This window comes from Myotis lucifugus, unplaced genomic scaffold, assembly GCF_000147115.1.
Source record: "Myotis lucifugus unplaced genomic scaffold, Myoluc2.0 scaffold_61, whole genome shotgun sequence".
Classification (NCBI taxonomy): Eukaryota; Metazoa; Chordata; class Mammalia; order Chiroptera; family Vespertilionidae; genus Myotis; species Myotis lucifugus.
In genome coordinates, this window is record NW_005871109.1 from 5,198,401 (window position 1) to 5,265,520 (window position 67,120).

General features: G+C 40.2%; 1 protein-coding gene across 1 annotated transcript; it reads left to right on the forward strand.

The window, feature by feature from the left end:
• The first annotated feature begins 4,729 nt into the window (after window positions 1-4,729).
• STK33 (serine/threonine kinase 33) lies at window positions 4,730-57,766 on the forward strand. Its single transcript, XM_023754595.1, has 12 exons — window positions 4,730-4,957; window positions 6,068-6,181; window positions 9,789-9,902; window positions 13,384-13,488; window positions 16,222-16,360; window positions 17,501-17,589; window positions 19,635-19,719; window positions 25,015-25,090; window positions 30,141-30,253; window positions 30,699-30,784; window positions 42,765-42,971; window positions 57,337-57,766. Exons 1-12 carry the CDS (start codon window positions 4,730-4,732, stop codon window positions 57,547-57,549), a joined length of 1,569 nt encoding a protein of 522 aa, XP_023610363.1. The 3' UTR covers window positions 57,550-57,766.
• The last annotated feature ends 9,354 nt before the right edge of the window (window positions 57,767-67,120 follow it).

The following is a 67,120-nucleotide window of genomic DNA, read 5'->3' on the forward strand; positions in this document are numbered from 1 at the left end:
GAAAAAGAAATAAAGACATTAAAGTTGGAAAGGAAGAAATCAAACTGTCATTATTTACAGATGACATGATATTGTATATAGAGAACACTAAAGATTCCCCACAAAAAATGATTAGAACTAATAAATGAATACAGTAAAGTAGCAGGATACAAAATTAATATTCAGAAATCATTTCCATTTTCAGGAATCATTTTCCATTATATGCCAACTAGAGGCCCAGTGCACAAATTCGTGCACCAGTGGGGTCCCTCAGCCTGGCCTGCGGGATCGGGCCAAAACCGGCTCTCTGACATCCCCTGAGGAGTCCCAGATTGCGAGAGGACACAGGCCAGGCCGAGGGACCCCACCGGTGCACAATAGGGACCGGGGAGGGATGCAGGAGTTTGGCCAGCCAGGGTGGGACCACAGGAAGGCTCCAGGGCATGTCTGGCCCATCTCGCTCAGTCCTGATCAGCTGGACCCCAGAAGCAAGCTAACCTACTGGTTGGAGTGTCTGCCCCTTGGTGGTTAGTGAACGTCATAGCAAATGGTTGAGCGTCCTTAGCATATCATTAGCATATTACTCTTTGATTGGTTGAACAGATGACTGGACAACCAGACACTTAGCATATTAGGCTTTTATTATCTATATATACTAAAACCCTAATATGCAAATAGACCAAATGGTGGAACAATCAACCGATCACTATGACATGCGCTGACTACCAGGGGGCACGCACAGAACATGGCAGGCATCAGCAGCAGGCAGCAGAGCGTGGAACATGGAGGGCATTAGCTGTGGCAGGATGGTGGAGCAGGTGAGTGAGGGTGCCAGACCAAGGCGGGGCGCAGATCGCTGTCATTGGGGTAAGCCTCTGGTGGTTACTGAAAATTCTTTGCTCTCGCATGCCACGGTCCTGCCCAGCACTCGCACCTGCTGCTGGTGCTGGCCCTGCTTGCAACCACTGTTGGCACCGGAGCCACCACTCACACCCGCTGCTGGCACCCAGCACCGGCCCTGATCGATTGCTCAGCACCATCAGTGGGTGCGAGCAGCAGTTGCCGGTCCCAGTCGCCCCTTAGGGCTTCTCCACTTCCCCCTGATCCTGAGGGGCAATTGGGGCAGCAGCCGCCACTCGCACCCACTGCTGACACTGGCCCCAATTGCTCTGTGCCATCAGCGAATGTGAACAGGGCCAGCACCATCAGCAAGTGGGAACAGTGGCATTGGGAGTGGGGCTTCCAGCAGACAGGGGACTGGGGGCCGTGGTGGGAGGAGCTGGGTGGGGGTGTGGAGGATGGGCCAAGACCTGCCCCTGTGCCCACTGAAGCCTCGCGGCCCACAGTTCCTTTCAAGGTGCATGAATTCGTGCACTGGGCCCCTAGTATAGGATAATGAGCTATCAGAAACAGAAATTTAAGAAAATGATCCCATTTACAATTGCATCAAAAAAAAATACCTAGGAATAAATTTAAGCAAGAAGGTAAAAGGCCTGTATTCAGAAAACTGTAAGACCTTGAGGAAAGAAACTGAAGAAGATAGCAAGTAAAAAGGGTCTTATAACATGCTGATGGATGGGAAGAATAAACATTGTTAAAATGCCCATAAGCAGTCTACATTTTCAGTGCAACCCTATCAAAATACCAATGATATTTCTCACAGAACTAGAAAAAGTAATCCAAAAGCATATATGGAAACACAAAAAAACCCCTAGGTAGCCCAAACAATCTTCAGAAAGAACAGAGTTGGAGATATCACACTACCTTATACTAAACTATACTACAAGTAACTCTGGTAATCAAAACAGCATGGTACTGGCATAAGAATAGACATATGGATCAATGGAACAGAATAGAGAGTCCATAAATAAACCCATGGCTATCTGGTCGATCTATGACAAAAGAGGCAAGAATATACCATGAGGTAAAGATAGTTCCTTCCATGTGGTACATATGTACAATGCAGTATTACTCAGCCATAGAAAGAAGGAAATCTTGCCATTTGCAACAACATGGATGAACCTAGAGAGTATTATTCTAAATGAAAGAGACAAGAAAACAGATACCATATGACTTCATTTATATGTGGAATCTAAAACAAACCACCAAAATAAACAAAAAACTCATAGATACAGAGAACATTTTGATGGTTGTCAGATGGGAGAAGGATTGGGAGATGGGTGAAAAAGGTTAAAGGGATTTAAGGAGTATAGATTGCCAGTAATAAAAATAGTCACAGAGATGTAAAAAGTACAGCATAGGGAATCTATATACTAGTACAGTGGTCGGCAAACTCATTAGTCAACAGAGCCAAATATCAACAGTACAACAATTAAAATTTCTTTTGAGAGCCAAATTTTTTAAACTTAAAATATATAGGTAGGAACATTGTTATTAACTTAATTAGGGTACTCCTAAGGCTTAGGAAGAGCCACACTCAAGGGGCCAAAGAGCCGCATGTGGCTCACGAGCCGCAGTTTGCCAACCACGGTACTAGTATATTCTATATATATAAAAGCCAAGCAAATGGAATGACCAGTCACTATGACACACACTGTGGCAGCCATTCGGCCTGATTGGGGCCCCATCCCCCCCTGCCCCAACTTCCCGCGGCTCCTCCCCCTGGCCAGTCCTGCCATAATTGGCCCTGGCCCCAATTGACCCCACCCATGCATGAATTCATATGCCGGGCCTCTAGTATAGTCAATAATATTGTAATAACTATGTATGTCATATGGGTACTAGACTTATTGGGATGAGCGCTCCATAAGGTATATAAATGTCTAATCATAATGTACACCTGACACCAAAATAATATTGTATGTCAAGTGTAATTGAAAAAATAAGTAAATAAATAAAAAGCTTTGTTATATGCAATGTGCTTGTGAATTATAATTTTGATTTCATGCTCTTTGGAGTAAATTTCAACTTTAAATAACAAGCAATTATTGTGAAGTCCCAATAGCTTTGATAAATACTGAGCTTTACAGTTTTCAATGAGTTTTCCAAAGGTGGCATAATAATGTGGGGTTCGTTTTGCCCGTGAGCGCAATTTCATTTTCTTCATGTTGATATTACTTTACTGAGAAAATATAAAGATTCTAATCCTGGTTGACAAAAAAGAAGAAAAGAAAGAAAAGGTGTATAAAAAGTACCCTTTAGACAGGTAGAGGGGGAAAAGAATGCAAATGATGCCAGTAAACAGACATACACATGCTCCTCTTACAAATGGTTGGCCTTGTTTTTCAATAGAAACCTGTGACTACAAAGTACAGAGTGGGGCACAAGTAGGTTTCCAGTTGTGAGTACGCAAAACACACTTTATTCTTGTATTATTATTTATTAATTATTGTATTATTTTTTATACTAACAACTGTAGACCTACTTTTGCCCAACCCTGTAAACTTTTAAATAATATCTGAAATAGTATGGCACAAGACTATAATAATGTATTCCCAGTTACTTCTGGAAATTTCTCTTACATGTACCACAGAACACATTCCTCCCTCCTTCCTTAGCTTAGATCTTTTCAACTTGGCACCGTATTACTGCCAATAGCCTTAGTTAGGTTGATTTCTGGGCATACATATTACGCACTCAGGGAAAACAGCACCCATTATTTCCTATTTTTGCTATTTAAATATAAAAATGAGGATACTTCTAATATTGCCTTTGAACTTTTAGAATTAGATTGTTTTATAAAATCAAATTGTCTACTTCTTTGTGATGTGTATAATATGTATTTTCTCTAATAATTATTAGACCAAGGTTTAAATTTTGAAATCATGGTAATGTATGTTTTATACCTGTATTTTAAGCCTTTTTTTAAAACCAAAGTTATATTAAGAAATACATTCTATAATGTGACCAGGTATACACATACACACACAAACATCATATATATATATATATATATATATATATATATATATATATATATATAATAAAGTTTTTTACAAAACTTACCAAGAATCTATGTAAAATACTCTGATGTTATCTATTTTATTTCATTTAAAAACTTTATATCAACTCACCCAATTGACTTCCTTAGACTATGCTTTTCAGCAGTTTCATGGTTCTTTTGATGGTAAAACAAGTAAAATTTCTAAAGTTCAAGAATTCAATTTTGAAAGATGAGAATCCATTGCTTTTTAGAAATATGTCCTAATTTTGTTGTAAATATTAACTTTTCATTTATAGACAGTATGTTTGTTTTTAGAAAAAAAAATTTTGGTTAATCCTCACCAGAAGATATTTTTCCATTGATCTTTTAGAATGGAAGAGAGAGGGAAAGACAGAGAGAAACATCTATGTGAGAGAAACACATCAATTGGTTGCCTCCTGCACGAGCCCCGGTCAGGGCAGGGAGGAGGCTAGAACCAAGGTACATGGTGCCCTTGACCACAATCAAATCTGGGACCCTTTGGTCCATAGGCCGACGCTCTGTCCACTGAGCCAAACCGGCGAGGACTAGGCAAGATGCTTTTGGTGCTAGTTGCTAGTTTTTCCTCTCACTTCTAGGAGGGTGATAGGATAAGAAAGAATTTTTCTAAATGGTGATTTCTTTTCTTTCTGCAGCTCTCATGTGTGAATATAAGTTTAGTGCATCATTAACATAAGGACCTCACCAATTGGAACTTACAAACTTTGCCATCAGCTTACCTATTTTTTTTTTTTTTTGGTCTGGTTCTTTCCCTCAAAGAGTGGAAGCATCTTTCTTTCAAGTTGCTTTTGTTGCAGAGTTCAGAAAATGGCTGATAGTGGCTTTGGGAAAAAAACCGCCAAGCGTCCCAACTGTTCATCTACTTCTCAGAAAGATGCACCTTGTGTCAGTTCCAGTAAAACAAGGCTTATTCCAGTGTTAGTGGCGTCGGAAACGTCAGGTACATCAAGCCTTGGTGAAGCAGACTCTTCAATTCCACTGGAGAGAAAAAAAGAACAACGAATTATTAAATATAAGGCCTTTGCAAAAGATGTGGTAAATATCAAAGATTCTGTTTCTGAACACAAGTCGAAATCTCATTCTCTAATCCCATCCCTGGCTTCATTCATGGGCCCTTGTCAGCTAATTCACTGCCTTCTGAACTATTAGAGACATTACTTTTTTACATAAGGGGTGAGCAAAGTTGGTTAGTACTTTCTTTTATGATATTTCCAACACTGCCCATATTAATTATTTCCCAGGATTATGAATAATTCAGAATGTTGTTCCAGTTTCTCTTTAAAAGTGGCTTATATAGAAATAAATTGGTTTTCAAGTTGAATTAAATCTGAATTTGGGGATTTTTTAAATGCAGAATTACATTTATAGTTGTAGTTAGATATAGGGTAGTTATTATTTAAGACAATTTCTGGTTATTTAGATGGAATCTCAAATATACTCCCCCAAATCAATTTGCATTGTTTACAACAGTGTGTGCCTGCCCAGTGGGACTGGTTTGGGTGTACTCACCTTTCCAGAGAAGAGGCAGTGTGCAAGGCTTCACTTGATGTAGCACAGCTTTGGAGACAGAAAGCAGTGCATTTAAGAAAAGTTAGGTTCTCAGCCCTCAAAGTTGTACCTTTTTCAAATTCTCCCCTTAGACTGTTCTTTCCTGATTTGTATTACAGTATAATTATTGCCATATAGGTGTCTCTGAGTTAGTTGTTACTGAGTGAGTTGTTACTGTGTTATTTTTATTCAAAGCATATTTTGTGAATGTCTGGCCAATAATTTTTTTATGTATAACCTATTTGAGATGATATGTTTTGAAACAAGAATGATTGAGAAAGCTGTGAAGTTGCCTTCTCATGATTTCAAAGAATCATCGAGTAAGTTATGATTTATCTGCTATGCAGGTTATAATGTACACTAGCTTGGATTTAGGAGATTAGATTGAGTGACTTCTTAAGATCTCTTTTAGCCCAATGAGCCAAAACATTGTATAGGGCTTTGAATTTGAAAAAGACAGTGAATTAATTATATTGTATGCAATAAATATCATAGCACACATTGAAGATTTGTCATATAATCTAAATTAGGGTTCTTACTTTTCTCCACAAGTGTGTTATATCTTAATTACTTTTTTTAATTCCTTTTTGGGCTAAGCCCTCAAAATCCTCAAATATAGAGAAAAAGCCATCTCAACAACAGTGGGGTCGGGGCAACGTTTCCGAAGTAAAAGTTCCTCACATCAGGGTGGACGACGGAGCTGCTATTCAGGTATTTAGAAATATAATGAAGTGACCAGGGAATTTCAGGTTTCTTCCGTCAATGGTTAATGGCAAAGAATGATTTAAAAATAAGTCTCCAGGGAAGGAAAGGAAAGGGGAAATTTACCATTTTCAAGGTTGTCCAAGTCGTTACTTCAGAAAATGCAGACGATTCCATTCATAGAGGACCAAATGGAGGTATTTTATTAGATAAAATGCGAACATTTTGGCCTTCAGGTCTTGCCTGTTGCTGAGGGCAATTGTGGAGACTTGGTGTAGATCTCTTTAAAATGCAGAGAGAGCCCAGATGACTTGAGGTGGTTTGGCTGTTCACTTCCTTGGGGCCATTTTCTGTGGCCTCAGGTTGGATGAATACCAATATTGTCTTCCTAGGATTCTAATTATAACATACAAATATGAATTAAATATTAGTACCATTTTAGAAATTAAATGTTATTTTAACATCAGTTTAAAGGAACTTCAGCAAGAACAACTACAAGAAGAATTTTGCAATAATGTTAACTTTAAAAAATATTTTAAGAGATATTTGGCAATATACTCAAAGTGATCAGAAAAACTTCCTGAGAAATTCTGATTTGAAAAGTTTAAATCTCCCCTTTTAAAGAATTTTAAAAACCTATAAATTTACTGAGTTTTAAATTTAGTCATAAGAGCTTTCATAAAATCAAAATGTGTTTGTTGTGAAAAATTAGGAAACCATAGATAGAAAAATGAAAAAAAAAAAAATCATGAGCCAGAGATAATCAGTTTTAACATTTACTACCTCTACTTTATTTTTTATGCATGTATAAGTCATCCTATTTTTTTCTTTTCAGTTTTGTTTTAAATTATGAAATATTCCAAGTATGTACATATTTTTGACAAATAACCTTAACTGGTACAGTTGAAGTTTCTCTTCCTCTATTTAATGGATAGGCTCACTTTGAAGATTCTAAATATTTTGGTAGAGTATAAAAAAGGAAGTTACAATAATCCAAAATTCTACTTCCTAGTGTTAAGTGCTCGATATTTAAATGAACATCTTCCCAGACATTAATGTGAGACACCCCCCCATACACCCATTCTCTCAACATTTTCAGAATGTGATAGCAGCATCATGTTTTCACATTCCACACTATATCATGGACTTGCTCTATGTCAATAAAAATCTATCTATATTACTATTTTAGTAGCATCCTCTTAAAATTAGTACAAATGAAGTCATCTTCTTATTTTTATCACTATGTAATGATATCAAAATAGGTAGTTGGAGAAAAAGATTAATGTATATAAAAAAAAACCACAGTTGGGCATTTGGGCTATTTCTCTATCCAGTCCTCATTTTAAAAAGTCTTACTTAAACAACATTAATATTCTGCGTCTAAGTTGTGGTTCTATATATTTAGAAAGAAAATGAGAGTTTAGTTTTTAAAGGTTAAGAAAAATTAGGGAAATAGTTATAGAGTTGCGATTATTTTGTTCTGTGGAGAAAAAAGTATAAATGACCATTTAAATTTAGATTTAACTAATTTTACATAACATGTAGTTGGGAGTGGCACATAAATATAGTAAAAGTAAAATATTTTATTTTAATCATCTTAGTTTTCCGACTTTAATTCTCACTATAGTGAGGGAGGGAGGAGAGCCAAAGTAATTATAAGTCCTCAGAAAGCAGTGTCTTGGGGACAGGATGTGCCCGAGTCTAGGAGTCTCTGTGTATAATATGCATGACCATAAATCTGGAGCTCCTCCCAGGGTTCAACTTCGAATACCCAGTCTATCGTTTCTCTCAAACATGTACATGTAGGAGGATTCTGACTGGCTGGCTTGCTGACTGGATTTGCTGATTCATTCACTTATCAATTCACTAATTCATTCCATGTTTGCTATCCCTTTGTAATGCCTTCCTTGCCTTGCTTGGATTATTGGGGGGGAAAAAAAAGTCTTTTTTTGCCTTTGTTCCCTCACATGCCAATCTCAGAAGCCACCTCTTTGATAATGTTTATTTTATTCTCCCAGTGTTTTAGCTCTAGTCTTTGGCCCCAACATCATTTTATATTTTTATTTTAACTTAAGACTTTCTGACTTAAGAATAATCTTGTCTCTTGAGGAGATTACAAATTCTGAGAAAAGAGGAATTATGTTTTATTCAACTTTGTAGCCCCCAAAGTGTATATCACAAGGAAATACCTAGGGAAAGTCTAACATGTTGAAACTGAATATTTCCTTCTTTCTTCCCTTTTCTTCCCTTCCCTCCTCTCTCTTCTTTTCTCTCCCTCCCCATCTTTCTCTCTTTCCCTTTCCTTCTCTCTCTCTCTTTTCTTCCTCCCTTCCCCTTCCCTTCCTTCGTCTCCCCTTCCCTCCCTCCCTCCCTCCCTCCCTCCCTCCCTCTCTCCTTCCCTTCTTCCCTCCTTTCCTTCCTTCCCTCTGCCACCCCCCCCCCATGCACTAAAATGAATATATTACCTACAAGGTTTCAGGATAGACTTTTTAAAAGATACAAAAGGAACAACTTCTTAAATAGCTTCTAGACCATCTTGGAGAAAATTGAGTGAAAATGTAAGCAAGAGAGTAATAACAGTGTTTAAGGGCCGATGTGTACAAGCACCACAGTGCAGTTAGGGAAGCCCTTCAAGAAAGATAAATAATTAGTTGGGCATTGAATCTTCTTTTACTAAAGAAAGGAAAGTAAGCAGTAGGAAATATGAAGCCTAGCAACTAATTGACCTGTGATGGTGAAGGTGAAAGTGATCACACAGAGAGAGTAGCAGTTCTAGGGCAGACTTCGGCTGGCTGACCCAGCAGAGGTGTCGCCCAGTGGCATTACCTCAGCTGTTCAGAAACTTGCAAGGTCCAGAAATTCTTGTTGGTTTGGATGCGGGAGACTGACTCCTCCAACCAAATTCACAAGAAATGAAAGCGTAAACAAGTGGCCTGGTGTCAGCAAGACCAGTACATCCTGTGTGTGTAGCGGAAGTTGAATGATAAGCGGAAGGATTCTTGGCCTGGATAGTGTAACTACAGATGGCTTTTACTTTCTCCTCAGTGCTGATTTATATCAAGATTTCTGTCACATATTGCTTGTTCTAAAACAAAAGGAATAAAACAACAAAAGAGATTCTTAATAGACATAATGAAGATAAAGAAAAAGTGTTACTTGATAAACAAGAAAGCAATTGTTCAATGGTTAATATGTGTTAATTTTATGGTATAGCTCTCAGAGTTTTGGGATAATTTTGGGGATGAATGTATTTTATATACACATATATATGTGTGTATGTCTGTATTAATATTTCATTCCTTTTTCTTACAAATTTATTTTATTATCATAGTTTGTAAGAGATTAATTTTTATGCTTTTGAGGTTTTGCACCTTTCTCCATTAGGATTTTTATGGTTTTCCTCCAAAGGACATTTAATGAAATCCATCAAAGCTTATTTTTGTTTAATTAAGATGTGTCTATTAATATTGAAGCAAATATATGATGTCTTCAATTTGATTTCACCCTAGAGCAGAATCTCTCTTCCCTTGGGTAGATATCTGTCAGTATTAGTGTTTATTTTTTAATACCCAATGAATGGCAGGGAGAGACAAAAGAACTCTTATTTTTTATCCAGGAAATATACACATTTGGAAGAATATTGGGAAAAGGGAGCTTTGGAGTGGTCATTGAAGCTATAAACAAGGAAACAGGAACTAAGTGGGCAATTAAAAAAGTGAACAAAGAAAAGGTAAGGCTTATTATCAGCATCATACTGAGGGCAGTGCCGGGTGGGGTGGATGGGCAGTATCGTTTTTACACTCACACACCTGCCTCTGACCTTGTGGGCCGGGGTCAGGCTGGTCCCTGGGGTCTGTGGGCATTTCTCTAGCCTTCTGGGAAAGGACCAGTTCTTAAACTCAGGTAGACAAGTGTATCTGGAAAAAACAAATGAAAGGCTAACTACCATAACCAATATAACCAAATAGAGCTAAAGGTTACCAGAGTGATTGGAGGTAAGGTCTGATGGTCAGTATGTATTAACGTAGGGCTGCTGCCTGGAGATGCCTTAGCCAGACCTGAGTCCTGGGACTCTCTCCTGATGTGGTTCTGCACTACTTTTCTCCTGTTCTCCCCTTTCCTTTGATTTCCCATTTCCTCATTGTTAGTTTACTCATCATCCTACCTGCTCTTTTCATTTGAATCGCTTTCCCCCCACCTATCTACTATACTATTTACTTACATCCACTGTATTCCTCACTGGATTTCTCCTGTGCTGGAGAATGACTAGGCTTCTCTTTAAGGGAGAATCTAAGTCCTCAGGTTTTATACCTGTTCATTTTATCAACTTCTAAAAAATTTCTATGCTTGGGGAAAAATTATATATATTTTTCCTTAGATTTCTTTTTTTCTTTAAAACAACTGTTATGTGTGTTGCAATTATTCTCACTTGTCTTTTATTTTATTTTATTATTTTAAAATTAATTTTTAGAGAGAGAGGACTGGAGAGGGAGAGAGAAAGAGAAACATCAATGGTGAGAGAGAATCATTGATTGGCTGCCTCCTGCACACCCCACACTGGGTTTGAACCTGCAACCTGGACATGTGCCCTGATCTGGAATCCAATAGGCAACCCTTCAGTGCAAGGGAAGACCAACTGAACCACACCTACCAGAGCTTTTCCTTAGATTTCTGATGATAAATATTACAATTATGAAATGAGATAATAGGTTTTTATGTATTCCTTAAAACAAATGATAGCAAATTACATAGCATTTCTCCTTAAAGGTTAATAAAGTACATGGTCAGTTAATACAGCAGAAAATTTTAACGACTCTGAAAATAAGAAATATTTTCAATTGCATAAACTTATACATCTGTTTGTGAATGAAGCTCTTTGTGTTTTTTTTAAACACTATGGGACAAACAGGCACAATGACAAACTCATAGTAGCTACTATTTGTGAGTGTAAACTACATTGAACATTTTTAGTTATCATTGTGGTGAGTTATATTTTAGAATTTTAAGACACTTGAATATCTATTAATTGGTTCTATTTTTTTCTGAAAATACAACAAAATCATAAAGAAGAGCATGTCACACATGACTTTGGAGTAAAATGAAAAATTACAGGACTAAGGCCTGACTGACTTAGAACCTCCCGTTGTAAAAACCAGTATCTCTAATAAACACAAGTGAGAATCTTCATTTTCCAAAGCAAAGGACAAGCCAATACAAGCTCAAAAGAAGGAAGTTCCCAGATTAAATGTCATGGTTTATACACAACACAGATTAAATGTCATGGTTTATACACAACACTCAGTAAATCTCCACACTGTTGTCCATGTCCATGAGTTCTCTCTCTCTCTCTCTCTTTTCTGTTTTGCTCAATCCCTCCACTTACCCTGCTCTCTACCTATGACTCTGTCTCTATTTTGCTTGGTAGTTCAGTTTGTTCATTAAATTCCACATATGAGTGAAATCATATGGTAAAAAGGATTAATAAAGTAACATGTGGATCTTAATAAAGGGAGATCCAGAACTTTACTACAACTCTTCAGAATTTTAGAACCATGATGTTACATGGGATATTATTTCCTTTGCCCCTTTGGCGTCAGGTAGGGTTAGGGTTTGGGGTTAGGATTATACAGTCAGGATATCTGCTTGCAATTTTAGGAATTCATAATCTTATACACACATATTGATGCTGTGAGTTTAGAGGACTCTAAGATAGTAAAATAAAATTACATAATCAACATATGAATTGGAAAATATATTACTGTGTTATATACAGGTCAAGCTGTTTGGTGAGGGAGGTAGGAATAGAATTGAGGTGGATTTTAGGAGAAATTGTGGTGAGCTTCCATATCTAGTCTAGACAGAAATTTACTCCTCACAGTCACTATTTCTCTTAATCTCTTAGGATAACCTTAAAATGTGACTTTCATCCTCCATGGGTAGGACAGAGTGGGTGGCCAGTTTTCTTTTTGCTCCTGCGATGGTAATGCTAAAGAGTAAAAGTCAGTGGAAGCAGGAATGACCCTACTACGTATGTAAAATCTTACTTAGGTAAAGATTGCCTTATGATCAATCCCTTTCAATCCTTTAACAACGATGTGTACTCTCCTAAACTTGGAGGGGCAGTGGAGGTGTGAGGAAGGAGGGATAAAACCTTTGTTATTCCTTTCAGAGATGTTTTATGTGCATGAGGACAATGCTTATTTGCAAATGATGGTAATTTAGATTCAATAGAGGTGATGATAGATGTGGTGGTAATGGTGTGGGGGCCTGAGAAGTCCTTCTAAAATTTCTTAGATGACCTTGTAGAAAATAGTGGCTTACACCCTGATTGGAGGCCCTGTTGCTGGCTTTACCGTTTGCTGGCAGGCTTGGTTAAGGGTTACATGTAAGGAGATAAAGTTGGAATTAGATTGGTCAGAAGGCAAGATCTCGATTTCTCTTCCTCAGTTAATTTTTGAGGTCTGGGGACCAGGAAGTGATAGAATGCAGGGCTGAGTGTAGAATCTCACTTCTCATTGTTTCTTTTGATTTATATAAATATAGTCAAAGCAGAACAGCAACAAAGCAGAAAAACACTTTGTTTTTATCTTCTCCAATTGATGTCCTTGGAAAGTAGATTGTGTTTTTAATACCAAGGGATTAACATGATTCGGAAGGAAATACTAAAAAGCATATTAAAAATTAGAGTAATTTTTGCGAGGGGACAGAGACCATATTTTAGCTAATTTATAGAAAAATCCAAGAAACAGATGTAGTTAAAAGTAAAATTATATATAAAATTATATATAAAATTGGACAGAGGGACATACTTTACCTTTATTATGGAAATAAGTTGCATGTTATTTTTTTTTAAAAGAAACTTCTCAAGAAGATGTAGGAAAAATTTAATAATAACTAACTTTTGCCCTAACCGGTTTGGCTCAGTGGATAGAGCATCGGCCTGCAGACTGCATCGGCCTGCAGACTGAAAGGTCCCAGGTTCGATTCCGGTCAAGGGCATGTGCCTTGGTTGCGGGCACATGCCCAGTAGGAGGTGTGCAGGAGGCAGCTGATCAATGTTTCTCTCTCATCGATGTTTCTAACTCTCTATCCCTCTCCCTTCCTCTCTGTAAAAAATCAATAATATATATTTAAAAAAAATAACTAACTTTTATAGTGAGGTATGTAGTAGTGACATTCCTATGTGAAATCTCTGTGTCTCATTGCTTAAGGCTGGAAGCTCTGCCGTGAAGTTACTTGAACAGGAGGTGAACATCCTAAAAAGTGTGAAGCATGAGCACATCATACATCTGGAACAGGTGTTTGAGACGCCCAAGGTAATGCTTCAGCACGTCTGCATTTTAAAAGGAGTTATTATTACAAAATGAACCCCATTCCCTGCTGAAGAAATCCCTTTGAGGCACCGTTGCTTGAGTCCTTGGCACGAGTGTGTCGCTAAAGATGGAGGAGAGCATCCTGGAGGGCTTTCATTATTGATTGTATAATTAGGTGCCTGATGGTTAGATTGATGGCTTTAGTGATATTTTTAGGTGGCATATTGAAAACGAATGTTTAAAATTGAAACAACAACAACAAAACTAATAAGTAAAATAAAATTGAAACAATACCCTATACAATCAAACAATGATTAGATCTTCCTCAGAGATGGCTTTTTTTGCTTTGATTCTTGATTTCTCCATTATAGTCTCTTGGAATATTGTCATAACTTTGTAATAAAGTTAGCTTGGGCATTTTTGGCACTAGGTAGAATATATTTTGCCATCTGTGTCTTACCAACATGTGTAATCTTCCTTCTTCCCCAGATGCTATCATTCTCTTTGAATGCCTGTGATTTTCATTCAGAGTTGTTCTGAAGCCTGGGATCTGCTATTCTGCCTCCAGATTGTTTAGTGCCTGTGGGTTTGGGTGATTCTCAGTTTGGAGGCAAAATAATGTAGTGATTAGGCACATGGACTCTGGGGTCAGATTGCCTGTGCTTCTGAATCCTGGCTCTGTTATTGGCTATGAGACTGTGACAAATTACTCAACCTCTCTATACCTCAGCTTCCTCATCTGTAAAATGGATTTAATAATAGTATCGACTTCACTTAGTTGCTATGGTTTCTTGTGAGTCCAAATGCTCTCCAGATTGACACGATTATTTCTAATAATTATAAAAAGACTTTTAAAAAACTTGTATTCCTATAACTTTTATCAGTGTACATATTTAAAATTGATGTCAATTTATATTGTAAGTTAATGTAACTGTTCCTTCTAAATAGTTCACTGACTCACCATCTCATGTACCAAAGACCTTTGCAGTGCTGTCAGAAAAAACATGGCCTTGTTCAAAAGCTTATGTGTGTTAGACTTTGCAGAATAGTTACTTCTGAAATTCTAAAGCATCCTCGGGTTTAGTGAATCAGAATTTTGACTATAAAAGGAAAAGGTGTTAACCTTCTCTTCCTGTTTTCATGCTTGCTGATTGAACACAGAAGTTTCATTCCTGGTGGTTATAGAATAGAATCAGGCCCCAAAATCTTAAAAACAGCAACAAAAATTTAGCAGCATAGAATAGAATGGAGACAGAAAGGGTATTCTGTGACTGAATAGCAATAGGTGTGAAAAAGACTTGCATTTTAGTTGACTGGATCTTTTTTACTCATTAGATGACTTGACTGACTGTTGAAATACCTAAAGTGATCTTAATGCGCATCAACAGAAACAGCAAATATGGAAGAGGCATTTCATCTATGGCTTTTACCACTCGCAGCCCATTAGTCACCGAGTCCCACTGCTTCTTTCTCCTGGGTATCTTTCACATCCTTTCCTTCTTCCTCTTCTTGTCACTCTTCGGAGCCTCGCATCTGCCTCTTTAAACAGGTCAGCATGCCACGGTGTGCAAGCCACACCTGGTGCGTGCCTACTTTTTATGGCACATAAGCTAAGGTTCTTTATATTTTTAAAAGGTTGAAAGAAATTTAAAGCATAATATTTCATGACCTGAATATTATATGAAACTGAATTTTCAAAGTCCATAAATAAAGTTTCATTGTATTGTTTATGCTATAACTGCAGAGTTGTGTAGCTACAAAAGAGATTGTATGGCCCACAAAGCTGCAAGTATTTCTTGTCTGGTTTTGGCCTTTACAGCAAAAGCTTGCTGAGCCCTGCTCCACATTCCTGCTAGAAGGCTCATTTAGAAATGCAGAATTGATCATAGCATACACCTTTCCCCCACCCCAGACACCAGCGTCAGGATCCTCAGTGGCTCCTTCCCGCATATGGGAAAAGTTCCAAATTCCTCTTGCTGTGATATACGAGACCCTATAACCCAGCCTCCCCGCACCACCACTCCACTCTCCTCTGCTCTACCAGACTCCCAGTGCTATTAACACTGAGGTATTTGGTGTTCTTTTAACAGTTAGTGTTATTTCAAGTTTTGCGATCTTTGCAAATAGCACATGTTCTGCCTGTTCTTGTCCATGGTCTCTACCCCTATATTGCTATCTAGGCAACCAGACCTGCCTTTAATGTCACCTCCTCAGTAAGTATTCTTTCGGCAGAGGCCTCCCTCCTCTGTAATTTCCTGGCATTTGGGGCCTGCCTCTTCTACCAACACTTATCACCTGACTTTTAGTTATAACTACACTGTGGGCGCCTTGAGGATAAAGACTATGTCTTATGCTTCCATGTCCTTCTTGTACATGAGATAATGAATATTTTTCAAATATAATGATGATTAAGAGTGTGATCGTAGCCCGCCAGTGTGGCTCAGTGGTTGAGTGCTGACCCATGAACCAGGAGGTCATGATTCGATTCCCAGTCAGGGCACATGCCCTGGTGGTAGGCTTGATCCCCAGTGGAGCGTGTGCAGGAGGCAGCCAATTAATGATTCTCTCTCATCATTGATGTTTCTCTCTCTCTCTTCCTTTCTCTCTGAAATCAATAAAAAAAATTTTTAAAAGAAGAGTGTGATCATATTCTTATTATAAATGTAATCTATAACATGTTTAAGATCCCCACCTATATAATTTGCTCTCTCTCACTTTTTAAATATATAATGTCAGAAAATGTATCTTGTGATGGAGCTTTGTGAGGATGGAGAACTCAGAGAAATTCTGAAGAGGAAAAAGCATTTCTCAGAGAATGAGACCAGGTGGATCATTCAGAGTCTCGCATCAGCGATAGCCTATCTGCACAGTAACGGTAAGGGGAGGGTCACCAGCCACTGACTCCATGAATGCAGGCTCACATTTATTTCAGGGTAATTATTTCACGACTTGTAGTCACAGAAATATGCCTACTAGTATGGGAGATTTTATTTAAAAACTAGTGGCGAGGTGCAAGGATTTGTGCACATTGAAAGGAAATTAATTAGAAGAAATTAATTCTTCAGCAACAACATAACCCACGGCCAAAGGTGGAATCGCGCAGCCCCGCAAGGAATCGGGCTCCCTCCTCTCTGGTTCTGGGGTGCGTCACCCGAGAACCACTGCTGCCAAGTCACCGCAGCTCAGCAGCTCCTGCATTGAGCATCCCCCCCTGGTGGTCAGTGCACGTCATAGCTACCGGATGGTTGGAAGGTTGCTTAGCCTTTTATGTATATAAAGATCTTTTTAACTTCATTTATAGATATATTTTAATTAGAAACAAGGCAGGTATACAATTACATTATACATGGACAAGGATGAAGTTAATGCATGTTTCCATTCAACAGTTTGAAAAGCAGCTATTATTCTCAAATCAAAAGTAGACAAATCATCGAACCTGGGACCTTTCAGTCCGCAGGCCGACGCTCTATCCACTGAGCCAAACCGGTTTCGGCATTGTTTTTCTCTTTTTTTTTTTTTAAATATATTTTATTGATTTTTTATAGAGAGGAAGGGAGAGAGATAGAGAGTTAGAAACATCGATAAGAGAGGAACATCGATCAGCTGCCTCCTGCACACCCCCTACTGGGGATGTGCCTGCAACCAAGGTACATGCCCTTGACTGGAATCGAACCTGGGACCCTTCAGTCTGCAGGCTGATGCTCTATCCACTGAGCCAAACTGGTTAGGGCTGTTTTTGTTTCTTAGAGCCATTTTAGGTTCACAGAAAAATTGAGCAACAAGGGGATAGGGAGAGAGGAGGGAGTCAAAGAGAATGGCTCCTGAAGGTTAAAACGTGGAGAAGAGGGATCTGAATATAAGGGAGTGGGACAGAGCAGAATTATGCTTGGCCCGTCTCAAATATTTCAGTGGTGGACGTTAATTTGTCAAATATATTTATTTGTTGTATTTGTGTCCCCTCTAATTATTTTTCCATTATTCATTTCATTTCATTTGTTGTTTATTTTCTTGGTAGATATAGTACATAGAGATCTAAAACTGGAAAACATAATGGTTAAAAGCAGCTTTACTGATGCTAACAATGAAATGAACTTAAACATAAAGGTAAGATACTAGAAATGGTGGTAAATATTTGCCTGTAAACAATTTGATAGCAAAGTGGCAAAGTACATCCTCTTTTTAGACACATTTTAGAAGCTTTGAGCAGCCAGAAAATAAATGGCTGGTGCTAAGAAAATAAAAAATTCACAAAAGAGGTTGTAACTGACAGGCATAATTTTGCAAGTTAAGTGGTACTGTTGAATTTTTTTAAGTACATGTTCATTTGGATAGTTCTAAATCATTAGTTAATAGCAAGCAAACAGATGCTCTGCATTCTAATTTATTTCAAAATTATGCCTGGTAATGTGATGTAAATGTGTTACAGATTTAGAAAAAAACACACCTTGGCTGTGCCTCTGATATCAAATTAATGCTAAAGTCTGTATTTCTCACTGAAAATCTTCCTGGGTATTAATATTTATATCCTAAGCACAATTAGTGTGCCACGTGTTTATTCTTGAAGATTTTATTCAGATTAAGTGTTCCTTAATGTCAAATAAATGATAGGATACATTATTTATTACTTAGCACTTTAATAGTGGCTGCTTTCAAAATATATGAATGTGTTAATTTAGGAATAAAAATGTGGATAATGCACTCTGTTGCAGATGCTAAATCCCTGTAATATAAGTAGGTTTAACAACATTGTTGTTTTCCCTGAGTAAATGTTCTTGAGTATTTCCATTGTAAACTTCGGGAAGGCAGGAATTATGTATGCCTTATTCACTGTTGGTACTTGGAGTAGTGCCTGAAACATAGTATGTGCTCAATTAAGATGTGGCAAATGAGGGAATAAATGTTCTCCAAAGAACTGAATTGGATCGTCAAAGCTTTTGTTTATTTGATATCTGTATAGATTTTCTGTGGAGAAAGATATGTGTCATAGTATCCAAGTGGGATCATTGTGAAAGTTCTGGGGAAACCGGTTAATCTATTTAGAAGAAAAATGGTATCACGTGTGGACAGGAACTTTTTTCTTACTCCCTAAGACACCGGAGACGGCATTCCGTGTCTGTGGGCTGACAGCCTATCTTTGGCTGTATGATCAATAAATGTGTCTGTTTTTCTGCGTCCAGCCCAAGGCTGTTCCAACTTAGGAGACAAGACCAAGGCCACATTCTGCATACTTAGAAACCACATGTTTAATGGCCAAGCTTAGAACTGAGCAGAAAGACTGCAGTTGCAGCAGGAGGCCTCCAGTGCATTTGTATTGATTCTGTGTTTTTTCCTGTTAATTTGTTTCTTGTCGTTTTTAACAGTGTAGTCATTGTTTCAATTAGTACACTCTAGAAACACAAAGGAAATAACAAAGAAAATATAGTATTTACCAGAGATATTGCTTTTTTAAATAATTACAAAAGGGGGGAGTTTCTGTGAGTGCTGAAAAAGATAGTGATTTGCATTTATAACAGTGCTTCAAACTGAAACAATAGCCTGAGTGTCAGAAAAATAGATAATAAACACAAGGCCAGAATGTAATTTACAGTGAAAGAACTTTTTTTAAAATACATTTTTATTGATTTCAGAGAGGAAGGGAGAGGGAGAGAGAGAAATGTCAATGGTGAGAGAGAATCATTGATCTGTTGCTTCCTGTATGCCCCCCAGTGGGGATTGAGCCTGCAACTCAGGCATGTGCCCCTGACCAGAATCGAACCCAGGACCCTTCAGTCTGCAGGCCAGTGCTCTATTCACTGAGCCAAACCGGCTAGGGCGTGAAAGAACTTCTTAAAAATAACTTTTATTTGAAAAAAAAGTTAAATGCCTTTTCTCAAGATTTCACTTCCTACATTAAACTGGTGAATTTAACGACAAGGAATGAACAATCACCAATCTGGGTTTTTTCTCAAGATTTGAGAAACCAGGCTTCTCTGTACCAAGTTCCTTCTTCCCAGAGAGGGTGCGTGGGGAGGGAAAGCGAGGTCCTTATTAGTAATACAAGTAGAGCCCCTCCATCCGGATCCCTGAATTAAATGCAATTACAGAATCCTACCTTCAGAATGGGTGGCGCTGGGACAGGAACACAGGTGACTCTGAGTTTCTTCTTGTAGGTGACTGATTTTGGCTTAGCGGCAAAGAAGCACGGCGGGAGTGAGGCCATGCTGCAGAGCACGTGTGGGACTCCTACCTATATGGGTAAGTCATTAGACTATTAAAATGTAGAACAAGTAACGTGGATTAAAACTTGAGCAATTTGATTTTGCTGTCATGACTTAATGGCCCTGCTCAAGCTACATTTTTTATTAAGGTCAAATAATTTCAGTTGTGTTAGTGTTTGTCTCATAATTTTTACCTTCAAAGATGGTAGAGTTTGTTTCTCTGGGTTCTTCTTACAGTTGTTTATTTCTCTTAAGTAATCATACCCCACACTTAATTATTGTTTTTGTCAATTCATGCTAAAATCATGTGTGTGTTTTGCTTCTTTCCATTTTTTTTAATACAATTTCATTGCCATCAAATAGGTTTTCACAAAGAATACTGATTGAATATATTTGTAAAACAGCAATTTCCATTTTTTCAAATGCGAATTTTAACGGCTTTACTAAAGTATAACTCAAATACCATAAAAAATGTACCATTCAGTGATTTTGCATACATTCAGGAGTTGTGAACCATCACCACAATCCAGTTTTAGAATAATTCTACCCCCAAAAGTTGACTCATGCCTATTTGCACTCAATCTCATACCCACTCCCACCCCAGGTAATCACTCCTCTTTTTGTCTCTGTAGATTTGCCTTTTCTGAGCATTCCCTGTAAATGGAACTGTACAATATGTAGTCTTTTATATCTGGCTTCTTTCCCTTGGCATCATGTTTTTGAGGTCCATCCTTGTTGTAGAATGTGTCTGTAGTCTGTTCTTTATATTGCTGACAGTTATCCGTTGTATGGATATGCCACAATTTGTCTATCCATTTGTTAGCTTATGGGCATGGGGGTTGTTTGGGGCTATTATGAATAATGCTATTATGAACATTCATGTACAAGTTTTTCTATGGCCATATGGTTTTATTTTCTTGGTGTAGATACCTAGGAGCGAAATTGCTGGGTCATATATTATTTATGTTTAAATTTTTAAGAAACTGCCAATGATTTTCCAAAGTGGCTGTAACATTTTAGCTTTCTATTAGCAATGTATGAGGGTTTCAGCTTCTTCACATTCTTGCTGACACTTGATATTACCCGTCTTTTTAAATTATAGCCAATCTGGTATCCCATTGTGGTTTTAATTAACATTACCCTAATGACCAATGATGTTGAGCACCTTTTCATGTACTTATTAGTTATTTATGAACATATCTTCTCTGATGACATGTCTATTAAAATCTGTACCTATTGAGATGATCACATATTTTTCTCTTTAAATTTATTAATGAAATAATTACATTAATGACTTTTTAAAATGTTGAACCATCCTTGCACTTTTGAATTTAACCCCACGTGGTTGAATATACTGCTATATTCAAATTGTCACCACTTTATTTTAAGAGCTATGAGTGGAGCTTTCTTTCTTTTGTGTGGCCTTGTCTTTTTTGATGTTAGGGTTATGCTGGCCTCGTTTAAACAAAAATAAAACATTTTCACTTTTTATATGTTCATGAACCATTTAAGTAGTAGAAATGATCTATTCATTTGTTTGATGAAATTTCATCTTAAAATATTTCATCCTGGTACTCTTTGGGGGATGAAGTTTCTATTATCTTATCAATTTATTCTAGGTTATTCAAGTTTTTCACATCTTTTTAAATCATTTTTATAATTTATGCTTTTAAGAAAATTGTTTATTACATTGAGATTTTCCATTTTATTGGCATAAATATGCAAGTGTATTCACTTAAAATTTTCAGATTTTCCTATGTATTTGTGGTTATATCCCCCTATGGATTCCTAATATTTTTTAAGAAGGCAGCATGATGCAATATTGGTAATATGGTCTCTGATGTCACCTGGCTAACTCAGAATTTCAGTTCTTTCATTTACTATCTAATTAACCCTAGGCAAACACAATTTTGTCACAATTTCTATATCATGTAATAGGGATTATGTCACTCATTCATCAAAAATTTTTTGAGGATCTTTTTTGTATTAGACACTGGTCTAGATATTGGGAATACAGTGGTAAACAAACATAAAAATGTCATGTTGGCAAAATCATTAAACAAGATAAAAAAGTAAACTATCTGCTATATTAAAGAGCAGTGCTAAGGGTGAAAAATAAGACAGGGAAGGGGAGAGGACATATTTAGGATGGTAATAATAATATCAGGTTGACATGAGAATTAAATGAGAAAATGTATGTAAAGTGATTAGCACAGTACATGGCACGTGGTGCTCAGTTTCAGCTCTTTTTTTGGTCATTTTTTTAATTGATCAAATTTGTTAGTGGTTGGGCCAATTTATTGGGATTTCAAAGGACCAGTTCAAGTCTAAATTTTGGTTTGCTTTTTCATTAATTTCTGCTTTTTATCATTCTGGATTCCTTTTTCTACTTTCTTTTGGTTTATTTTTAGCTTCCTAAGCTAAATGCTTATTTATTTTCTGTCTGTTCATTTTCTAATAAATGCATTAAGGTTATGTATTTTTTCTCTGAGTATTTCTTTGATAATTTCTTTTCTTTTTAAAAAAAATATATTTTATTGATTTTTTACAGAGAGGAAGGGAGAGGGATAGAGAGTTTGAAACATCAATGAGAGAGAAACATCGATCAGCTGCCTCCTGCACACCTCCCACTGGGGATGTGCCCGCAACCAAGCTACATGCCCTTGACCAGAATTGAACCCGGGACCCCTCAGTCCTCAGGCCGACGCTCTATCCACTGAGCCAAACCGGTCAGGACGATAATTTCTTTTCTTATATACAGTGTCCAAATTGTACAGACTCTTGTAGTTTTAGTCTTCTTCTTTGGTTTGAGAATTATTTAGAAGTGCTTTTAGAATTTCCTAGGTGGTTACGATGTGTTTGCTGCTTATGTGGATGTGTGTTAGTTTTCCTAGCCTTTTGGTTTCTCTGTCTGGTTTTCCTCATTGTAGTAGCAATTGTGACTTAAAGCTTTACCAACTTTTAGGAATTTTCGTTATGATTGAACACGTGATTGTTTCTGTAAATGTTGCATTGGGTATTTAGAAATATGTACATTCCTGGTTTGTTGAGCATAAGAATTTCTTCATGTTTGTGCTAATAAAATCAAATGTGATACCTTTGTTATTTAACTTTTCATATTTTTAATTTAATTTTGCTTGTTGCTTCTCTTGATTTCTAAGAGAGAATGTTATTAAAGTCACCCACCAAGATGGGGCTTTGAGAAATTCTTTTTGTACTTTTAGATTTGTAAAAAAATCTACTTTACTGAGATATAATTTATGTACAATAAAATGTGCAAATATTAAGTGTAAAGTTCAGTGAGTTTTGAGAAATGCATACACTCGTATAATCACCACCCCAAAGAATTTATAGAACATTTCTGTCGCTCAAACAGTTCCTCTGTGTCCCTCTCCGTCAATCCCCCATCCAGACCCCGGCCACCGCTGATGGTTTCTATCACCTTAGCTTAGTTTCGCTGGTCTAGAACTTCATAGAAATTGAATTATACAGTATATATGGTATATATTCTTTTGTCTGTCTTCTTTTGTTCCATGTAATGATTTTTAGACATATTAGTAGTTTATTCTTTTTTTTTTAACTGAGGAGTATAGAGTTCATTGTTTTTTGCCTAGTTGATGCATAAAGTTTCAAACTTGTTTTATCTTATTTGGGAAAAGGCTACTTTAGATTCTGTTCATATCCTCCTGTTGGCAAAAGACATCTGGTCTGTAGTTATATGGGGAAAATATACCAGGCACCCTGAGTTTTATGCCTGCTTATTAGTCGTCGACACTGATAAGAAGTGAGAGAACAAGAGAGAAGACAGATGGTTTGTAGAGCTTTGCTGACTTTCTAAATGGCTCCTTGACACAGTTATTCTGGCCTCTGCCCCCCTGTGAGAGCTGTGATGGCAGTGCAGGGGAAATCCCCTGATACTTAAGAGGACGCTGAAAGATGAGGGCCAGCATCGGGCCCCTGCTGTGTGTGTGTGTGTGAGGCACCTGTATGGAGATTCTTCATGGAATCTAATCCCAGCTTTTGCCCTTGTCATAGACATGTGGCCAAGGAGCAGCTGTAATGAGTCCATATTTAAAGAGTTTAAGCAGAGTTAAAGAACACAAGTAATTGCTTAAAGAAAAATATTAATTAGTTAACTTTCAATGATTTGAAGATGAAATATTCAGATTGTTATTTATCTGTGGTAGAGCCTTTCTCATTCCTTCTTCAGTTTACTTTTTAACTTTTTTGTTGTTTTTTAGCTCCTTTAACAATAAGAAGAGGAAATGAAATTCCATTTGCTTTTAGTAGTTATAAAAGGGGTTTGTGTATAGGTGAGGGAGATTGAAACTGTTTTCTAAAATAAAAAACACCTTTGTAACTTTAGGCAAGTCACTTAATATATCTGAAACTTAGTTTCATCGCTGACAAAGTGAGTCAAATACCTACATACCCATCTCACAAGATACTTAACATAATTTATACAAATAACATGATTTATACAAAAGTACATTACAAATGTTAAAGTTTTATTGAAATATATCTATTATTTTTATATTTATAACTGTTCTATTCTTCCTTTTTCTTAAAGAAAGATATTTGATTCCTTACTGCAGAGGTGAAATATCATATGTGACTTTCTTGAAAACCAGCCATTATAAAAAAAATCTAATTGTTAAAAAATGTGCTACTTTAAAGTAAAAAAAAAAGTTCTATTTTGAAAGATTGTTTAGAGGATCCCTATTGTGTGCATGTTGTACAGTGAGAAGCAGAGTCAGGAGTCCTGAGTCTAACTGGCTTTTCGACCCAGTTACGTGGTAGGAACTCTCTGTCTCAGTTTTCTCATCTAGAAAACACGGGAAACAATCCATATTCTGTCACAGGAGTGCTGTGATTTTATTATTATTTTACTAACGTGAATTACAAGCATTTCTTGTAGTTTTTCTGTGAGTGCAGATTTCCACATATTGGGCTTGCTTTAAATTATATCCACTTAAGGCATGCATTTAATTCTATTTTTGGAAAAGGACTGAGATATTGTCGTCTTCTGCCATAACTACACGATCATCGCAAAGTCATTTCTTAACAGTTCCAACGGATTGAAGAGTAGTTGTACACATAGTCATACCGTTTGTGCCATCGTTCCGCCAGAAGCTAATGACAGGAGTGGGGACACAGCTACATCCATTGTTAAGGCCCGTGCATTATTCATTTAACATCTGCTGTTGGTTCTCTTTCTCCCTGTGGGGGAATAAATTACAGCACATCAGCACATTTTTCATGCTTTGTGTTTAAGCATTTAAAAGTCATTGATTGTATTATTGATACTATTTTATTCCTGCTTGTTTGGCAGCCCCTGAGGTGATCAATGACCACGACTACAGCCAGCAGTGTGACATTTGGAGCATAGGTGTCATCATGTACAGTTTGTAAGTAGCCCGATAAACATGCTGTTTAAAATGAATGGTTTCTAGCAGGAGAATCATGTAGACTTTAAATTAAAACTAAACAATACGTTTTTAAAAAGTGACTGAAGAAACCATTGGGCAGTCCCTCTTAAAGCTCTCTCATTCGTTGTCCGGCACATGCGTTAGGTATTTTTTAATACTATACATTTATAACTTTCAACTTTGCTTCCTACTGACCTGCAAATGCTACAATGCACTGTATGATCTGGGCCAGGTGAAAAGCTTGCCTTAAAACTTTCTGATCCTTTGCTACAAACCCCGCTTCTTTGTATATTGTCAAGAGATTCACTCATAAGAGCCCATCATGTAGCGGAGGTCCTGGGACCCGGCACTCAAGCCCGCCAGTGTGACGGGTGGGCACTAACCAGAGGTTCGGCCAGAGTCCCCATATCGCATGCCTCTGGGTCTTTGCTCATGCAGTTCCTTCTGCCTAGAATGTTCTCTTTCTTTTCTGCTAACCTCTCTCCTAGCTGTGCCAGGGCAAAGATTAACGCCTTGTATCTCCCTAATTCCTACTCTACCTGGGTAGAGTTACTATGTTTATTATGTATACTTTCCCAGACGATGTAAGGCAACATATAAAAATGCATTGAAAGAAAAACAAAATAATAAAATAAGAATATTTAACCAGGAAGGTTTGCACATGTGTAAATTTGAATGAGTTAATTGCTCACTTCTCTGTGTCCTCCTAGCACTTTTAAAAACGAGATTATAATGTGATATAATTATTGTATTATGTGTATTGTGTCTATTTTCCTTGCTCTGAATTCCCTGAAGGACAGACATCGTGTTTATCTTTGCATCCCTGGTATCTGGCACAATAGTAGGCATGCAGTCAGTGCTCAATATAAGTTTGTTAAATCGAATTAAAGTGAATTTTCTAAGAGGTGCCCTGAAAAGTTACTGACCATTGGTCTGCCTCTTGGCGAACATGAACATTTTTATGTTGATGCAACATTAGTTTTATGGTCATATTGAAGATGTCACTGTGTACTGCCTCTTCCAGATCTTTTCTAAATATTGACATCACAATAGTCACATTTTCAGTTTTGTGAAATGGAATGCACAGGCAGTGGAAATAGGATGATGTGATTATAGCTGTAACTCAGATGGTCAACATACATTAACTGCTTAGGTTGCATAGAGTATAAATGTATTCACAAAATGTTGATCATTGTTTTGTGCTGGTTAGAATCATGTAAAAATTCAGAGCCTTAAGTCTTTAATTAAAAATGTAACCATTTTGCCCCGCTGGAGTGGCTCAGTTGGTAGGTTGCCAGTTCAGTTCCTGGTCAGGGCACACACCTGGGTTGCGGGTTTGATCCCTGGTTGGGCATGTATGGAACGCATCTGATTGATGTTTCTCTCTCACATCGATGTTTCTCTCCCTATCCTCTCTCTCTCTCTCTCTCTTTCTCTCTCTCTCTCAAATAAAAAAAAATATATTAAAAAAATATATAACCATTTTAACTTAGTGTTTTACACTCTCAAGACTTTCTAGACAACACAAGTCAAATTATAGGTGTAATCTAATATTACACAATTCATGTGTTTGCTGCCTTCTCAATTCTAATTTGGTGTGAAGGAAAGTGATAGTGTATTAATATGTTAAAATTTTTCTCTTTCTTAAAGATATAATTTTAATTTTTCTGTGTCAGACCATGGCTGCATCTCACCACAAAGGACACCTGTTTTCTTTACAGTAGACTCTTACTTAGCTAATCAGTGCCTATTCATTAACCTGCCTGAGCCCAGTGGTCTCATAGATAATTTCCTCACCCAGGCACAGACATATTACCTTCTCCAGGGGGTTATTTTCTTGTTTGTCAGTTACTGCTGATTTATTTCTACTTAATTGGACAATGATAACATACTTCTTCAAGGTGAAATTAACATAAATATTCTTTATGTGTGTATCTGCTGCTGCTTTGATTCCTGTGAATGCCACAGAAAATAATAGGGAAGCTTTAAGAGACATTTTTCATGGCTTGGATTTCCTTTTCTGGATGTGCAGAAAATTGCTATCATAAAATTTCACATGCTGCTGATTGACCAACCATTAGATACATTCTTGTGTAAGTAAAATTGGAAAGGACGGAAAAAAGTGGAATTTTAGAAACGTAGCCCTTAAGCTATAGTTGCATGCCAGCCAGGCAGTGCGGGAGCAGCTAAGGAATTGGTAAATGTGCATGTCCCTGGTTATTAGCAGACTCAATGAGCTGGGCTCTGCTGGCCTATGCTTGTTACAACAGATAGTAATTGTCCATAAGACCATTTTTCTGGCTCTTTAAAAATTGCATTTTAAAAATAAATAATAGGTAAGTAAAATCAGAGAGAGAGGAGGGTCAGGATGAGCTAAAGCAGTAAAAAAAGTATTAAAATAAGAGTTTGTGGAGCAATTTGGTAAATACCTATCTATTTCTTAATAAGAACCTGTTGGGAAATGAAAAGCCAATATTGTCCATCCTAGCTTGATAAACTAAGATGAAAACAAGTTTTTCTCCTTATCATTTTCATGCAAAACATTTATCAAATTATACTTATTCAGAAAATGTTCATGGGAAAGACTTTTAAAGAACTTAAAGAAAAAAATCCATAGAAATGTAACTTTTGAGAGGCTTAGAGATCATTATACTTAAATACATAATAGACCAGCGCCTGGCTGGTGTAGCTAAGTGGTTAGAGCATCGGCCTGCTCACTAAAGGGTCATAGTTTCCATGGCAAGGGCACATACCTGGGTTGCAAGTTTAATCCCCAGCCCTGGTTAGGGCTCATGCAGAGACAACCAATCAGTGTGTCTCTCTCATGTCAATGTATGTCTCTGTCTCTCTCTGTCTTTCTGTCTCTCTGTCTCTTGCTCTCTCTCCTTCCCTTTTCTAAAAATCAATGGAAAAAATATCCTCAGGTTAGGATTCACCATAATAGGCCAGCATTTGGGAAGTATATAGAATTGCGCCCTTTTATTCTTTCAGCAGTAAATGCAAACTATGCAATCTCGAGAGGTGAAGAATAGACACACAGAGTGGCCTCTGTGATGAGTCCGGGTCCACCTTCTGTCCGGTTGTCGCTGGGAAAACCTGGTCATTGTACACAGGGCTGCTCTCCAACGTCGGGGTGGACAGTAATGAGCGTGGCTAACATTTGTTGAGAGTGGACGATGAAGAAGCAAACTCAACTTTTAAGCATGTTTTTGTAGTTTGGGACTGGATTGTCTACTGAAGCACAGGCGTGCCATGCGCTTTGTGAAGTATAGCACAATTTTTCCTTTTAAAAGATTGTAATGACTCACAGTTCTATGTTCTAGAACAGTGGTTCTCAACCTTCCTACTGCCGCGACCCTTTAATACAGTTCCTCGTGTTGTGGTGACCCCCAACCATAAAATTATTTTCGTTGCTACTTCATAACTGTAATTTTGCTACTGTTATGAATCGTAATATAAATATCTGATATGCAGGATGTATTTTCATTGTTACAAATTGAACATAATTAAAGCATAGTGATTCATCACAAAAACAATATGTAATTATATATGTGTTTTCCGATGGTCTTAGGCGACCCCTGTGAAAGGGTCGTTCGACCCCCAAAGGGGTCGAGACCCACAGGTTGAGAACCGCTGTTCTAGAATGTGCAAACAAGCTCCTGTTCATACATCCTGCTCACGGTGGTACTGGTGTTGGTCATTATATAAATACTCAGCTTTCACCTTTCAGACTGAAGGGTGAAATCATCATCATCTGATTTTTCTCATCCAGACCTTCTTCATTTTGTATACTATTTTGGGAGAGTGTAATCATTTTAATGGATTTATTTTTTAGCTTTGACTCAGAGCCTGTAGACATTCCCAGGGTTATTCCTGGTTTAGTCTTACTGACATGTGTACAGTAGTTTACCATGGATTAAACTCTTACATGGTCACTTAGACTCTGATGATGCGTATTAGACTCTGCTAATTCATTATATTTTTCCATAAGTTTAGTGTGGATTATGTGCTTTAGGCATTGCATTGTTCTTGCTCACAATAAAGTGTGTCTCCTCCATTATCTGCAACTATTACTGTGTACACACCTTCCTGTATTATAACCCCATTTAAGCTTAGTGTTTCCCCTCCTGGAAGAGCTTTGGGTCATTTGCAGATCTGGAGGATTCAGTGTATACAAGAGCCCAGCACTGACCTCGCAAAACCCCTTTGCTTCCATTTCTGCATCCAGAGAGGTACCCACCTCTTCCTGTGTGTATATTGCATGCCACTGAGTTGGCTCCGACTCTGGGAGGCCCTTTGAATGACTGAGTCCACAATGTCCTGTCCTCACCAACCCTGCTCAGCTCCTGCAGACTCATGCCATTTCATATTTGCTTTTCCTCTTTTCCTGCTGCCTTCAGTTTTTCCAAGCATTGTTGTCTTTTCCAAAGACCCCGTCTTCTCTTACCGTGTCCCACGTAGAACAGCTTCAGTTTTGTCATTTTTGTCTTAGGCTTAATTTGCTCTAAGACCCATTTGCTCACCTTTCTGGCAGTCCAGAGTACATAGAGATTTTGTCCAACGTATTTCAGATGAATCCGTTTTTTCCCTCTCAGCCTTCTCCACTGCCCAGCTTTCACATCCATGCATATCATTGGGAACACGAGGGTGTGGATGAGCTTAGCCTTGGTCTCTAATGACACATCTTTGCTCTTGAGGACCTTCCCTCATTCTTACACTTCTGCTCTTTCAAGTCTCAGTCTTCTCTTGATTTCTTGGAAATCTTTTATTTTTAAATTTTTATTGTATTTATGGGGGTGACATTGGTTAATAAGATTGTATAGGATTCAGGTGTGGTCTTCATTTGAATTGGTGACTAAACCAAGGTAAGCAAAATCTTTAACAGTTTCAGTGTCTTCAGTTCTATCCTGCTTCCTGTCCTTTACTTAAATATGAAGCACCATTACTCCCAAGTCCCGTGGAAACTTAATTTTTAATAGCCTTATTTTGGTTTTTAAAAACCTAAAGAAAATGATTGCCTTTGTTGTAGGTTATGCGGAGAACCACCCTTTTTTGCAAGCTCAGAAGAGAAGCTTTTTGAGTTAATAAGAAAGGGAGAACTGCGTTTCAGTGATCCAGTGTGGGATTCCATAAGTGATTGTGGTAATATAGATTTGTTATTGTTTACCAAAGCAAATATATGTAACATAAGAAAGTTTGCTAGTAATTCAGATACTTTAACTCTCTGTTTAGTCTTTAAATTTATTTGTAGAAATAACACTATTTACTTGTGGAAATAGTGGTATCTTCACTGTGATTGTTACAGTCAAAACTTCCAATCAAAACAGAATAGACTGAGTGAAAATTCAGGAGAAAATTTGCTGATTATCTAGTTAGTTTTTACTATAGAATATAAACCAGATACTCTATGTAATAAAACCTCACTATAGGCCTTACACTTTATTTCTTGGCCATTTATACTGATGATATTCGTTTTATAATTGGCAACTTTCCTTTATGTCCTACAGACCTAATTCTGAATCAATTGGAAATTTTTACTAATTGTAGTTAAGATAATAAGATATTCAGAAGTTTCCTTTATTTGCAGCTAAAAGTGTTTTGAAACAACTTATGAAAGTAGATCCTGCTCACAGAATCACAGCTAAGGAGCTGCTGGACAACCAGTGGATAACAGTAAGTCACAGGAGTACTTCTTTCTGTTGGACAGTCTTTCATTGCTTATTTCTTTTCTTTGGCCTTGTAGCTTATATACCATTTTTCTAAAAAAATAGTCAATTTGTCTCATCATCTGATTAGTTAAAAAAATTGAGTCTTGACACATTTCTGAAATGGGTATTTTCAAACTGCTAAAACTACTACCACGGCTGTTAGAGGTTTAAATGAACTTTGCTTTACTTCATGCCATGAAGATATCAAGTCCAGTAGGGCAGAGCTGAGAAGTGTCCACTATTAAAGCTGTGGAACAGTGAAGAGTCTGTATAGTCTGTAAAGCACTGGAACCACCCACTTCTCTTCAAAGAATCTTTGGGGACTCAGAAAAGCCAATGTCTCCTAACAGTGGCTGTTTGCCTAGCTTGCAATCTTGAGCAATCACTCATTTACATATTTTTTCCCCATTAGACTGAATTCCTTGACCCTGTGTCTTAACTGATCTTTGTGTCCCTGAACCCAGAACATTACCTGGATACTCTAGGAACTGTGGAAGAGGCCGCCACTTAGCTCTCAATATTTATTCTCCCTGTCTGCTATGGTAACGAAGATCCTGACTTTTAGCTGGAAACATTGCTGTCTGGTGTTCTTTGCTGGTTATCCCGTCTTTGCTAGTTATTGTGATGGTCAATGAGATCTGAGTGGAAGTAGTGCAGTTTCTGGGAAGTGTCCTTAAATGGAGGGGCTATGGCATTCCTCATGCCTGTCTTCTTTCCTGGAGACTGGAATACAGATGTGATGGCTGGAGTTTGAGTAGCCATATCGGAGTGGAGTCCATAAACTGAGGATGGCAGAGCAACACGATGCAAGGAACCAGGGCTGTAGCTCACAGAGCTGCCATTCCAGCCCATGACTGCCTCCCTCTAGACCTTTCTCTATGAGCAGGCAACAAACTTCCGTCACCTTTAAGACACTGCAGAATGTGCAATTGAACCTAGTACCCATTAATACAGCACTCAAATAATTGCTGAACGAGTCAGTGGTTCAGTAAATGAATTAGTCTGGAGGTATCTCCGAAAATGTCTGGGAACTGAGACTGGAGATTTGTCAAGACGTATAAGAATATTGCTGAGCAGTAATCATCTATGAAAAACATATTTTATATCTGTTACTTTGACAGTATGTTAGGTACTGGGAATATGTGACATGCCCACGTTGCAGTAGTATTTATTGTTGAGAGATGATGGTGGCTTAGACAGGACGGTAGCAATAGAGTTGAAGAAAAATGAATGTGATATCTATTTTTTAGGTATATTGACAGGATTTTGTGATGGATTAGATGAGAGATGAGCAGAAGGGAGGATTCAAGGATGACTCCTAGATTTTACGTTAACAGTTGGTTGGACAGTAGTACCACCAACTGAGATGTGGAAGCTTGTAAGAAAAACAGGTGTTTTTGTTTTGTTTTGTTTTGTTTTGTTTTGTTTTGGGTCTGGGGGAAGGATGGTGACTCAAGAGTTCCACATTAGATATGCTCTGTTTGAGATGCCTGTGTGGTATCCACATAGATAGATCAAATATAATTGAATACCTGAGTCTGGAGCTGGAAAAGTCTGATCTGAAACTATAGTTGTGGGAATCGGGAGTATATAGATGCCACATAAAGCTATTGGGCTGAAGAGAGAAATTGGGAAGAAAATACGGATAGAAAGGAAAAGAGACCCCAGCACCCTGCTTTTAGATACTCCATCATTTAGAAGAGGAGGAGCTAGCAATGGAGGCTGAGAAGGAGCAGCTGGTGAGGGAGGAGGGAAATTCTGAGAGCAGTGTCAGGAAAGTTAAGTGGGAAAGATGTTTGAGAAAGAAGCGAGAGCAGGCAGCTCACAGGTAAAGGCTGCTGAACGGTCAAGATGAGAATGAGAAGTTTCCATTGAAATGGCCAACAGAGAGGTTGATGGTGACCTGAAGGCCCAGATAAGTTTAGATACCATATCACTCTTCAATTTCTAATTACTTCTTTGAAGAATATTTTTTTCTCCAAGGGCTAAAAATATACTCTTCACTCAAAAATGGGTTATATCTGCCCTCTCTAATGACTACGTTGATCTCTCAAGTTATTCTGTGCAACACATATTTCTGGCCTAAGTAATTGTGCAAATGAGCTAGCAGCTAAATAGATCATTGCAAAATGTACGGAGTAGATTTGTAGTACAGCAAAATCAAAAACTGTAAAACAGATGGTGTGCCTTCGAATCTATTTCTTTTCAGCATCACACAACATTCGGGTTTGGCCATGTAATTATTTGTGTTCTAATTAGTACAGCTTTATTTCTGGCTTTGGTCATTTTTCCAGAAGTCTCCATTTTTGAGCCTCTGTAACATTTGTTCCTATGTAGTCTTTGCCAAGTGGTTAGGGAAGCGACAGATAGTGTGTACTATATTGGACTAAGGAGTTCAGTGTCTGAAGTTTAGAATTCCGGCATTTTATAAACTTCTAAAAGGCAACACTCTTTTCTTCTTAACCACTTGAAGTCTTATTTCCTGTAATTCATATCCTGTGTTTGAAATAATCTAAAGGGAACCTGTCAGTTCTCTCAGTGTCTTGCTGCTTTATAACCGGAGCTTATCTTTTGCAATATCTAACACATAGTAACTTTTTTTTTTCAAAGAGCTTTATTGGATAAAAAGTTTCTAGGGTTTAACTTATGTATTGTCCATTTTGAAGTATGGAACATATCTCAAGAGTATTCCGAGGAACGTTGTTTCTCTCTGTACATTTAAGTGAATGGAACTTAAAATAAACACATATTGTCATTCTGATTTCAAAAATCAAAAGATTAGATGTAAGGAAAAAGGCCAAGGGATGACTTTCCTATAAAGGAAGAGTTTGATGATAACTGGCCTGTCACCCTCCTGCATCCGCTTCTTCCCTTTGTCCTCTTTACTCTCAACAGTGGTACAGGAGTGTGTTCCCTCTTATTAGATAACTAGAGGCCCGGTGCATGAAATTTGTGCACTGGGGGGGGGTGTGGTGTCCCCTCAGCCTGGCTTGCCCTCTCTCACAATCCGGGACGCTGGCTCCTAACTGCTTGCCTGCTTGCCTGCCTGATCGCCTCTAACCACTCTGCCTGCCTGCCTGATCACCCATACCTACTCTGCCTGCCTGCCTGATTGCCCCTAACCACTCACCTGCCTTCCTGATCACCCCTAACCACTCGTCTGCCTGCCTCATCACCCCTAACCACTCACCTGCCTGCCTGATCACTCATACCCACTCTGCCTGATCACCCTTAACCACTCTGCCTGCCTACCTGATTGCCCCTAACTGCCTCTGCCTTGGCCCCTGCCACCGTGGCTTCATCCAGAAGATCATCTGGAAGGTCGTTTGGCTGTCCAGTCTAATTAGCATATTACGCTTTTATTATTATAGATTTCAGGTGCCTCTTGGTAGTCCTTCAAGTCCCCTGGTGACAACTAACACGAAGAATTTTAAGCAAGATTCCCAGGTATTTTTATTTTATTTATTTATTTTTAAGAATATATATTTTTATTGATTTCAGAGAGGAAGAGAAAGGGAGAGAGAGAGAGATGAGAGATAGAAACATCAATGATGAGAGAATCATTGATCAGCTGCCTCCTTCACACCCTCTACTGGGGAGGGAGCCTGCAACCCGGGCATGTGCCCTTGACTGGAATCGAACCCAGGACCCTTCAGTCCACAGGCTGACACTCTATCCACTGAGCCAAACCAGCTAGGGCTTTCCTAGGTATTTTTAATGCCTACTTATATTTAAGAACCCTCCTGTAGATTAAGGAAACCATTTTCTTCTACAGCTTGTCAAGAAGTAGTTTCCAGATTTGAGCTCTATTGGTATTATTCAGACAGTAATTCCTTCAACAGATTTTTTTTGGTGCCTACCATGTTTCAGGTACTGTGCTAGGTGATAAAATGTAGTTATAGACATATAGGACATGATCTCTGACATAAGGAACTCACAATCTAGTAAGGGAAACAAGTTATGTATAAGATACAATGCAAGGGAGAAATGATACATGACATAAGAAATTGCCAAATGATCAGAGGTACAGAGACAAGCAAGTGTGAAATCAGGAATTCAATTTGACTGGCAGATAAGATGCTTGAAGGAAAGAAGTGGGAAATGAGACTTTTAGAAAAGGAAAGAAAATTGTGTGGGGACTTGAATCTCAGACTAGAATTTTAACTTCCAGTCATATGTATATAGTGGAGACCAATTGTAGGTTCTTTGAAATGAAATTATTGTTATAATGTATAAGCCTTCCAAGATGGCTTATTTTACATGGGACAAGAGTCATTTAAATGTCTATATTGATTTTAACAAGTATTCTTTTATTTTAATCCATTGGGCACTATAGGGGTACAAAGATGAATAAAATAGTCTCTCCCCTGGAGTAATTTCCCACAAATTACAGGGTTTTGTGCATTTTGCAAAGGCACATGTACTCAGGGTGTAGAGGGTCTAGATTTTAGAATAATCTTTCCTAATGTGTGAACAAGGCTCTTGTTCATTGATTTTAAAATTATTATTCATGGATTCTCATTAGTTTTGACCTTTAGTCTTAACATATATACGCTACGTAAGCAAATGGAAATTTTCTGACGTCTAACTAATTGATGGATATTTTTTCCTACTATATATTTTCATCCTAAATATGTTAATACTCAACTTTTATTTTACTATACTTAGTTATTCTTAAATTCTGAATTATCCTATATAATAAAATCCTAATATGCAAATCAACCAAACGGCAGAACGACTGGTCACTATGATGTGCACTGACCACCACTGTGTTGAGCGTCTGCCCCACGAGAGGGATGCGACTGGTGGCGGCGATCAGGGGGGCGGGGCTGGCCAGCGGGCAGTGCCAGGCCGCCAGCCAAGGTAGGTGCCAGCAGAGGCCCCCCCCAATCGCCCCATCTTCTGGTTGCCCCACAGATGGCCCTGACTGCTGACCAGGCCTAGGGACCCTGCCCTATATATTGGGAACAGTCTCTTAGATTTAAAAATTAAAACCTGGCAAGGCTACTTTAACACTGAAAAAACAGGATGATGCAGCGATGACATGCGTGGACTCTGGCTTGCACATTTTGTGGTCAGCCCTGATTCTGACACATAACTGTGTGACAAAGCCAATTACTAAACATCTCTCTGCTTCAGTTTTTCCACCCATAAGATGGGGGAAATGGTACTACTGCCTCAGAAGGATCATGTTATGTACTACTTTTTATAATCAGGGCAAAAAAATCTAGCTGCCTATACAACAACAAGATGCCTTTCACCTGTATGAAAAGTATGGTCACTGATGCATGCAGTGTTTTGGATTGCAAGAGGGATGTCTGACTGCCGGTTTAGGCCCAATATCCCCTGAGGGGTCCTGGATTGCTAGAGGGCACAGGCCGGGCTGAGGGACCCCCCACCCCTGCATGAATTTTGTGCACCAGGCCTCTAGTGTATATATACACACACACACACACACACACACACACACATATATATATATATATGCTATTGAGGCCCTGCTTAAAGGTTTTTATAAAAATTATGTAAAGAAGCAGCTCATGAACCAGAAACCTTGGGGATTTATTCAATATTCAATGATTGATATATACTTAATAATTCAACAAATATGTACTGAATAGCTGTTATGTGGAGGACACAAGAAGGAATCTGGTACAGGCCTTTCCCACAGGTTTTCCACAGCCCAGTAGAGGGTTCAAAAGAAAAATTCAGGCAGAAAATGAGTATATAATGTGTGTATAAATATATACCCTACATATTACATATAGCCATATAGCATATAATAAAATATATCCAATTAGGTTTTAAAGAAGAGAGCTATTATTCCCTTCGGGGATTAAAAACTACTTAAAGTGAAGGTAGTATGTGATCTGGCTCTAAAAAAGATGGGAAGAAGCAGAAATTAATATTGGAGTCATGGTAAGAAGGGGGGTCATTCAGAATAGAAAGAACTTGACAAAGATTTAAAGACAGAAAACAAAAATAAGTGTATTCTGAGAATATGAAGTTTATTGGCCGTTCTACTTTTCCGGAACCTGGAAGACATGTAGGGGGGTTGTGGGAAATTCAGCAGGAGCACAGGCAGGGCTGTTTTCTGTAGACCTGGGCTTACACAGAGAGGACTTTATATCTCACTTGTTTTGACAGTGGGTCACTACTGGAAGGCACTGAAGTCCCAGGATCACAGCTGAGTTCACATGCATTTTCTCCTTTGTCTCCCTCAACCTGGAAGTTCCTTTGCTCTCTTTTCCAAAGTTTGTAGCTCACTCACCAGCAATGTGCCAGAGTTCTCGTTCTGCTCTGCATCTTCTCTGAGCCTGTTGCTGTCAGTGTTTTTAATTGAGACACCCTGGTAGACGTGCAGTGGCATCTCTCTGTGATTTTAATCTGCATTTTGTGAATTACAAATTAAATCAGTCACCTTTATTTATGCTTATTGGCTTTTTTATATCTTCTTTTGCAAAATGCCTGTTCAAGTCTTTCCCCCATTTTTCTATTCGGTTTTACCTTTTACTTCTTGATTTGTAGAGATTTGTTACGTAGTTTAGATCTAGGCCTTTTGTCATTCACAAATAAATACATGTGCAGTCACAAGATTGGAAGATGCTGACTTAAGAAAAGAGCAAGGGAAGGATTACTGCAAATCCTCACCCAAGCAGATGACTCTGAAAAAGAATAGATCATTGGAAATGCAGGGTCTTGAAACTGACCCCTGCAAACTATCCTTCCTCGATGGCCCTCGGAACATCTCCATTTGCAGCCAGATGCCCACACACATCAATTTGAGGAATGTCAGTTTGGAATATATTGAGTTGGCTTTTATTTTTCCAGCATTATTGAAATGTAATGCTATCTAATAAAGATGGGTTATGCAAATTGACTGTCACTCCATCACAAAGATGGAGGCGCCCATAGCCACAAGATGGTGGTGCCCAATCCCCTCAGCCCCGCCGGGGCAGTGGCAGGCAGGCGGTGCAGCTGGACCTGCCCCCAGGAGTCCTCCAGTCCTTTTAGTCCCGCCGGCGGAGAGCTGCCAAGTGGCCCTGCAGAGAGCAGACAGCAGGGCCTGCTTGCGGGTTGCCGCAGCGACCGGGAGAGCTGGCAAGTGGCCCTGCAGAGAGCAGACAGCAGGGCCTGCTTGCGGGTCACCGCAGCAACCGGGAGAGCTGGCAAGTGGCCCTGCAGAGAGCAGACAACAGGGCCTGCTTGCCCGTTGCCGCGGCATTGAGCAGGTAGGCCCTGCAGAGAACCACAGGGAGTGGGCCTAAGCCATCAGTAGGACATCCCCTGAGGGCTCCCGGATTGGAGAGGGTGTGGGTTGGGCTGAGAGGAATCCTCCGCCCCCCGTGCATGCATTTCGTGCACCGGGCCTCTAGTTGACATATAACATTGTAAAATTTAAGGTGTACAACATAATGACCTGATAAATGCATTTATTAGGAAATGATTACCACAATCAGTTTAGTTAATACTTCTGTCATATCACAGTTATAGGGTTTTTTTCTGGCAATGAGAACTTTTAAGATACACTCTCTGAGCAACTTAAGCACATGCCATACAGTATTGAAGGCTCAGCAACACCTCTAGCTAGAAGTTCTTAGCAGGCAATTGAAAATGTGTTTCTGGAATAATGGCAAATTACTAAATTTCTCAGGCTGTTTCCTCCTGAAGAATAGGAATATCAACACCTACCTGTCTACTCATGTAGTTGCTATACTCGTGGGGGGAAAAAATCAATGACTTGAAAAATGTTAAAGTGGCATACAATTGCTTACTTTAGTGGTTGTTATTACCTTGATATGCTGTTGCCTTGGCCTCATTGAGAACCATTAGGACATGTTTCGTGATTTTATTGGGTGCTATCAGTTCTTTGTGGGTATCTGCAACTTACATTATTTCTTTTCCTACTGTAATTTACATTAATTATTAGTCATATAAAATAGTTTAAATTAACCATGGTAAACAGAAAAAATAACTTTCTCCTTCCATTAACCTCATTCCCTCTTACTAAAGATAACTGTTGTTAAATCTCTTATGTGTTCTTTCAAAAACATTCTGCATATTTTGTGTATGTACTTTACCCAATGGGTTCATATTATGCAAACTATTCTTTTTTATCTAATATATCTTGGAAATATTTTCTTATTAAAAACAAAAACAAACCAGCATTGTATCCCCAACTCTGGATACACAATTATTTTGTAAATAATTCCCAGTGAATATACTAGTAGATCATTCAAATTGTTTCATATCTTTCCTATTACAAACAGTGGTACAATAAATGTCCTTGTAGCCCTGGCCAATGTGGCTCAGTTGGTTGGAGTGTCGTCCTGTACCCTGAAAAGTTGTAGATCCGATTCCCAGTCAAGGTACAAACCTAGGTTGTGAGTTCTATTCCTCATAAGAGTGCATCCAGAAGGCAACCAATCTATGTCCTTCACATCGATGTTTCTCTCTCTTCTTTCCTCCCTGTCAAAAATCAGTGAAAGACATATCCTTGGGTGAGGATTAATAGCAAAAATGTTCTTGTAAATATATATTTATATACTGTCAGCAAATCTATAGGATAAATTCTTAACAGTGGGCTGACTGGCCAGAGAATGGGCATTGCACACAGATTATTACTAATTTACTCTTCCATAAAAAGCAAGTAAATGAGAGAGCCTGTGTCCCCACACCCTCACCCTCACCCTCACCAACAAGGTATTAGCAAATTTAAATTATATCCATCTATTAGGTGAAAATTGGTATCTCATTTTGATTTGGATTTTGTATGTTTTTAAAAAATAAATTGACTTCCATTTTTCTATTGAAAAAATTATTCCTAGAAAGATTATAAAATGAAGTGCTCTAGCTATTTACAAAAAGTAGAAAATGGTGACTATAAGCTAAAGAACCAGACTGTTTCCTTTTAGTTTTGCCAATTTTATGTTATATAACATCTTACCCTAGTTCATACATATCATTCATTTATTTAAAAAATACCTATTGCCCTAGCTGGTTTGACTCACTGGATAGAGCATCGGCCTGCGGACTGAAGGGTCCCAGGTTTGATTCCGGCCAAGGGCATGTACCTTGGTTGCAGGCACATCCCCAGTAGGGGGTGTGCAGGAGGCAGCTGATCGATGTTTCTCTCTCATCGATGTTTCTAACTCTCTATCCCTCTCCCTTCCTCTCTGTAAAAAATCAATAAAGTATATTTTAAAAAATACCTATTGTTTACAAAATACTGATAGGCACTGTCCTTGAAAAGGCAAATTTTGTTAGATGAAGACATACATTTGGGTCTGCATTTGTGGAACCTGTCTACTAAAGTATTAAATCCAAATCTTAGTATCAGACCAATGCTTCTCCATGAATGTCCATATTTCCAGTTTTTCATAAAATAGTCTCAGCTATCAGTTAACCAAAATGTTGGTTTTGTACTTGTGATAGCCTCAGATTATCCACCTATTTCTGCTGCTTTCTTGCCATTTGCTCCTTCATAGTTGATGAGTTCAGTGTCTGGCCCCCTGAAAACAGCCAGCAAAGAGAGTTCAAGGGTCAGTGTTCTGATGGTGAGATGACATACAATCCACAGTGTCTGTCCTAACAATTCCACCCATTTTTGTTTGGTTCATTGGTTCATTTGTAATTTCTGTTGAACCTAGAACCCCGATGACACACAACCCTGGGCCACTTACTCATTGGTCAATCCAAGCATTTGATGTGATTCCGTTTGCAATTACTGGCAGCTAGAAGGGGAGAGTCTAGTAAGTTATTGGCTGGACTTTAGACAACAGGGAAAGTCTGGAATCGATACTATCATTTGTGCACAAATGGATATAGGAAGGAAAAAGTTAAAATTTTCCAAATAGTAGATTGTTTTTGAGGTGATAATGCTTCTATTCTAGATTCTTTGCTCTTCCCTACCATCTCTTTGGAATGACAAATAGGGTAATTTCATTGAGTACAAAGGCACTTTCCTTTAGGCATGTAGAGTGTTGGTCAAGCTCTTGGGTGTATGTGTATGTAAACTGAGCATTTGAGAGATTGCTAGAGAGGCCGATTCAAGATAATACAGGCAAGTCTTGCTTTGCACAATAGTGCAGGACTGTAAAACTAGTGCAGGTTGAAACTATGCACAGCAATTTAATCAATGGAAAAAATTAGATTATGCTGTGGTAACAAGTGACCCCCAAATCTCCATACTCTTGATGCCTTCCCCCCCACATTGTCTGGAAGGAGGAGAGTCCTCATTTCTGTGCCCACTCTAGGACCCAGGCTGAGGGAGGCCTCATTTCTGTGCTTTTATAGTTACCAAGGTAAGAATTAGGAACATGATGAATTGCATGCTATCTTTTAAAGTTTCCACCCTGAAATGATACATATCATTTCCAATCATATTCTACTGACCAAAACAAGTCACATAGTCATGTCTCAAAAGAGGTAGAGAAGTAAAATTCTACCATGTGCTTCAAAGAAAGGAATGTTGGGTGAGCAGCATTAGTAACTACTATAGTATCCAAAGAGTTGATTTATGGGGAGTAAATCAGAAAAGGTAATTGAGGATTGGGATTACAGACATACATGTTCGATTGTCTCTGCCTGATAGCGAAATAGTCAAGTTGAGGCAAAGTTGTATGTACTAGTCTTCCAGAACTCTGGACGCTGTGATTACATGAAAATTAGGGTTAAAGGTCAAGGAGAAGCCAGCAAGTTGTAATAGAGGCTAGATGGATCATAGGGATCAAGCAGAGTTGTTGACAGAGCCCTGGAGACCAGAGCTCATTCAGGTGAGAGCTCTGAGACTATGTCCCATTCTAAATGATTTCAACTCTTTTATGGTCTTTTAGCCTCTTTCTATGCTTTATTTACATGTAAGTTGAGAGCATCTCTGAAAGTTAACAGAGATGGCTCTCAAATTGAGCCTTGAAAGAAATGTAGGCCATGGGTTGGCAGAAGGCATGATTAGGGCATTCTGGAAGTAAATGGTAGAGGATGCATAAGTGCAGCGAAAAGTAGGGTACTATGAAACTGGTAAGAATATAAACCTTCTTAAAATAGAATGAAATAAAAGAATCACAGGGAATTGCTTGCATAACTAGATCCTCATTTAGTCATTACTACTTAATGTTTGCCTTTAACCACAAATACATTAAACTTTACAAATCCTCAACAGTATACTCAGATGGTGGCTTTTAGAGTACCCTGTCTCATAGTATTCTGTGTCATTGACGTTTAATGCTTCAATCCACCCACATACCAAATTCATTCACTCCATAGCTGTACTTACATCTGAACTTTCCATTTTCATCTAAATGTGATCCAAACTTTCTCTACTAGTCTGAGTTATGAGAAAAAGTATTTAAGACAAACCTAGTCTAGCAGAAACATTTGAGACTGCATGCATGGATTTCTTGGCATTAAATGGAATATTATATTTGAGAACAAGTGAGTAATATAAAGTAGTCAATTTTGGTATTGTATTGTCACATCTGGGATAAAAACAATGCACTGAATCAGTTATAAATCAATTGACCACCTTATATCTAAATCTCCCAGTTAACTAAGAGCTTTCAAATCTAACATCTATATTCTTGGACACAGAACTTGACTAATCAACTTAAGTTAGATTTTTTTACCTAGACACTTCGGTATTCTATAGCCTTGCCCTTAGTGTGGGACCCACCAGACCTTGGGGAACTCCTTTCATCCTTTCTGCTTCCCTTTTACTTTTGTAAGAACAGGGCTATAAGGAGGCCTTTGAATCCAGGGAATTGCCCTGTCATGCCCTTTCATACAGGGAGGGTGCTCCAATAGGTATCACCAGTTTTGCCATTTATTCAGCATTATAATTTTCCTACGTGACTTACAGAATTTGGGAGAATATATTACTAAAAGATTAAGACTCCTTTGAATTTTCCAGACTGTTTATAACACCAAAAATCATTGTTTAACATTAGGGCAATACACTTTCTTCGGTGAGACCTACCAATGTGTTAGAAATGATGAAAGAATGGAAAAATAATCCAGGAAGTGATGAGGAAAGCACAGCAGATCAAAAGAACAAGTTGTCCAATCAAGAAAAGTTGGAAGGTTACCGACTCGGCAGAACCAGCAAAAATGTCCAGGCTGTCACTAGCAATTCAGAAGAAGAGGATAGAAAACAGGTAGGAAGAACAATTGTTTCATTTCTCCAGCTCTGTGCTTTTTGTTGTTGGTTTCTAATGAAGGCCCTACATGATAAAGCAAGGAAAGTTCTGGTTTGAGATCATCATGATTCAGCAATGTGGCCAAAATGTTTATTTCCAGATCTCTGATTATATAGGGCAGGGTCTGCAAAGGCAGAGAGAATAAATGTTTTAGATTGTGGGAGCCAGGAGAGTCTCTGTCGCAACTTCTCAACTCTGATGTTGTAGCATAAAAACAGGCGTAGGCAATTTTTGACACAAACAGAATCAGGTGGTGTGTCAGGTTTGGTCCATGGGTCAAAATTAATGATTTTTTACTTTACCAGGCCATACAGTTTAGAATGAGTTTATGTATTACCTAGAAAAAGAGTTGTTTCATTATCCAGTTAATTGTTTATAATTTATGATACCTAAAACTATTTATGTAGGGTTATTGTTTTACCTTGTTAGATCTAAATATAGTCTTATTCTTTTTGGTGAATAAAATTTCATAACATTTTGATTAATTCTAGATTGCATTCTACTGACTAGATATCCTGACAATTTACCCAAATGGTTTTCTGTGTTTGTGGAAAAGTTTTCTGCATGTTTGTTTTCTTTCTTGTCTTGAAATCTAATGAGCACATTGTAGCTCTTCTTTAATAATTGAGCATCCTTCCATTGGGGGCTGTGTTCACCTGAGGGCAGCCCAGACTTCCTGTGAGGAATTGCTGCTTTTCGGTTCTCTGAAGCCCAAAGCTGTCAGGGAGGAGAGGGACTGGGAGGGTGAGTCCTGAGGAAGGTGCAGTGCTGCTGGCCCACACCTCCGTGCTAAGAATCCCAGCAGAAACTGGCAGAAAGAGACCTAGTAGAGTGATGGATTGATTTTGATGTACTGGTTGGGAACTTCTTCATCCACTTGCTAGCAAATGTCTAGATAATAAACTTGACATTTAATGATTCAGGTATTTTGAAATAATCATATTTTTGCCATAATATAAACATAAGTTTATTGAATTCCCTTCATCCTCTCTAGTCTGTTAACAGCTCCTGCAATGCTGAGCAGCTGTGTGTATTTTATATTTTTGTTAAAATAATATTTTAAAAACCCATGTTTGCATTTCCTTATTGAACATAGTTTGAAGATTTTCCTATTAGTTGGCTTATCATTTTATATACCACACATAACACACACACATATTTACATACTCATAGTCATAGATTACACATATACACTCATATGCATCACATGTATACAAACACAAATACATATACACGCATACACACATTATCTTTTGTAGTCTTGGGTTATATCTATGTTTGTCACTGAATCTGGCATAAAATATTCTGTGAACCAAATGCTTGGTTATCTTCCATCACCTTTTCCATTGCTCTGTCACACACCTGCCCTCTCCTCCTCACACTCCAAGTCGCAAAGTGATGGGACTTGCTATGCTGTTCTCAGCCACTTCCAACTAAGGAGCAGAAGAACTGGAATTTGAGGTGCTTATAGACGATAGAACTATACCCACTGGGTTGAAATTTCAAGAATATAGATTTCACCCTGGCTGGGTAGCTCAGTTGTTTAGAGCGTCATACCAATACGCCAAGGTTGTGAGTTCAATCCCCGGTCAGGGCACATACAGGAATCAATCAACGGGTGCATAAATGGGTAGAACGACAAATCGATGTTTCTCTGTCTCTCTCAAGTCAATCAGTACACTTAAAAAAAAGAATATAGATTTCTATTCAGCAGAAAGAACTTTTCCACAATCAGAGCTCACCTGCAATAGAACAGGCTGGACCATGGAGAGTAAACTCCACCCTCCCAATCACTGGAAGCGTTCAGGCAGACCCTGGAACGCTGCCTGTAAATGCCGTAGCAGAAATTCCTGCCAGGTGGGTGGGACTTGCCCTGGAAACCGAGGAACCACTAAGGAACGTTCCCATGCTTAGGTTGGGCTGTGATATCTTTGGGAATTTTTCTGAAAAGTGTTAGCCCTTAAAAGAAAGAATTCTGATTATTTAATCTACTAAGTTTTTTCCCCCAAGGATTTTTGTGAATAAATATGCTACTTTGTTAATTGTATTGAAGTTGAGTTTATGTTAAGAAATTACTTATTTCCTTTCAAATCTTCATTAATGGCAAGTAGTGGTATATAAAGTTCTAAAGTGATAACTAAAAATAGGGTTGCCTCTATACAGGATTCATAGAGTACTTCATATTCTTAGGAGTGACATTTTAATTTTGTTGAAATTTATTCTACGCATATTGAAGTACTTCCCATGGGAAAATTTTGTTTGTTAAAATTATATTATAGGGACAACTTGATGTGATAATTTGAATAACTTATACCTACTAAATTAAGAAAGTGTATGTTTCTCTTTCCATTAAAATATTTGAACGTGGCTTTAATCCAAATGGAAATCTGCCAGCAGTTAGTGCTTTCCCCTGTATCACTGTTCTCTCTCCTGGAGGACCTGGTACACCGATTTGGAGCTCCTGGTCTTTTATTTCTCCCTGGCCAGGGAAGTCACCCTTTCCAGATAAGGGACAGAGCTCCTGGAAGACTAGCAGAGAAAGTGAGGATTTGTTATAAACAAAAACACGGAACTAAGCGCTCTCCTCTTTCCCGGAGTAGATGCGCCCTGGTTTCCAGTGCCTGGACCTTATGGGAGAATGCAGTCCGCCTCTCCGCACTGCCCATGTCCAGACCTCACTTTCTTAAACTTGTTTTCAAGTAGTTGGCCTTTGGCAATGTCCTTTCTGTTTTCCTTTTCATTTCTAACTTTTAGCCTATATTAGGTAATGGTATTCTTTGAGGACAGAGATGTTCTGTCATGTATATCTTGTGTTTTCCAAGCTGAGTATGTCTAGATAATGTTTTGTGTTATCAGTAACCCTCTGAACTCCCTACAGTGGGTCCTTAATCTGCTCACTCAGGTAGACCCAAGATTTTAACTCCTACAACAGCATTACACGTCTTCAAATGAGACACTTGGCAGACCATTGCTTCTTTAACATTAGGTCCTTAGTGATTTCTGATAAATAGTATAATACTTTCATTGTTTACTAAGCTTAGAAAGCAATTTAAGAGGAATGAATGTCTGCGATGAACATGCACCTCCCCCTAATCGCTGAGGGAGGAACCAGAAACTCTGGATGTGTTAGAAGTACTATGTGTGCGTTACAGAATCCTTGCTTCATAAAGGACATACTTCTTAGTTGTTAAATTATTTGTTGATTGCAGTCAAATATATTTGTTTAGTGAGAATGTTATCACCACCTTTACATATCATAAGAGATAGTACATGTAGCAGATACTTTACCTAGTCTAGGAAGTAGAAAGGATATAGTAGCTCTTCGAAGACAAGAAGTGTTTGAATTTAAAAAACATTGAAATCAAACAGTTGAGCTATTGTATATTGATATGTTTCTATGAGAAAAAAGTCAGGTTTTCTTCATATTTTAGTTAAGATAAAAATTTTCTCTTATTTACAAATTAAGTCTTGGCTCTCTGAGCCCATGTGAATCATGTGCAGGTTTGATAGTGCTTTCACAATTTTGCAACATTTTTGTTCTCCAATATTAAAGCATTACTATCTGGTATATATGCCCAAGCGCTGCACTTAACATATAATATTTAAAAGCACAAGCCCTGGATCTAGGCTGCCTGGATTCAGATCCTGGCTTTACCACCTACAAGCTTTATGACCTTGGGCAGGTCTCTAGGCCTCTGTTTTCTAATCTGTAAAATGGGATTAACGGCATCAACCAAGGACTAAATGAAATCTTGCATGTAACACTCTTGACATATGGTAAGCACAGATTAATGTAAAATTAATAAAATTTACTTTTATTATTATATTGCTAAAGAACTTGTGTATATTACTAAAATTTCATGATTTTTCCTGCCTGCTTCAAGGCTCCTTAGGGTATAGGTGTTGGCATAAACTAATGAGCACACTAAGAATAAGAAATACCATTTTCATAGGTGACAAGGTGATGCTTCCCACCTCATTTGCCCTCTGATTTTGGTAGGGTCTCTAGGGTATTGTGGTAGATTGCATTATTTTTCCCAATTATTTAATCCCTCCCTGTGAGGGATTATACATTCACAACCCTTGCCATATGACTTTGCAGCTCTCCCTATCATAGTAGATCAAGGAAATGTTGGTCTAAGCTATATGACTCACTTTGGCTAATGGCATATTAAGAGGTGTGATGTAAGCAGAGACCTTAAAATTGTTTGCATGATTGAGCTTGAATTTCTGCCACCTGCATAAAAAGATATGCCTTCGGGGAGCCCAAGTTCTCGGAATCATGAAAATTTGCAGGGCAGACCTGAACCAAACACAAAGCCTGAAGTCTAGCCTAGCACAACCAAGCCCTAGAGCTAAATGAGAAAGATTAACGTTTATTGTTATAAAATTCTGAAACTTTTATAGTGTTTCTAATGTAGTTGTGCAGAAAAGAGTTAACATAGCAGGCCTAAACTTCTGTCTTGGAAAGGTTTGCTTGCAAGCCTGGCCCTTGGCTGCCTTCTGGGAACTTAGATTTGGGGATGGTTGCAACCATTGACTGATGAGAACGATTCATCGCGCCTAAACTGTTTGTACAGATAATATGCTTTCTGCTGAACGCCTGCTTTCTTTCTGGAAGCCTGGAATTCTGGCAGAGGCTGCCTCCATGACCAGCTTCTAGTAAGAACCCTGGGTGCTGAGAGAGCATCCCTGATTGGCAACATTTCACATGTGTTGTCACAGCCTGTTACTGGGGTAATTACATGCATCTTGTGTGGCTCCTGGAAGCAAATCCTTGGAAGCTTGACCTGGTTTCCATTGGATTCCACCTCAAGTGCCTTTTGCCTTTGCTAATTGTGCTTTACATCCTTTCACTGCAATACACCATAGCAGTGATACAACTACATGCTGAGTCCTGTGGTTGCTCCTAGTGAATCATGGGACTTGGGGGTGATCTTGGGAACCTCCCAAGTCCAGTAGCTGACTGCAGCAATAGCTGACTAACACAGATACAAATAATGGATTGTGCTAACATGAATCTTGACCTGTTGTTCTTTGATCTAATGCTGTTTGCCATGCCAGTTGCTAGTTTGGATTCATAGACTTCCATAAATAACAATGCTATTGTCCCTACTTTTACTCCCACTAGAACCTCCTGTGTAAGGGATTAGGTTTCACCACAGACTTAGAGCCAGACTTCCCTAATTAAAGGGATATATTAGTGAATCCTTTTAAATTATTTCCCTGATTTCCCAAGTCTGGCTTTTGCTTAATTCCCCTTAGGGACTATACCTGCTAGGATATGCTATGTATAGCTTTTCCCTGTGGAGAACCAATCATTAGGTTGGGTTATAACTAATACTACTTCAATTCAGATATATTAATTTGGGGCTTCATCTCTTTGCCTGCCTTTATGCTATAATTGTCACATGTATTACATCTACATCAAGCTTTAAACTCTACAAAACAATGTTTTAATTTTTGTTTTAAACAGTCATATATATTTCCAAGAAATTAAGAGGAGAAACTGTCCTATATTTACCCAGATATTTACTATTTCTGATGCTCTTCCTTTCTTAAAATCCAAGTTTTAATCTGGTATGATTTCATTTCAGCCTAATGAGCTTCCTTTGTATTTTTTGTATTGCATGTGTGCTAGTAATGAACTATCCTACTTTTATTTTATCTTAAAATGTCTTTATTTTATCTTAATTTTTGAAGGAGATTTTCTGTTTATAGAATTCTGTCTTGACATGTTTTGGGTCCACACTTTAAAGATGTTATTCTACTGCCTTATGGTTCCAGTTTCTCTGATAAGAAGTCATTGGTAATCTGGAATATTCTTTCCCTAAATATAATATGTTACTATTCTCTGAATGTTCTCAAGGTTTTCTCTTTGGTATTCAGCAGTTTGACAATGACATTTTTAGGCATGTTCTTCACATTTATTCTGCTTAGGGTTTGCTGAACTTCTTGAATCTGTAAATTTGTGACTTTGGGAAATTTGGCATTATAGTTTCTTAATTTTTTTTCTGAGACTCTAATTACATGTTAGACCATTTGATATTGTTCTATTGGTCATTAAGGCATATTTACTTTTTTAATCTCTTCTTTAAATTGGGTATATTTTATTGATCTTTATTCAGTTATCTCCATTTTCCTATTAAACCTATCTTGTGATAGGCTTAATACTTAATTTCATGTGTTACATTTTATTCTAAAATTTCCACTTGGTCTACTGAGACCTCCTTTATTCATTAAATAATATTTTCCTTAACATTACTTGTAATAGTTATGACAACTGTTTTAAAAATTCTTGTTTGCTAATTTCAACATCTTGGTCATCTCAGGGTCTGTCTCTGTTAATTGTTATTTCTGTTGAGTAACTTTGAATTGTATCCTGGACAATGGAAATGTTATAAGCTTAGGTGAGTTAATGTATCTTCGGCTGGGCAGAATTTAGGATGCCCCTTCTCTGGCTATCCTTTCAGGGATTCTTTCATTACATTCTGGTGTCTGTGGTTGCTTTGAATATTATTCTCTAATTATTTAGACCAGAGGGGAAAAATATAAACATTTACAGTTTGGGGCAGTGATGGGGAGAGGGGAAAAACACATTGTCATCAAAGGAGCAACATTTGACATATCAACAGAAATAATAGAAGCCAGGAGACAATGGAATGACTTCATTAAAATGCTAAAAACAAAACAATAAAACCTGCCAACTTGGAATTTTTCATTTAATGATAATTGCCTTCAAAATAAAGATAAAATAAAAATGTTTTCAGGTATGTCAAAGATGAAAGAATTTGTTAACAGCATTTTTCACTGTGAGATACTAAAAGAGAGATTTCAAGGTAAAAGAAAATGATCCCAGATGGAAATACTGAACTGCAGGAACATATGAAAGGTATTGGCAAGAGTACATATATGGATAAATATAGAATAATGTTGACTTTTACACAATAACAATAAGCTCTGGCTGGTGTTTTCAGTGGTTAGAGTGCCAGCCCAGGTACCACAGGGTCGCAGATTTGATTCCCAGTCAAGGGCACGTACCTGGGTTGCAGGTTCAATCCCTAGCCCCAGTTGGAGCCTGTGCAGGAGGCAATGGATCGATGTCTCTTTCTCTTTCACTCTCTCTCTCTCTCTCTCTCTCTCTCTCTCTCTCTCTCTCTCTCCCTCCCTCCCTCCACCCCCCTCCCTTCCTTCCACTCTCAATGGAAAAAATATCCTCGGGTGAGGATTAACAACAACAACAAAAACAATAGCAATAATAATAACTTTCGTTTCAATAAGCTAGAAAAAGAATAGCAAATTAAGTACTCTCCCAACAAAGCTAGAAGGAAAGAATGATTTCAAAAGGAGGATATTGTGAATGACTTAATGTCTGTATATTGGAATATTTATATGAAATGGTCAAATTCCTTTTTAAAACATCAAAACAGATACAAATATAAAAAATCTAAGTAATTCTATATTTATTTTTAAAATTGAATCTATAATTAAGAACATTCCATAAATGAAAACTCCAATCCAAAATTATTTTACTGGTTAATTCTTCCAAATATTTAAAGAAGAAAGAAGAAAAAGCTTGTTACACAAACTCTTGAGAGTATTTCTCAACACATTTAAAAGGCAAAACATGAATCTTTGACATTATTACATTAATACCAACATGACAGGGGTATTATAAGAAAATACAATTATTAGTCAATATCTCTCAAAAATATAGATGCTAAAGTCCCAAACGCAATATTGCAAACTGAATCCAGAAATAAATAACAAAGGTAATGCATCATGATCAAGTGTACAGTATATTCCAGGAGTGCATGTTTGGATTAACAGCCAAGAATCAAACAATGTGATTCATCATATGAAGGGGTAAAGGGGAAAAGTCATATAATTTTTTTCATTAATTTTGAAAAAAGCATTTGATAAAATTCAACAATCAAACATGAGGAAAACACTCAGCAGAGTAGGAGCAGATGGGAACTTCTTTTACATATTAAGATATATTTACCCCCCCCCCAAAAAAAGACTTCTAAAGCTAGTATTATTTTTAATGGTTTAATGTTGAACACTTTCCTACTGAAGATAAGAGAAAGGCAAAGATGTTCTTTTTAAATTTCTTTTAAACAAGCTAGAGGTCTTGGCCAATACACCAAGGGAAATAAAAGAAATAAAATTATGTAGATTAAAAAGGAAGAATCTCTATTTTTAGATTACATAGAAAATCTTGAGGTATCTACAAAAAAATGAACTAAATAGGTTGCAGGATGGAAGATCTGTATACAAAAATCAATTGTATTGCTATATACTAGCATGACATTGGAAAACCGAAATTTAAAATACCATTTAAAATATTATTGCAAAACATAAAATTCTTTACTGATAAATCTAACAAAATATGTGTAAGATATTTATATTAAAACTGCAGCATATTGCTGAATGAAATGGAAGAATATTGAAATATATGGAGAGATATACCATGTCCATCAGTTGGAAGATCTGATACTATTAAGATGTTTATTTTCCCCAAATTGTAGCTTTAAAGCAATTCTGAATTGAAATCTAGGGCTTTTGCTTTTCTGTTAGAAATAAATTAATAGGATTATTCTAAAATGTATTTGGAAATACATAAGACCTAGAACACCTAATAGAACCTGAAAACAACAAAGTTGGAGAACTTATATGACCTGACTTCAACATTTATTGTATAGCTACAGTAATCCATACAGTGTGGTATTGGTGTAAGAATAGACAAATAAATAGAGCAAGCAATAAAACAAAATCGAGAGTCTAGAAATTGATCCACACTTATGTAGTTAATTGATTATTGACAGAGATCTTAAAGGCATTCAGTGAGGAAAGGGTAGTTTTCAATAAATGGTACTGGAATAGTAGGATATTTATATGGAAAAATTAATTTGACACCCTCAGCTTACACTATACACAAAAGTTAATTTGAAATAGGTAATAAACCTAAATCCAAAAGTTAAACTGTAAACCTCCTAAGAGAATATCATCCATTCAGAGAGTAGTCAGATACTTAGAACAGAGAAAGCACTTTTAAAAATGAACTTCATCAAAAGTAAACACATTTGTTCATCTAAAAGATTTTAAGAAAAGGAATAGGCAAGACACAGACAGGGTGGAAGTATTTGCAAAAAGTACATCTGACAACGGACTTGTATCCAGAATATGGAAACAATTCCTAAAACTCAATAATAAGGCAACCCAACTGTAGGCATAAAACCCGAACAGACACTTCAGATAGGGAGATATACAAATAGTCCATAAGCATATGAAAAATGTACAAGATCATTAGTCATCAAGAAAATGCAAATTATATCAGGAAAAGCCACAATAATATAACACTACACTCTATAGAATTTAAACTTAAATTGTCAAATTTAAAAAGACTGGAAAGTCCAAATTTTAGCAAATATTGGAGCAACTGGAACTTTTCTGTCTTGCTGGTAGGAATGCAAAATGGTATAGTTCCTTTGGAATACAGTTGGGCAATTATTTATAACTAGAATCCCGGTGCACAAAAATTTGTGCACTGGCAGGGGGTGGTCCCTCAGCCCAACCTGTGCCCTCTCACAGTCTGGGACCCCTGGGGAGATAACCACCTGCTGGCTTAGGCCCGCTCCCCTGGTGGCAGATGGCACGCCCGATCCCGCGGTGTCTGCCCGGTCTCCCCTGGTTGCAGATGGCAGGCCTGGATCCCAAGCTGGGGCGGGCGGTGGCTCAGGATCACGCTGCTGCCCACCCAGCCCACCCCGCCCCACACACGGCAGGCCCGGATCCCGCACTGGGGCAGGTGGAGGTTCGGAATCGTGCTGCCGCCCGCCCTGGGCCGCACACAGCAGGCCAGGATCTCGAGCTGGGGAGGCCAGCGACTAGGAATCATGCTGCCACCAGCCCCAGGCGGGGCGGTGCAGTGGGATTTGCCTGCAGTATGCAAATTAGCTGCCATCTTTGTTGATGGTTAATTTGCATATCACACTGATTAGCCAATGGGAGGCATAGCAAAAGGTACGGTCAATTACCATGTTTGATAGGAAGTTAAGCATTTACTCACCATTAACCCAGCAATCCCAAATGTAAGTTTGAAAAGGATTTTTAGAATATGTTTATAGCAGCTTTATATATAAACAGCCACAAACCGGAAACAACCCAAGTATCCATTAATAGAAGAATGGATAAACAAATTGTGATATATCCATATAATAAAATATTAATTGTCAATAAAAATACTAATTCATGGATGAATCTCAAAAACATGATATACTACCATGGGAATCTATAATTATCTTAATAAAATTTTTAATTAAAAACATGAAGCTAAAGAAGTCAGATGCAAAAGAGTACATGCTGTATGTTATTTCATTTATATGAAGTTTTAGAAAAGACATAGTAATTTTTGTTGAGAAATATCAGAACACTTGTAGCCCCAGGATGGAAGGGAGTTGACTAGGATGTGGCACTCGGAAACTTTCTGGGAAGTTTTTCTACTTCTTGATTGGCATGCTGGTTCTACATTGTTAAAACGCATAAAACTGTACACTTGAAGTTTGTACATTCTATGTGTAAATTCTACTCTAATAAGAAAAGAGAGATGTTTACATCTCTCTCTAATTTGCAAGTTAGATTTTATTTTCATTACCTACATGTAAGACCCAGCTCTTTATGTGGGAAGCCTTATATTAGAAATCTATATATTTGGAAGTCAATTTCTCTTCTTCCCTTCTCTCCTTTGTTTTCCCCCCTTCCTTCTTCCTTCTGAAAGCCATAGGAGTGTAAGAGAAAGTGGGTGACCATTGCAAGCAAAGGTGTAACTGAACACTTGTATCAGAATGTTCTGTCACTTGGACCTTGTGCAGGCCTATAATTTGAATGTGTGACTCTAGAAATGGTTGCTATGGTGATAAACCACTTTACTTAAATAGCATATATTTTACTCAAAATTCAGAGAAATGGTAACCGTTTCTGGTAATCATGCACTGGTATTAGCTTTCAGGGATGTGCCTAGAGCTTACACGTTTCACATCCATTATCATCAGATGAGTTCATCAGGTTAAAGTTATGCCAGTGAATAATGAACTATGTATACTTAGCCCAGTTTTCTTGTTACATATCTCCCCTTGACACATGCTGCCCCCTTTTCAAGATGAGTAATGTGAGCTGGAGAAATCAGGCCCAGGGTGCTGAATTTCTAAAAGATGGAACGGAAGGGAACCTTGTAAGGTTATCTTTTCCCTCATTCTGCCTGGTAGGACTGACTGTTCTTACAGTCCTGAATGGTTAGACTGTCAAGGTGAGGAACAATAGAAATGCCACTTAGGGCAGCCCCCTGTGTAATCCTCCCACTGCAGCGCTCAGAGATGCTGTCCAGCTCGTGCTGAAATCCTCCCCCTTCTTCATTTTATAGATTGTGATTATATAGATCCTCCAGTTCTTTATATGTTTAGACTGAAGGACTCTCTTTTAAAGAATCCTCCACCTGTTAATCATATTAGTAGCCTGTCTGTAAACTTTCTTGGTCTCTCTATTCTGTTCAAGCTGGTTGCAGCGTTTCAGGTATGAATTCTTCACAATTTTACATAAGGATAGAAGGATTATTTTTTCTTCGATTTCGAAGATGCTCTCTGATGACAGCCAGGTTTTCTTGGCCACTGTGCAGTACCTTCAGAGAATGGTCTATACTGATTTTTAGATCCTCTTTCTTGGATTGATAATGTTGGCCAACAGCCTCATAATGATCATTTAGAGTCTTTCTCCCGAAACTAAATATTGAAGTTCCTCTCCCATCTTTCTCCCCTTTGTACAATCTTATGGGAGCACATCGCCTTCTGTTTGCCTTTCATGACCTGCAAGATCTTAGCAACTCCTGTATACAGCCTTGGCAGTTTCACTTGTCATTTCTCTATTACTCACAAAACTTTTAGATCGTATCAGTGGCAGCATAGATCTCTGAGGAATTCCGTCGAGTATGAGAAAAGAAAAAGAGAAACCTAAAATTTAGATATCTATAATCTAAAATCTGTATCCCTGAAAAATTAAGACTTGTTCGTGTTTCTAGAGAAAAGACTGGAAGCTAGAATTCGCCTTGGCTATTTATGTTCCAAGGAGATGAGAGACTTGGCTCCTGGTGAAGGAAGGTTAAGCTCTGCCTGAAGGGCCGTGTGAGGGCCAGCCTGCGTCCATGTTTTGTTGGCATCAGAGAACAGTTTCATTGAGGGGAAATTTAAGAGGGGAAACTCAGTCTTTAGGAAAGCTCTTAGGATCCTGCTTCCTAAACTTAATGCCACTGCAAATTAGCAAAGAGAAATGGCAAAGTATGCACACGTATAATATTTGACAGGATGCACCCATATACACAGAAGCTTGTAAGCATTTACATTTGCATAAAGATAACTAGATTTGCACTGATGTAACCAGGGAGCAAAGGAACACGCATTGTGTATGTTTCTGTGCAGCCAGTTTTAGGCCGACTTAGGAGCTCAATTAAAATATGGTTGACATGTTAGTTTTAACATGCACTAAATACCAGACGGAAAACAAATAAGAAAACAGGCACTCATATGGTGCTGGTTAAAAGCATTAGTTTAATGACTGAAGTACATTAATTAACAAACGGAAGCGTAAAGAATAGGAATATGAATGCATTCAAAAGAAACGGACTGAGTGTCTCTTCCTGTTCTCTATTGGTTGTGGTGGACAGGCTGACAAACATTTCCTCAATGACTTGGATGGTCACTCAAGTGGTGGAAATGTCAAAAGAGAGAGGGTTACACTTAGATTCACCTTTTAATAGGATTTGTATGTCAAGTGAATTAAATTTTTATGAATTGAAATTTCCAGGATAGGTTTCATGTCTTCGGGACCAGGACTGTACTAGACAAAGCTACTTACCTTCAACCAGATACTAGAACATCTGGGTGTTGTCCTCTCAGCCTATTGCCGAGAGCGGGGGAGTTTTCAGTGAGAGGAGGGATACAACCTATAGGACTGAAGGCTAATGCACTTTAAGTATTTCCTATTTCTTTAAAGACTTCACAGAGAAGCAGCCCAGAAATTTTCTTGGAGAAAAAACATCTATGAAGAAAAGGACCTGTTTACATTTCCAAATTTATACAAATTAATTTTCCCATGAACAGGAGTTAGCAGGCAGTGTTGCAGAGTCACACATGAGTAGTGCTCTGAAGAGGCACAGGTTTGAGGGCTCTGCAATAAGCAAACACCAGGTACATTTTCTCTTTCCTAAAATGCAGGCACCAAAGATTGTTAATGACCCGTAGCTTCGCTGCAGCCCTGGGAGGCCATTTACTCATTGGCAAGTGCTCCCAGTGTGTATAGAACATGGTCACGTGAGTCACAGGAGCCTGATCAGAGAAACACCAGGTTTATTTGTTTTGTGTGACGTGTAATCTGTGCTTTGAAAATTGCTAGCCTGATTATTAACTCGTGTGTCCGCTAACTTTCAGTTAACCAGAGAACTAAACTTACGCCCTTCCCTGGATCATTCTGTGTATACGAGAGCCTGTTGTATCGTAGCCCATGTCTCCTCACCATCCTGCTGTGTAGGCCCCCTGAGACATTCTCTGCTCCTTTAGAACTCTGTGCTCTGCTCCATTTAATTAGAAGTGACCACTTTAAAAATGGGTCTAAGGTCAAAATAGACTCTGCTTCCCTCCTGACAAGACTAGAGGCCGTTTTCTCTAAGGTGGGGTGAGGTGACCTAAGAAGGTACAATTGCCTCTTAAAACCGGTTCTACTTGTTTCATGCTTTGAAGCTATGATGTACTTTCCCGGCCACCACCTCATTCATTCTCATAATAAACCCAGGTAGTAAGTGTGAAAATGAGGCATCAAGGCTCCAAGAGGTCTACAGGCGGTGTGACGGGTTGGAGGCCAGTACCTGGAATCAATGCCGAGGATGAGCGGGGCCTAGGCAGCAGTGTTGTACCCAGGTCGGAAAGAGCAGTCATGGTGGGCTTGCCAGGTACCCACACAAATGCCGCAGCTGGCCCAGTACAGCCGTCCAAGCGGACTTCCCTGTGCAAAGGTTCCCAGAAACTTACTTTTGTGTCGTGTGGCAGAGGATCTGAAACTGCACCTTGAGTTTGCGCTACACCAAACACTAAACAATCCGCTTTCTTGAAGGTGCTAACGGAGCTTTCTCTGGCAATTTCACAATGTGTTTAGTTCCTATGTCACGTCTGGTCAGTATTCAGCTTGCAAGTCCGGGACAGTTCTGTAGTTCCTTGCTTCTTTGAATTGATGAATGTTGCTTTGTGTCTGAAAATTAACCCAGGCCTTTTATTTCTAGCCCACCGCTCATAAAAAGAAATTTCCGGTGAAAAGTAAGAAGGAAAATGCGGACAGCTCGGACATGGGCAATTCAAATCCCACCCCTTACAGACCCCCTCCAGCTGGAGTCAAGGGAGAACTAGAGAAATCCTCTGTGCCTTCAAACCAAGGAGCAACAACCAAATACTCTACGAAGCCCATTGCCCTGCCTAGAACCAAAAAGAAACCCTAAGGCTCCCTCCAACGCTGAACAGAACAAAGACAGAGCTGCTCTTTCTAGTGCTAAAATGAGGAGATAGGAGGTGAAAAGGACAGCTCTCTGTGATCGTTTAGCCTTGAGCCCTGCAGTGTGTGTGCACCAGTTTAGAATCCAAGCCAGTTACCTCCAAGCAGGTGGTGGTGAAGGACAGCCACCAGCAGGCTTGAGGGCGGGGCTGGGGCTGAAATCAAAGGCAAGGTGTTTTCCAGGTTTGTTTAGAGGAGCAGATGCCCTCAGAGCAAGGCTGTGGGCATACTTGCTCACTTTCACTTCACATTCTTAGATTTCAGCGCAGTTATCTACAGGGAAAATGAGAACCAAGTGTGGTAACGGAGGTCCCTAACGGTTATGTGCACTTTGCACTGAAGACTTTGTTAGGAAATTACTAATAAACTTACCAAAGGCATCACAGCAGAAGTGCTCCGGCCATTCACGTGTGTTCTTGTGATCGTAGGTCGCTATAGATTGTATAAGACAACTTAATTTAAATGTAGAAAAATAGGAGATTTTGTAACTGCTTGCCATTAACTTGCTGCTAAATTCCCAATGTATTGATTGAATCAATAAAAAAACAGATGTTACCCGTGTACATTAATTTTTATGTTAAGAAGTGAATATCTTAAGGTCCCCTAAACCCCTATGCAAATTATGAGCTTGGCCCGCTGCTGCAAGGGGAGGTACACATCTTTGGGGAAAGTCATGAGGCTGGATACAGGGGGAAATACATCATTATTCTTTGTATCATGGGTTTCTTTTTCCACCTGGGCAGATAATTTTGCCATTTTAGGTCAAACTGAGTGAGTGGGTGCCTCACTTGGCCTTCCAAATAAATTCTAAAGAAACAATTTGCATTGGCTTTTACCTTTATAAAGCAGTAACCTAGTTTCCTTCCATTCCCCCTCCCCAGCAGGATTGTCATTTAGGCCTCCAGAATGACCCATATCTGGCCAGCTGAGCATGTACTAGTTGCATATAAATCCCCTCAGTGGCTAAAGGGAGTAGATGTGCTTCTTGCCATTAATTTAGAAGATGCTGTTGTGCTTCTGAATGAGCCAAAGATAACCCTGACCTCTGTTGCCCTTGGCTGAGTAGTTCTGCCACTATTTTCCTAGTGCCTTGATGTGCTTGCCCTGGGGGCATCTGACAGCTTGAGCTTTATCTAGTCTAAATGGTCTAGACTTAAAACTGGAGTTGTCTTAGCTTCTTCAAGGTCTTTCTCCCTTACCGATGGTTACTTTGAGTCCTGTCAGGAGCCCATAGCCATCTCTTGAGCGTTGAGCCTTCTCTCCAGGTTGAGTGAGCCAGTCTTTGAGGAGCATGGCTGCCTACCTGCCGAGAAGCCGGCCTCCGTAGGTGGTTTCCCTTCCCTTCCAGTGCTCCTGTTGGCAGGGGGGTTGCTGGCTGCTGGCCTCCTTGCAGAAAAGGCACCCGGGACAGCGGCTTTGATTCTGTCCCTCCACTGGGCTTGCAAATGGAACATCCCCTGTTTGCAAAATGCTCTTAACTTTTATAGCATGACACAGTCTTTTGTATCATGGAGCAGGATATTCTGTTGTTAAATTGAGTGCTATCCAAATTTCTATCCACATTTCTCTTTGGTCTTAAATGAGGGATTCCACTCAGTAAGCTTGAGCAGAGGTCCAAACTGAGCATGAAGTGAAAGATGAAGTCATTTTATACCTAATTAGTGTGTCTGTACCCTTTCCCACCCCAGCACCAGGCCAGGCCAGCTGTCCTTCTACCAAAAAGAGGCGTTCGTTTAGCTCTCCCCTGTCTAGGCCTTCATTTTATTTATGTAGACTCCTTGTGATAGAAACTTAGCTCGCTTTTTCTAAAGGGAATTTTTATATTATTTTTATTTATTTACTTGCGTGGAACACACCTGGGCCAGGCCATGTCTGAGCTTTAGTCCCCCGGCTGTTGTACCTCTTTAATATCTGGGGATGTATTGCTTTGCTTTCTTCATCTGCTTTCCTGGCTGTGAAAAAATAGTTCTGTTTCGGATTGGTTTTCAGTGACCGCATGGCAACTCTAAGGCATTGACAGCAATCACTGTGACATCTGTGCCCTCAGCATGGAGGGCTGGGCTTTGCCATGACCCAGAGGGACACTCTCTCTAGGACAGCACAGCACAGCACAGCACGGGTGTTATTTCCAAGGAATGCAAATGCTGATCAACATCTGACTTAAAAATTACAGACAAGTCAAGGCAAGAGGCCCATGATAACGGAGATGCATGCGGGGGAGGCGTTCAGTGACAACAGAAGATGATATCAGAGAAGGGCTTACATCAAAGAAGAAAGGAAAACGGGGAGGGTGGGGTGAAAAGAAAACAGAGTGTGTGCAATTAATGAGAACACTGATTGGATGACAGCACATGGCTTTGCCGAGCCCGGAAGCAGGAGCCAGAGGAGGGGGGCATGGTTCCCGGTGATGGAACTGGCCCCTCCGTGCCCGGCACAGGAGCACACCCGGAGGAAGACGGGCCGGAGAACAGAGACCCAGGGAAACGGGCGCTGAGAAAGGCCGTGGTTTTAAGAGTTGGCCATGGAAGAGCCCTTACATGTTGAAGAGTGTTATGTGGTTTTGAGAGGAGGGAAGGAGAAAAAATATCAAACATGTTGTGCTTGTCACTGAAATGCTTTGTTTAAATAATTAAATAATTTGATTTGTCTCCAAAATATAAGTTCCAGGTTAGACAAATCAAAAGCAGCAAGTCTTGAAAATGAAGCTTTTTAAATCCTGGCCCTACTGTTGGAATGGAGAATAAAGGCTTTGTTCAAACATGCATTCCCAGCTGTAGGCCCGGCTCTGAGATCGGCCAGGAAAGTCGTGTCCTCACGGCTGCATTTGGCTGGAGACTGAGGAGCCGTGGCCTCTGGGAAGTGACCCTGGGCTGGATATTGTCCATCTGCCTCCGCAGAGCCACTCTGCCCTGCTCTGTCCCTGCCGCCCAGAGAGGCTGATCGTAGGACCTCCAGCAACAGGCTCCCTCGGCCGCTGGGTTTGTTGGGATTTGGTCAGTGGGAGACAGCAACAGGGGACCTGAGGGCTGAGAGTCGGGTCCAGTCATTGGTTCCCCCAGCACCTTTGTACTCAGCTGTCGGAACTCACTGCATTTTCCTTCTGTCTCCCAGTTGTGTCCCCTGCCCCTTTAGACCAAGACCAGGGTTATAACCTTGGGGTGCTGTGTCTGTCCCTGTGGGTTTCCCTAACCTCTCAGTACTTTTATAAATAGCCTCTTGGTTAAACTTTCAACCAGCCCATTTGAGTGTACCATCTGTCTCCCCCTGGGACCCGGAGTGATCCAGACCCTTTGCTCATCAGTTCAGCATTGCTCTTGACCTGGGCCACTTTGGTCAGTGGTTGCCAATCTCATCCCAGATACCAGCAAGAGCCTGAATGAGTTCTTCCTGAAATAAACTGATGTGCCAAGTGGTCACTAGGGGCTGAGGGAGGGGGTGTTTGGGGAGATGGTCTTGGGGTTGGTGCCTAGATGGAGCAAGATGAGTCTAACACTGCCCAACTGGGTCTGAAATTGTAGACCCAGGAGGCTTGTATTTAGGTCTTGAATTCCAACCATGGCTTTTGGAGCCTAAAGAAAGCAGCACTTGTAACAGCCAAGAGGGCCCATGGGCCAGGCTGGGAGCCTCCCTGCTGGCTCCTAGCCAGGACTTGGGGGTGTGACAGAGGCTTTCAGGGGACTTGGCACCAGGAAGCAGGGGTGTCTCCAGGGCTGTGCGTTTGTTTCATCTCTACAAGCGCTAAAACCAGCTTACAAAGCATTTAAAGTAAAATTTTCACTCTTCAAAGGTCTCGCCATAGTTCAGTTTTACTCTTCAGGATCCTGTATTTCTCTGAGTGAGCTGCCTTAGAATTGGTTTTGATTTCTGTTCGGTACATTGTTATCACTTAATTCTCATTGGCGAGCCAATTTTCTTTGCCTTTGTTCTTCAAAGGAAGGCCGTATTCAGGGTCTGTCTTGCATTTTTGCAGCTGCCTCCTTCCTCAATTGCTAGTATAATTAACTCAACTCTGCTGCCTCGCTGTCAGGTCTCCACATTTCCCCAACTTATCTGGAGCAGTTCTCAGCAGGAGTGGTGGGGATTCCCACCGCTGCCCCACTGGCCGCGCTTCAAGCAGCAGCACACGCGTGACAGTGGGGCTTTGGGAAGATTAATAGGGCCATTGCAGGGTCACCACTGGCCATCTCAGAGGCTGCCCTCTCAGTTGCCTGGTGCCATCCCAGGCATCTTAGGTGGACCCAGTGAACACAGGGTGGAGACTCCAGAGGACCTCCTCTCTGAAACACTCCATGGTTCCCGGCCTGGTCCCGCGGACAGGGCCACCGGATGCCATGCGGATCCCCCCGCCCCTGGTACAGACTTCTCCCAACTGGATTCTACAGCATCTTCAGATCATACCTGCCCTTGGCATGGATACAGGGTTACATAAACCTTTCTGCCTTTGGGGTCTGAGACACAATCTTTGACCCTCTCATCCTGTCAGGCTCTGCGGACGCGCCTGACACCAAGCTGTTGTTCAGGAAAGACTTGCCTCATCAGCACAGAAAGTTGTCTCCATCGCAGGGGCAACTGCAAGTTCCCAGGAGTCAGCATCTCCAGTGTGACCCTGGGGCAAGGCAGCAGTATTGTCGGGTCCAGGCATTGGTTCACATTGAGTTTTCTAGACATGAAGTCCCCTGTAGGCTGGACTTTGAACTGTATTAGTTGAAGGGATCTCTGTCTTTTAGCTAACGCCCCTCTCAGGGTCATGATGTAATCATTGCAGCAGCATTGACGGAGCACTTCCTATGTGCCAGATTCTAAGCACGTTACATGCATCCTTTCAGTCCTTACAGCAACCTGTGAAATTGGTGCTATCACGTCTACAGAGGAATAAATTCAGGCACAGCGAGGTTAAAGAAACTTGTCCCAGGTCACACCGCTAAGAAGAAGCAGGACCAAAATCAGAACCCAGCCAGCCAGCTTGTGTGTGTCACTTGCTCTGCATGCCTCTCAAGGCTTTCGGAGTTGAGGCCTGAGACGGCTCTCAGGTCTGACCTTGGAGTTCCAGAAGGCCAAGTGGCTCATGGGCACCTCCGTCTCCCAGCAAAACCCTAGAGTGGCCATTCTGGCAAGTCGAGGGCTTGAGGTTTCAGAACAGAGGAGGATTATTTGACGTGTTGTCAAATTTGAGCAAGACCCAGCCACACCATACGAGGGAGAGCTGCATTCTGAAGGACTTGGCGTGATAAAAAGAAATTTCAGACGCCTTAACCGGTCAGGAGTGGCCTTCAGAAGTCTTTCAAGACGTTTTTACCCAAGAGCAGAGACTCCATTGCCTCCGCGGGTCTGGGCAGCCCTGTGTGTGCAGACGTGGTAGATGGATGCTTACCGGGAGCAAAGTGCCGTAATTCCCGTCACAGGGCAGTTGGGGGCTAAGAATCACTATAAGGTTTCGATTCCCCATCGTTCTTCATCAGGTGGCATGTGCAGCTGTACAGCTGAACCTCAGAGTCCAGAAGTCACCGCCGCAGCATTGCCTCCCTCGCCGGCTGCTCTCCTCTACCTCCGGCTTACTGCTGTAATGCTTGGCGGAGTGATATTGGGTTTGTACTGACACACCCCAGGGCAGGGAGCTCAGGCTGTTTCTGAGGGCCGGGCCCTTCTGTGAGGCAGGACAGGGAAACTTCTGCTCTGGAACGACCAAGCACGTCGCAGCGCTCCTGCCGCTGCCGCTCTCGGTCTGCTGTCTGCTCCCTGGTTTTAGGAGAAGAGAGGGAGTTCTGTGCAGGATTCTCGCAGCTGTTTTGAACTTTGGAAGAAAGGGCTTCTTGTGGGAAAGTGCCCAAAGCCCACTGATGTGGTTTTCCCTCCAGAAGGGATTGTTCACAAGTTGCCTTGCCTCCCATCAGTGTAGAACGGAGCCAGGAGACCTCATTCATTCAGCCACTGAAGTTTCATACCAGCGTCTGCTCACTAGTGTCTTTATACCAGTTTCTGACCACGACGCATCATTAGGTCCCCTGTCCCCCATATGAGATCTTAGCAGGATGTCTTGCCTGTGATACAACTGCTTGCCTGGAGGGAACCACAGCCTGGCTGCTGCCTAAGTCTCCCTTTTCCTCCTGGGTGACCCGCCCCACACTGCAGCACCAGCACGAAGGCCCACGAGCTGCATTAAGTAGAATTGGATTGAGAGACTTAGTCATTTACTCAAGAAATATTTAGGGACCATCTACCATCTGCCATGCATGAGAGAGGCACTGGACATAAAATGATGTGAAACGCAGTCCAGGTCATGGCCCTTAAGAAGCTTGCATCTTGCGGGGCAGGGAGGCCGACCATCAGGATCTATACAGATATGTTTGTGATTTGAACTAGGAAGGAGAGAAATAGAGGGCTAGCATAGAGAGTAACAGGGTAGGGGCCTCCTTGGACAGCCTGTCTGAGGAAGCTTGGAGGCTAAAGGGAAGATGCTTCAGGCAGAGGGATCTGGGAAAGTGCTTGGGGATTCCAGGACTCGGTCCAGAGGCCAGGATGACAGAGGAGGGCAAGGCAGGGTCCAGGCCTGCAGGGCCTTGGGGGCCACCGAAAGGAACGCATTTATTCTAAACAGGTTTTCAGCTGGGGGAGGATATCTGACTAAAGGATCACCCTTGTCTCTTACAAACAACTCCACGAAGAGCAAATGGAGCAGCAGGGAGCTTGGTTAGAGGACGCCGAGTAGGTGGTGGCAGAGACGATGGAGAGAAGTGGGTGGATCTGAAATACATTTGGAGATAGAATTGATAGGATCCATCAAAGGACTAGATGTGAAGGGTGAAGAAGAGGGGCCGGGGACCAAGAAGTGACTTGTGGCTTCAGTAACCTGACTGATGGTGGTTCCACTCCCTGAGGAAAACCACGCCGGGGGTTGGCAGTGGAACGAAGAGCTGGCCTGGTCACATGAAGCTGAGATGCTGCTAGACCTGGAAGTGGGATGGCTGCTTGAAGTGGGTTTAAGGGCTGGAGTGGATCAAGGTAGATGGAGAGAAGGGAAAAGCAGCTGAGGGGGCGTGTTAAGAGAGCCCCCGAATGAGTAGTGAGTGGTACCCAAGGGCTTCTGCACGCTGGACAGGGCTCACAGAACCCAGGGCCCCAGGGAGAACCGGCACCAAGGCACCACCTATCACCACCTTGTCTCCCTCCCTCAAGGACTGAGCAGTGACTGAGCTTTGGCAGGAACAAGGATGAGAATGGAGCGGGTGACATGAAATACCACTTGGAGAAGTATCGTGAGGGATGTGGCCAAAGCACCTTGCAGGCTGATTAATCGAGTCTCAGTAGGGACAGGTAGCAAGCCCTCAACAGCTACATCCGAATTCCATGGTTTCTGTATCAGAAGTAAATCAGACAACAGCGGACCAGGTTCTTTCCCGAACCCAAGTGCGCAGAGTCATGAACTCTCTGCACTCTTCCTTCAGCCCAGCCTCCCCCGGGGCAGGGACCCACCCACAGCCTTTAATGGTCCCCCTGGACTGGGGGCTCCCTACTGCCCAAGGCAGATGAATTCTACTCTGAAAACACACAGAAAAGCCTTCATAAGACCTGGCACCTGCTCCTCACTGGTCCCTCTGGAACCATTAAAATTCTAGTCCTTCTGCCACATAATGGCCCCTCGGAGAGGCAAGGCGACCCCGCAGCCCTGGTGCCTCCTCCAGTCTAAACATCCCCCTTCTCTTGGACTCGCCTCAGGTGGCAGGTGCCTGGCCCTTCATTGTAGGTCATGTGGGTCTTTCTCCAAAATGAGCCCAGGCCTCCAATGTGGCCTGCCACCCCCAGTCCTCTGGACACAGGCCCCCATCGGTGGGGCCATCGTGTTCCTGTTAGCAAATCCTGTTAGCAAGGATTGGTGGGCAGTCTGGTCTGAGTTTGCTAGGACAGGCTTTCATGGCAATGCCTCCCTGGGGCACATTTATTTTCCCATCATGTCCTTGTGGCGGACTCTCAGTGACCGTAAGAGGCCTCTCCCAGTGTGATGCCCGCGGGGGTGACGGAGAGCATGTCCACGTGCTGGGTGGGGGCGGAGGCACAGAGCCTGCGAACACCGGGGAGACAGACCCATTTTCCTGTGTCTGTCTGGCTAATTATCCACTGAGATACAGAACAGGGAGGGGCGCACACGGAATCGCAGCCTGCTTGCCAGAGGAGGCATTAGCGGCTTAGCAGCTGCTGGAATGGCAGCCAGAAGCAGGAGAGGCTTGGCAGCCCAGGACCGGACCTGTCCCGGGTCCTTCAAACAGGACAAGCAGGAGACGGCCACTGTGTCTGTGTCACCAAATGTCCCCAAGCCTCCTGGGCCATGGAGGAACGTTAACCTCTGTGCCTAAAGTGAGTGCCTCTGAGCCTCCCCCACGGGGCCCGCAGGAGCCTGAGTCTCTTCCAGAGGATTCCGCCTCAGCGTCTCTGAACTCCCAGGGGTGTCGCTCCCTGGTCACGAGCTGCTCTTTGCCTGGAGGCAGCGGCTCAGATGTGACCCTTGAAATCAGAGCATAGCTTCTAACATCCTGGCCCCTCATTCTTATGCTCTGGCTTCTGCTTCCCCAGCTTCTATGCAGTTCCTGGGGATCCCAGCAAGATGTGATGAGAGCCAGGCCCGAATCCTGGGTCCCACCCAGACAGGGTATGACAGGTGGCCCAGGCTTTTGGTCCCAGCACACCCCTTGCTGGGGGTGTCCCTCCATGTACCCCTCAATGCGGATTCAGCCATGTGAAGTGGGTGTTCATGGGTGCTGAGGGAGTGCTGTGTGCGTGTGATGTAGGATGTGGGGTGGGGTGGGGTGGGGTCTGAGGGGAGGCGCGTCATGTGCACAGAGGAAGTGACAGAGGAACATGGGTAGGAGATGTCTCTCTCAGGCCTTCCCTGCCCCCACTCCGGGTCTCAGAGTCCCCAGTAACCCTGACACTCGGCAGGTCTGCTTCCTGTCTGGGCCCCAAAGCAAGGAATTTGCAGGTTATTTTCAAATGTCAAGAAAGTGATGCAAAGAGCATATCTGCCCAGGATAGACTGCTCTGGCCACACTCATACCTAAAGGTTTTGGATGACAAAATTGTTCAAAACACAGAGCACATAAAAGAAATAATAACAGGCATCTTTGGAGGTGCAAAGGGTAAGATGTAGTCTAACCCGTCACTGTACATCAACCCCCCTGAAAGGGGTGCTCTGTGCTCGGTGCCCACGGGACCAGAGCCAAGCAGGGTGTCCAGCTGAAGTGGGGGATGTTGGGGGCCGGGAGCTGCACAGTCTCTCCAGACTGTGGGATGAACCTTCTGGATCCTACGTGGGGCCAAGGAAGGCACAGGCTCTATGACCTACTCATACCTCCAGCGGCTCCTCACTCAACAGCGATTCCACCCCCATGCTCTAGGGGGCAGCAGCAGGAGCCTCGGCCACCATGAGAGGGGAGGGCTAGGTCAGGAAGCCCAGCTGACTTTGGATTTTCTGGATCCCCTTTTATCAAATCGTGTAGGGGGCCCCCACCAACTGCCTTTGGGGGGGT

Bases quoted from the DNA above. Each gene is read 5' to 3' on its own strand.
- STK33 (XM_023754595.1), top strand. From the start codon at position 4,730: ATGGCTGATAGTGGCTTTGGGAAAAAAACCGCCAAGCGTCCCAACTGT. The intron at 9,903-13,383 runs GTAAGGCTTATT...TCATTGCTTAAG, and splicing joins AAAAAGTGAACAAAGAAAAG to GCTGGAAGCTCTGCCGTGAA. The intron at 30,254-30,698 runs GTAATATAGATT...CTTTATTTGCAG, and splicing joins GGATTCCATAAGTGATTGTG to CTAAAAGTGTTTTGAAACAA.